General features: G+C 33.8%; 3 protein-coding genes across 3 annotated transcripts; all 3 read right to left on the minus strand.

The window, feature by feature from the left end:
* Positions 1-19,181: 19,181 nt before the first annotated feature.
* LOC142229583 (uncharacterized) lies at positions 19,182-26,288 on the minus strand. Its single transcript, XM_075300149.1, has 3 exons — positions 26,125-26,288; positions 25,885-25,996; positions 19,182-19,892 (listed from the first exon to the last, which is right to left on the minus strand). The coding sequence occupies exons 1-3, from the start codon at positions 26,263-26,265 to the stop codon at positions 19,219-19,221; spliced, it is 927 nt and encodes a 308-aa protein (XP_075156264.1). The 5' UTR covers positions 26,266-26,288; the 3' UTR covers positions 19,182-19,218.
* A 6,342-nt stretch (positions 26,289-32,630) lies between these two features.
* On the minus strand, positions 32,631-47,196 carry LOC142232378 (lectin subunit alpha-like). The gene is made up of 3 exons (XM_075303162.1): positions 47,025-47,196; positions 39,484-39,595; positions 32,631-33,417 (listed from the first exon to the last, which is right to left on the minus strand). The coding sequence occupies exons 1-3, from the start codon at positions 47,154-47,156 to the stop codon at positions 32,732-32,734; spliced, it is 930 nt and encodes a 309-aa protein (XP_075159277.1). The 5' UTR covers positions 47,157-47,196; the 3' UTR covers positions 32,631-32,731.
* Positions 47,197-50,496: 3,300 nt separating this feature from the next.
* Positions 50,497-57,929, minus strand: LOC142232379 (uncharacterized). Its single transcript, XM_075303163.1, has 3 exons — positions 57,752-57,929; positions 52,880-52,991; positions 50,497-51,219 (listed from the first exon to the last, which is right to left on the minus strand). Exons 1-3 carry the CDS (start codon positions 57,881-57,883, stop codon positions 50,546-50,548), a joined length of 918 nt encoding a protein of 305 aa, XP_075159278.1. The 5' UTR covers positions 57,884-57,929; the 3' UTR covers positions 50,497-50,545.
* Between the last annotated feature and the right edge of the window lie 14,160 nt (positions 57,930-72,089).

Here is a 72,089-nt window from a genome sequence, read left to right on the forward strand (position 1 = left end):
TTTTCAGCTTTTTTTTCATATGCTATCAAAGTCCTTTAAAAACAAGTTAACGGCAACTTTATTTTGCAAATTCAGACACGACGAAATTATGCTGTGTTTCAAGTAAAAAAATGCCTTTAAAATAAAGTGTTGAAAAACCTTTCTTATTTTTGAAAGATTTTTTGCTTTGTAGTCAAGATGTAAAAAGACAACAAATTTAAAGACAATTTCATTAATTTTAAAGAATTTTTCTGAATTATTAAGGTCAAGTTGACCTTAGCCCAAAACATGTTTCTTTCATGTTATGATAGGTTAGGTGGCAGCGATGTATCAGGCTCAATTAGACTATTCAGTCCATTGTGATACCACATTGGTGAACTTCTCTCTTATCACTGAGTGCTGCCCGATTCCATGTTAAGCTCAATGACAAGGGACCTCCTTTTTATAGCCGAGTCCGAACGGCGTTCCACATTGCTGTGCAACCAATTAGAGAAGCTTTGAAACCCTCAGAAATGTCACCAGCATTACTGATGTGGGATAATCCACCGCTGAAAAACTTTTTTGGTGTTCGGTCGAAGCAGGAATCGAACCCACGACCTTGTGTATGAAAGGCGTGCATGATAACCATTGCACCACGGTGGCTCCCTTCATGTTATGATACCCATTTTTAAGTCAAATCACTTAATTATAAGGACAACACGACTTTATTGAAAAGTTTATCGACTTTTAGACAAGGAAAGACAAGAAATGCGTCTTCTACGCTAAGCAAAATTTGCATTCGTATTTTTGGCCTCACGACAATATTTTTTTCAGTGTAATGTCTGTGTTTTGTCATAATCGTAGGAAGGCCTCTGGGGAGGGGGCTAGACCCCCCCAGAAAAATTTTAGCCCCCAGAATTTGAAAACCTATTTACGATTTTACATTTTTATAAAAATTAAACAAGTATATACTCGTACAACGCACAACGTTCCACTAAAGACTTTCATGCACAATCGAATTACATGGGTTTAGTTGAATAAAAAATAGTAATTGATATTAAAACTATTCTTTCATAAATTAATATCTTAATAATTCTACAAAAAGCGTCTCCAAAAAAGAAGTGAAAATGTTCTTTTTGGGTCTGGAAGTGGTACAAAATTGGCGGAGAAGCGATGAATGTAATATGAGCTTGCCATAGAACGAATGTCCACCGTTTCAACAAATTCAATGTTTTGAATGTGAATTAAAAATTTTGTGATATTTTCCCAAATAAATAATTTTTTTACTTTTTTATGATTTTTAATGCATTCTAACGGTTGTGAAGACCTTTTTGGAAGTGCTTTTAAAGTTGTGCCTTTAGAACAACTCCCAATTTTTTGCTGGGAAAAGATCAATGGATCAACCACAGAACTGGTAAAGGACTAGTCCCTGGTGTGTATGGACCAGTCCCAGTTCTGATCAAAACGTATGGAAGGGACCGTCCACTTTAACATGGGTTTGTCATTGACGGAGTAAACTTACATTTTAGGACGCGTCTTGGACTCATCCCAAAGGACACGTCCTGGGACAATTTAGCAGGAGCAACCCATAAACAGGTCCTCAGGAACCAGTCTCGGACAAACTCTTAGAAATCTCTTTCAATTTGGGCTCCTAATCGAACACGAAATGAAAAAAACAAAAGCTTATTTAAAATTTATGATAATTTTATTTCACTAAATGTGAAAATTGCAACTAACTGGAACACAGGTACCAGTTCTGTGATAGGTCCGTCAGTGGCAATTTGCACCAATTTCCCGTAGGGTACTTTTAGTTGCTATATTATAAATTGATTGTCGAGTTATTTTGATGTCTATTTCTTTATTCAATTTTATGAAATAAAACATTAGTTGATCCTATAAGTTCAGTCTATAATGTTTTAGCTAGGGGGGCTATAGCCCCCCCTAGGAAAATTGTCTAGCTACGCTAATGTGTTTTGTTGAGAACACGATTTTCTCAACAATATCTCAACTTGAATCCTTTGAAAAAATGTTTGAAAATTTTTAGAAATTTAGCATTTTTCAAACGTTTGTGTTTATTGGGTGTGAACATAGCATTAAGGATAAAACAAGTCAGGGCATGGTTGGTTTCTCCTCCATCGATTGGTATTTAAGCGTTGTATAAGCGATTAGGAACAATTTTATACGAGATCAGCTGTTCCATCAACATGGTAAGTAATACAAGACATTGCGAAACCGGCCCGAAGTATGTTTTACTTGTTGTACATCTCTGCATCTGGCGGATGCACATGCTGCTATTGCTGGCAATCTACACGACTATTTTCACATGTAAATTTCTATCTATCTATACTCCTAGTACTTTTAGTACTATTTAACATTCAAATTGGTAGTATTTACAATTTACTTTATAGTAATCCGACATATGTAATTAAAATTCTAAATCAAATCTTTTCGATAAGAGCCTGATAACCAAAAGGATATGCATGCATACATTCCAATCTAACTCAATGTTTACGGTCATCTAAAGGATGATGATGATGATGACACGACATTCTATGGCATGACGAACTCAAAGGTCTGGTAAAGTAAAAGCTTTGCAAGAAGCATGAAAAGATTCATCTTATATGGGAAATTCAATATTCAATAAAGCATTTGGTCATGAAGGAGTCTGTGTTCGGTTGTTCATAAATAATTTCTGGTTAAATTCAAAGATGCTTATTCAAAAATAGATAAAGAGAATTTCGTATGGAAATCTTTTAGAATATGTAAATTGTTTAATTAAATTTAAAACTTATATATGTTCGAATAGTTTTGGTTATCTTATAAATTTCGTTTGTTTTTTGTTGTTTTTTTTTATGTATAATCCAATTAGAAATTCGATGTATATTTGAAAATGTTCAAGTTAATAGAAAGTCATTTCATATACCGGAGAGCAGCTAACCACAAATTTTATGACTCCTCATCTTTTACTCATATTTTGACCCACCGCATTTGTTGGCTATTTCATATTTTGAGTTTTGTCCAAAATCACGTTGGTCGTTATCTTTATGGTTACTATTAAATTAGCCTTAATGTTTCGTAAATGACCAAATTCCATTTGGCCATAACACATTTTAATAGACATCCACTAATGGTGGAAAGGGCGAAATTAGTTATGAAAAGCTTCCTGGCTGAATACCATGGTGCTTTATTATATGCCCGCTGACTTATGTTCTAGTCTTTATCATTTTTATTCTCATATTTATCATATGGCTCATTATGTCCATTCAGATTATTGTCATTTTCTGTGATTTTTCTTGCCTGAGTTGTTGTGCATCACTACATTTTTATGGTTGGATATCCTTGTGGCCTATTGTTATATGTACAATTTGTAGAGGGACTATATTAAATTTTTGATTAAAATTAAGATAGATTTATGTTGAAGTTTTATAGTAGAATTTTAAAAGATTAAGTCCGAGACAATTTTAGCAGATAATATTTGTGTTTGTCGCTAAAGCTTAGTAATTACACTTAAACAGGAAAAAAAATAAATACGGCCTTATGTTCGGCCGGGTCAAATCTTAAATACCCAACGCCAAGCACTAAAAAACAATTTTTTTTACTCGGTCAAAGATTTTGACCTGCCCTTAAGGATTTTGGTATTGATTCCGAGCCGAAGATGCGGCTTCTTTAAAATAAAGAAATTATGATACAGGTCTCATTTATCGAATTTTCATTCACTTTCGCAGTATAACAGGTTGGCTGATAAGTCCCCGGTCTAACAAAGAAAAACACATTTTTTGTGTCAAAATTCGTTTTTATTATTCAACATAGTTCCCTTCAAGAGCGATACAACGATTGTAACGACCTTCCAATTTTTCCTTCGGTTTTGCCTCAAAATAGGTCTCAGTTTCGGCGACCACCTCTTCATTGCAGCCAAATTTTTTCCCTGCGAGCATCCTTTTGAGGTCTGAGAACCAGAAAAAGTCGCTGGGGGCCAGATCTGGAGAATACGGTGGGTGGGGAAGCAATTCGAAGCCCAATTCATGAATTTTTGCCATCGTTCTCAATGACTTGTGGCACGGTGCGTTGTCTTGGTGGGAAAAACACTTTTTTCTTCTTCATATGGGGCCGTTTTGCCACGATTTCGACCTTCAAACGCTCCAATAGCGCAGTATAATAGTCACTGTTGATGGTTTTTCCCTTCTCAAGATAATCGATAAAAATTATTCCATGCGCATACCAAAAAAACAGAGGCCATTAAAGGGTGATACGGTCAAAATTTGGTCAATATAAACTTGACGTGTTTCTTTCAATTTTGTATTTAAAAAACCTGAACACACCTCATTTTGAAGGTGTGTGTGTGTAGAACGTTGCTCCTATTTTAATTTTGGAATTCACTCTTCAGTTGTCAAAATGCCGTCCAAGCAAAAAGAGCAGCGTATCAAAATTTTGCTCGCGCATCTCGAAAATCCGAGCTACTCGCACGCAAAGCTGGCAAAATCGCTAAAAGTTGCCAAATCAACCGTTACAAATGTAATTAAAGTGTTTGGGGAACGTTTGTCGACAGCCAGGAAGTCTGGATCGGGGGGAAATCGAAAACCGGAAGCCGCTGAGACGACAAAGAGAGTTGCCGGTAGTTTCAAGCGAAACCCTAACCTCTCTCTCCGAGATGCCGCAAATAAGCTGGGTGTATCGTCTACAACCGTGCATCGAGCTAAAAAACGAGCTGGACTATCGACTTACAAGAAGGTAGTGACTCCAAATCGCGATGATAAACAAAATACGACGGCCAAAGCGCGATCCCGGAGGCTGTACACGACGATGCAGACGAAGTTTGACTGCGTGGTAATGGACGACGAAACATACGTCAAAGCCGACTACAAGCAGCTTCCGGGACAGGAGTTTTATACGGCAAAAGGAAGGGGAAAGGTAGCAGATATTTTCAAGCACATAAAACTGTCAAAGTTCGCAAAGAAATATCTGGTTTGGCAAGCCATCTGTACCTGTGGCTTGAAAAGCAGCATTTTCATAGCTTCCGGGATTGTCAACCAAGAAATTTACGTGAAAGAGTGTTTGAATAAACGTGTGCTGCCTTTCCTGAAGAAACACGGTTGTTCCGTACTGTTTTGGCCGAATTTGGCATCTTGCCATTACGGTAAAAAGGCCATGGAGTGGTACGCCGCCAACAACGTGCAGGTGGTTCCCAAGGACAAGAACCCTCCCAACACGCCAGAGCTCCGCCCAATTGAGAAATACTGGGCTATTGTCAAGCGGAACCTAATGAAGACCAAAAAAACTGCTAAGGACGAGCAGCAGTTCAAGGCAAACTGGCTTTCTGCGGCGAAGAAAGTGGACAAGGTGGCTGTACAAAATCTGATGGCAGGTGTCAAGCGTGAGGCCCGGCAATTCGGATTTGGAAAAGCGAAAGCCTAACTGAATATTTTTCTTGAATTTTATACTAATTGAGCGTTGAAAAGAAATTTAATTTGATTTCTTAAATAAACGATTTCACCGATTTACACGCGTTTTCCCTTGACCAAATTTTGACCGTATCACACTTTACTTTGCCAGCGGACTTTTGAGTCTTTCCACGCTTCGGAGACGGTTCACCGGTCGCTGTCCACTTAGGAGTGTAGTGATGGAGCCATGTTTCATCCATTGTCACATATCGACGGAAAAACTCGGGTGTATTACGAGTTAACAGCTGCAAACACCGCTCAGAATTATCAACACGTTGTTGATTTTAGTCAAATGTGAGCTCGCGCGGCACCCATTTTGCACAGAGCTTCCGCATATCCAAATATTGATGAATGATATGATCAACACGTTCCTTTGATACCTTTAAGGCCTCTGCTATCTCGATCAACTTCATTTTACGGTCATTCAAAATCAATTTGTGGATTTTTTTGATGTTTTCGTCGGTAACCACCTCTTCCGGGCGTCCGCTTCGTTCACCGTCCTCCGTGCTCATTTCACCACGCTTGAATTTTGCATACCAATCAATTATTGTTGATTTCCCTGGGGCAGAGTCCGGAAACTCATTATCAAGCCAAGTTTTTGCTTTCACCGTATTTTTTTCCTTCAGAAAACAGTATTTTATCAAAACATGAAATTCCTTTTTTCCATTTTTTCACAATAACAAAAGATGCTTCACAAAAGACGCTCTATCTCACAAACTAATTGACTTACAGACGTCAAATTTTGACACGAATCATTTGAAAGTTGGTACTATATAAAAATAATATGCATTTAATACTAGCGACGCCATCTATGTGTCAGATCGGATACTTGTCAGCCAACCTGTTATTGGCCTCTGTTTTTTTTGGGATGCGCATGGAATAATTTTTATCGATTATCTTGAGAAGAGAAAACCATCAACAATGACTATTATATGGCGTTATTGGAGCGTTTGAAGGTCGCGGCAAAACGGCCCCATATGAAGAAAATAGTGTTGTTCCACCAAAACAACGCACCGTGCCACAAGTCATTGAGAACGATGGCAAAAATTCATGAATTGGGCTTCGAATTGCTTCCCCAACCACCGTATTCTCCAGATCTGGCCCCCAGCGACTTTTTCTTCTTCTCAGACATCAAAAGGATGCTCGCAGGGAAAAAATTTGGCTGCAATGAAGATGTGATCGCCGAAACTGGGGCCTATTTTGAGGCAAAACCGAAGGAGTACTACCAAAATGGTATCAAAAGATTGGAAGGTCGTTATGATCGTTGTATCGCTCTTGAAGGAAACTATGTTGAATAATAAAAACGAATTTTGACAAAAAAATGTGTTTTTCTTTGTTAGACCGGGGATCAGCATACCTGTTATAATCAAATGGTCTTCTCAGAATATACACAATTCATGTCAATTTACGTCGGACATCGCTTCAAGTGGCTTACGGTTGGCAATCGTTGGCCGTTTGTGACGCAATGTGGTATTTGCTTCAAGCACTAGTTGTTAAATGATTGAAGCGAAAGTTTTGTGCACTGAAAAAAAAAGCATGTCCAGTTCCAAAGATTGTGCCTTTACTCTAGGGATTTTGGTATTGATTCAGAGCCAAAGAAGCGGAGAATTCAAGTAAGGACAAATTTAAGACACAATTCGCTTTCAATTTTGAGTTTTGCGTACTTGATTCTAGGAAGCAAATTTTAATTGTTCGTTTTTTCGAGTTTTTTTTTCCTCATACGCTATCAAAGTCCTTTACAAACGTGTTAACGACAACATAAAGTTTGAAATTCAGACTTGAATTCCAGTAGAAATTATGTTATTTTTCAAGTTCAAATAAAGTGTTCAAATAAAACAACATGTCCTATTCTTGAACACTTTTTTTCTTTGTAGTCAAGATGCAAAAAGACAACAAGTTTTAAGACAATTTCATTAATTTTAAGGAATTTTTTTATTGGAATAAAGTCAAGGCGACTTTATTCCAATAAATTTTTCTTTCATGTTATGATACCCATTTTTAATTGCAATCACGTAATTATAAGGAAAAAACGACTTCATTGAAAAATTTATGAACTTTCGGACAAGGCAAAAACTTTATATCTGAGAAATATGTCTTCTTTGCTAAGCAAAATTCGTATTAGTATTTTAAGGAAATGAAATCTTTGGTCTCATTACAATATTTTTTCACTGTGTAGTACTACAAGTGGTGCAGCCGTATAGAAGGACCGATTTAACGCTACTGACGAAAATTCTCTGTTTTAAATCTGTCGAGATATTATTTGCACGCCAAACTGGGTCTCATCAGTTGTCCATGGTTCGTGGGATCTTCTCTGAGCGCCATGGATATCAGCTGCGTTTTGGTGACAGTCAAGATGAATGTCTGGCCAAAGATATCGCCACTTCTTATAAGTGTAGGTGAGTGGAGTGTATTGACCGGACTGATTTTGGCTCTAATTTTATTTGTATTAAATTAATCATTAGATCTTTCTGGAAACACGCTTTAACTAAATTTCCCCAACAGAAAAAAATGTTTATATCAAACATTGTTGTTGGTAATAGAATAGTTCAATTTGTGCTCGATAAATCAAAATTGATAAAGTATCAATGTTTATAACCCTCGAAATATATGTGTTTAGGGCAGAGCTTCCCAACCAAATTTGCTTTGCGGACCCCTACCCTAAACCAAATTTGTTTACCCCAACAAACAGAAAAAATATTAACAAAACCTAAAAATATGATTAACCATGATTAAAAATAATTAAAAATAACAATATTAATGAATATTCATATAAAAGAGTTTATCAATTAGTGAGAAATTTGACAATTGTTCGATTCATTAGCTAGATTTTTATACCCTCCATCTTAGGATGGGGGTATATTAACTTTGTCATTCCGTTTGTAACACATCGAAATATTGCTCTAAGACCCCATAAAGTATATATATTCTGGGTCGTGGTGAAATTCTGAGTCGATCTGAGCATGTCCGTCCGTCCGTCTCTTGAAATCACGCCAACTTCCGAACGAAACAAGCTATCAACTTGAAACTTGGCACAAGTAGTTGTTATCGATGTAGGTCGGATGGTATGGAAAATGGGCCATATCGGTCCACTTTTACGTATAGCCCCCATATAAAGGGACCCTCAGATTTGGCTTGTGGAGCCTCTAACAGAAGCATATTTCATCCGATCCGGCTGAAATTTGGTACATGGTGTTGGTATATGGTCTCTAACAACCATGCAAAAATTGGTCCACATCGGTCCATAATTATATATAGCCCCCATATAAACCGATTCCCAGATTTGGCTTGCGGAGCCTAAAAGAGAAGCAAATTTCATCCGATCCGGCAGAAATTTGGTACATGGTGTTGGTATATGGTCTCTAACAATCATGCAAAAATTGGTCCACATCGGTCCATAATTATATATAGCCCCCATATAAACCGATCCCCAGATTTGGCTTGCGGAGCCTCAAAGAGAAGCAAATTTCATCCGATCCGGCTGAAATTCGGTACATGATGTTGGTATATGTTCTCTAACAACCATGCAAAAATTGGTCCACATCGGTCCATAATTATATATAGACCCCATATAAACCGATCTCCAGATTTGGCTTGCGAAGCCTCAAAGAGAAGCAAATTGCATCCGATCCAGCTGAAATTTGGTACATGGTGTTGGTATATGGTCTCTAACAACCTTGCAAAAATTGGTCCACATCGGTCCATAATTATATATAGCGCCCATATAAACCGATCCCCATATTTGGGTTCCGGAGCCTCAAAGAGAAGCAAATTTCATCCGATCCGCCTGAAATTTGGTACATGATATTGGTATATGGTCTCTAACAACCATGCAAAAATTGGTCCACATCGGTTCATAATTATATATAGCCCCCATATAAACCGATCCTCTAACAACCATGCAAAAATTGGTCCAAATCGGTCCATAATTATATATAGACCCCATATAAACCGATCTCCAGATTTGGCTTGCGAAGCCTCAAAGAGAAGCAAATTGCATCCGATCCAGCTGAAATTTGGTACATGGTGTTGGTATATGGTATCTAACAACCTTGCAAAAATTGGTCCACATTGCATAATTATATATAGCGCCCATATAAACCGATCCCCAGATTTGGTTTCCGGAGCCTCAAAGAGAAGCAAATTTCATCCGATCCGCCTGAAATTTGGTACATGATATTGGTATATGGTCTCTAACAACCATGCAAAAATTGGTCCACATCGGTTCATAATTATATATAGCCCCCATATAAACCGATCCCCAGATTTGGCTTGCAAAGTCTCCAAGAGAAGCAAATTTCATCCAATCCGGTTGTAATTTGGAACATGGTGTTAGTATATAATCTTTAACAACCGTGCCAGAATTGGTCCATATCGGTCCATAATTATATATAGCCCCCATATAAAACGTTCTCTAGATTTGACTTCGGAGCCTCTTGGAGGAGCAAAATTCATCCGATCCGGTTCAAATTAGGAACGTGGTGTTAGTATATGGTCGCTAACAACCATACCAAAATTGGTCCAATCACACAAAAATTGGTCCATATCGGTTCATAATCATGGTTGCCACTAGAGCCAAAAATAGTCTACCAAAATTTTATTTCTATAGAAAATTTTGTCAAAATGTTATTTCTATAGAAAATTTTGTCAAAATTTTATTTCTAGAGAAAATTTTGTTAAAATTTTATTCGGTTCATAATAAAATTTTCATCATTGTCAAAATTTTATTTCTATAGAAAATTTTGTTCAAATTTTATTCGGTTCATAATCATGGTTGCCACTCGAGCCAAAAATAATCTACCAAGATTTTATTTCTATAGAAAATTTTGGCAAAAGTTTATTTCTATAGAAAATTTTGTGAAAATTTTATTTCTATAGAAAATTTTGTTAAAATTTTATTTCTGTAGAAAATTTTGTCAAAATTTTATGTCTACTTTGTCAAACTGAATTATATACGTATTGGATCGATCTTTTTTGATTTTATATATACCACGTATGGACTTACATACACTGAAAAAAATATTGTCGTGAGGTCAAAGATTTCATGTCTTTAAAATACGAATACAAATATTGCTTAGCATAGAAGACGCATTTCTCTAAAATAAAGTTATTTTCCTTGTCCAATAGTCGATAAACTTTTCAATGAAATCGTATTGTCCTTATAATTAAGTGATTTGACTTAAAAATGGGTATCTTAACATGAAAGAAAAAATTTATAGGCTAAGGTCAACTTGACTTTAATAATTCAGAAAAATTCTTTAAATTTAATGAAATTGTCTTTAAATTTGTTGTCTTTATGCATCTTGACTACAAAGCAAAAAATCGTTCAAATATAGGACATGTTTTCCAAAACTTTATTTTAAAGAAGTTTTTTTCTTCAAACATAGCATAATTTCTACTGGAAGTCGAGTCTTAATTTGGAAAATAAAGTTGCCGTTAACTCGTTTTTAAAGGTCTTTGATAGCATATGAAGAAAAAAAGCTGAGAAAGCGAAAAATTAAAATTTGCTTCCTAGAAGCAAGTACAAAAAACCTAAATTTAAAAGAGAATTGTGTCTTAAAAGCATCCTTACTTGTATTCTCCGCTTCTTTGGCTCGGAATCAATACCAAATTTTTTAAAGTAAAGACAAAATCTTTGGAACCGAGTATGCTTTTTTTTCAGTGTACAATTTAGAAGATGGTGTTAGGAGGTTTTAAGATACCTTGCCATCGGCAAGCGTTACCGCAACTTAAGTAATTCGATTGTGGATGGCAGTGTTTAGAAGAAGTTTCTACGCAATCCATGATGGAGGGTACATAAGCTTCGGCCAGGCCGAACTTACGGCCGTATATACTTGTTAATATTTCAGTTTCAACAAGAAGTTGACTTTATGTCTAAAAGTCACGAAAATTGTATCAAACGTTTTAAAATGTGTGAAGACAAAAGTGAATACTGCTTCTGATATTTTAGCAAGAAATTTAGCCGTTGCAAATAAAGTTAGTGAACCACTTATAATGTATAATCTACAACAAATTATAGATTTGCATGTACCTTCTACTCTTTTCTCGCTGTGGTTATAAATTAGCATTTCGAAATGTACGAATGGTTCGCTCTTTTGTAGTATATTATTGATGTTTCGTTGTGTTGTTTTAACAAATTTTTATGATGCCCAACAAGGGGGCCCCCACATTTGGGAAGCGCTGATATAGAGGGAAACCCCAATTACCAAATTTAACCAAAACAAAAATATCACAGAGAATCATAATTCAGATTCTTCTACCCCTACTGTGGGTATATTTAGCAAGCGATGGAAGACCAATGACTCAGAGTGAGCGGAACTACATTTTTTGTGCCCTTCTCCACCGGATATACTCACTCCTGTTTTCAAATGCGCTTAATATCAAAATACGATTTTAATCTGGTTGCAATTAATACATTTACTACACGATAATCAATTGCTCTTCCGGTACTCTTGTTTCATATGGTGAGATTAAGTATGGCTTATCAGACCAATCTGGTAACTCAGCCCCACTGTGCGCAGCGTTGCCAATTTGGCCTTTTTCCCGCTAGATCTAGCTATTTTTTTATACCCACCACCATAAAATGGTGACGGGGGTATAATAAGTTTGTCATTCCGTTTGTAACACATCGAAATATCTTTTTCCGACTATATAAAGTATATATATTCTTGATCAGGGAGAAATTCTAAGACAATATCAGCATGTCCGTCTGTCCGTCTGTCCGTCTGTCTGTCTGTCTGTCTGTCTGTCTGTCTGTCTGTCTGTTGTAATCACGCTACAGCCTTCAATAATGGCGCTATCGTCCCGAAATTTGGCACAGATTAGTTTTTTGTTTGCAGGCAGGTCAAGTTCGAAGATGGGCTATATCGGTCCAAGTTTTGATATAGTCCCCATATAAACCGACCTCCCGATTTGGGGTCTTGGGCCTATAAAAACCGTAGTTTTTATCAGATTTGCCTGAAATTGGAAATCCAGAGGTATTTTGGGACCGTAAAGAGGTGTGTCGAAAATGGTCCGTATCGGTCCATGTTTTGGTATAGCCCCCATATAGACCGATCTCCCGATTTTGCTTCTTAGGCGTCTAGACACAGTATTTTCTATCCGATTTGTCTGAAATTGAAAATCTAGAGGTATTTTAGGACCATAAGGAAGTGTTTCGAAAATGGTCCGTATCGGTCCATGTTTTGGTATAGCCCCCATATAGACCGATCTCCCGATTTTGCTTCTTAGGCGTCTAGAAACAGTATTTTCTATCCGATTTGTCTGAAATTGAAAATCTAGAGGTATTTTAGGACCATAAGGAGGTGTGTGGAAAATGGTCCGAATCGGTCCATGTTTTGGTATAGCCCCATATAGACCGATCTCCCGATTTTGCTTCTTACGCGTCTAGAAACAGTATTTTCTGTCCGATTTGTATGAAATTGCAAATCTAGATGTATTTTGGGACCATAAAGAGGTGTGTCGAAAATGGTATCCATCGGTCCATGTTGTGATATAGCCCCCATATAAACCAACCTCCCGATTTGGAGTCTTGGGCCTATAAAAACCGTAGTTTTTATCCAATTTGCCTGAAATTGGAAATATAGAGGTATTTGAGGACCATAAAAAGGTTTGCCGAAAATGGTGCCCATAGGTCCATGTTTTGGCATAGCCCCCATATAGACCGATATCCCGATTTGGCTTCTAGGGCTTCTAGAAACTATATTTACCATCCGATTTGCTTGAAATTGGAAATCTAGATGTTTTGAGGACCATAAAATGGTGTGCCGAAAATGGTGCTCATCGGTCCATGTTTTGATATAGCCCCCATAGAGACTGATCTCCCGATTTTGCTTCTTGGGCTTCTAGAAACTATATTTTCTATCCGATTTTCCTGAAATTGAAAATCTAGAGTTCTTTTGGGACCATAAAAAGGTGTGCCGAAAATGGTGCTCATTTTTTGGTTAGCCCCCATATAGACTGATCTCTCGATTTTTACTTCTTGGACGTCTAGAGACTATATTTTCTAGCCGATTTGTTTGAAATTGAAAATCTGGAGGTATTTTAAGATCACAAATATGTGAGTAGCAAATGGTGCCTATCGGTCCATGTTTTGGTGTAGCCCCCATATACACCGATCTCCCGGCTTTATTTCTTGGGCTTCTAGAATCCGTAGTTTTTATCCGATTTGCTGGAAATTAGTAATCTATAATGAAATTTTAGACAAACGAAATTTCCTTTTCTTTTAAAGTATTTTCGTTTCTTCAACGATTGTCTCTAAAACTTGGGTCAAAAGAAAACTTTGCTTGTCTAAAATTACGTTTCTCAAAAAAGAAAACACTTCTTTCAGGGTATAGCAGGCGCACTGATCATGAAAATTGCTTCAAACTGAAAGTAAAATATCCAGATTTTACTCATCGTATTTAAATAATGGCGGAAAAAAATCTACATATTTAAGATTTTAAATCAAGGCGTAATTTCATCATATACACGATATGTTTATAATTTCTCTAAAACTCAAACAAAATTGGTTCTCATAAATCCAGAATCTGATCTGGTCTTCATAGGTAGAATCTTTAAAGTTTGTCTTCGGGAACTGACTTGCTTGGGAGAAGATTTGTCATCAAACCCGCTACAATTCTATATATTATCAAGTAACCCACTACGACGAAGAGTTTTCAAAGTAAACTATCATATTTGATTCATGGTGGTGGGTATTTAAAATTCGGCCCGGCCGAATTTACTGCTTTATATACTTGTTTTGACAAATTTTGTGGTTTTTGGTGAAACAATTCTGGTAACGCTGTGTGACAAATTATTTTAGTGACATATTAAATGTTATCTCTTCATATTTTATTGTTTGTCTTTTAAAGTAGAACTGGTTCCAGGCCCATAGTAAATGTGCTCATCATAATTTGAAATAAGCCGTTATCGACAATGTTCATAAAAAAATTTTATGATTGTCTTACTTAGAAAACTACATAGTAATTTATTAAGTTGTTTAGATGTTGATAAAGATCTGGTTGAGAATTACTCAAGTGGTTAGGCATATAATAGAATTCTTCGTAAAGTACAAAGAAAACATACACCCAGAGAAGGAATATGATCACCTCAAACATGTTTCAAGAGCAAAATGTTATTTTTGGATGGTGACTATGTAACTTGTTTGTCGCAATCATGTTATTTTCTCGGAAAGTATGTATACTATGTCGGTAAGCATGTAATGATTGACGAGAAAACAACATTTTTACTACAAACATATTAAATGGTCACCATACAAAAATAACATTTTGCTCTTGAAACATGTTTGAGGTGATCATATTCCTTTTCTGCGTGTACATTGATGCAGCCAAATATACATAAAAAATAATATCCTTGAGTGCCCAAAACTTCAGTTGGCTTAGTTGATGTGTGAGAGTTTGCATTGTTGTGGTGAAGAGTGATCCATCTTCGCCGGTTGACAAACAAATGATTGTGTACCACTCAGAATCAAAGACCATAAATTTAGGAAGATGTGAATTGGGCTTGTTCTTCCTCTTTCTCTCGAGAAACCAGATATTAGTACCATACACGTTCCATTAGAAGTTGCAACTTTTTTCAGTTTCTCTTTTCATATTGCATTCGTAGCAAAACTTAATCCACAAATTTCAATTTTTTTTAACTTTTAAAAGAGTAAAAATACTTTAGACAATATTTTATTAATAATTTAGTGCAATCGACACAGAAATTTGCGTGAAATTTCAAAAAAATAGCAAAATAAAAATTGACGGCATCAAACCAATAAGTTCGGTGGGCTTTACCTATTGTGATCCAGATTTGTGTGGAGTGAATGACACATTGTCATTCCGAAACAAGATGTCGTCTCCTGAATTATACGAGGGCAGTTCGGAAACTTCTTAGCCTAGCACAAAAAGCGCAGTATAAACAGAAAAAAGTTAAGTGTTTTGGAAACTCCCATCTCTGTTATGAACACATGTTAAATTTTGTTTCGATCTGGCAACTCCTCCATATAGAAACAGGTGTTCAAAAAAGACGCATCCGCATTTTTTTTACAGTGGATAAAATAGAAATGCGCGCTGTCATTAAATATTACATAAAAATATACATAAACAAGTAAGGAAAGTCTAAAGTCGGACGGGGCCGACTATATTATACCCTGCACCACTTTGTAGATCTAAATTTTCGATACTATATCACATCCGTCAAATGGGTTGGGGGCTATATATAAAGGTTTGTCCCAAATACATACATTTAAATATCACTCGATTTGGACAGAATTTGATAGACTTCTACAAAATCTATAGACTCAATATTTAAGTCGGCTAATGCACTAGGGTGTAACACAATGCTAGTGAAAAAATATGGGAAACATTTAAATATTAAGCAATTTTAAGGAAACTTCGAAAAAGTTTATTTATGATTTATCGCTCGATATATATGTATTAGAAGTTTAGGAAAATTAGAGTCATTTTTACAACTTTTCGACTAAGCAGTGGCGAAATGTTGTAAGAATGAATATGAAGCAATTTTAAGGAATATGAAGCAATTTTAAGGAAACTTCGCAAAAGTTTATTTATAATTTATCGCTCGATATATATGTATTAGAAGTTTAGGAAAATTAGAGTCATTCGTACAACTTTTCTACTAAGCAGTGGCGATTTAACAAGGAAAATGTTGGTATTTTGACCATTTTTGTCGAAATCAGAAAAACATATATATGGGAGCTATATCTAAATCTTAACCGATGTCAACCAAATTTGGCACGCATAGCTACAATGCTAATTCTACTCCCTATGCAAAATTTCAACTAAATCGGAGCAAAAAATTGGCCTCTGTGGGCAATTGAGTGTAAATCGGGCGAAAGCTATATATGGGAGCTATATCTAAATCTGAACCGATTTGGCTGATATTTTGCAAGTTTTTCGAGACTCATAAACTATTCGGATGTACGGAATTTGAAGAAGATCGGTTGATATACACGCCAATTATGACCAAATCGGTGAAAAATATATATGACAGCTATATCTAAATCTGAACCGATTTTTTCCAAAATCAATAGGGATTGTCTTTGAGCTGAAACAAGACCCTATACCAAATTTTAGGACAATCGGACTAAAACTGCGAGCTGTACTTTGCACACAAAAATACATCAACAGACAGACGGACATCGCTAAATCGACTCAGAATTTAATTCTAAGCCGACCCGTATACTAAAAGGTTGGTCAATGATTACTCCTTCTTGGCGTTACATACAAATGCACAAACTTATTATACCCTGTACCACAGTAGTGGTGAAGGGTATAAATATGGGAAACATTTAAATCTGAAGCAATTTTAAGGAAACTTCGCAAAAGTTTATTTATGATTTATCGCTCGATATATATGTATTAAAAGTTTAGGAAAATTAGAGTCATTTTTACAACTTTTCGACTAAGCAGTGGCGATTTTACAAGGAAAATGTTGGTATTTTGACCATTTTTGACGAAATCCGATATATATGGGAGCTATATCTAAATCTGAACCGATTTCAAGCAAATTGGGCACGCATAGCTACAATGCTAATTCTACTCCCTGTGCAAATTGTCAACTAAATCGGAGTAACAAATTGGCCTTTGTGGTCATATGAGTGTAAATCGGGCGAAAGCTATATATGAGAGCTATATATAAATCTGAACCGATTTCAATCAAATTTGGCACGCATAGCAACAATGCTAAATCTACTCCCTGTGCAAAATTTTAACCAAATTGGGGCAAAACTCTGGCTATTAGAACCATATTAGTCCATATCGGGCGAAAGATATATATGGGAGCTATATCTAAATCTCAACCGATTTCAATTAAATTTTGCACACTTAACTGCACTACTAATTGTACTCCTAGTGCCAAATTTCAAACAAATTGGGCCAAAAATCTGGCTTCTAGGACCATATTATTCCATATCGGGCGAAAGATATATATGGGAGCTATATCTAAATCTGAACCGATTTCAAGCAAATTGGGCACGCATAGCTACAATGCTAATTCTACTCCCTGTGCAAATTTTCAACTAAATCGGAGTAACAAATTGGCCTTTGTGGTCATATGAGTGTAGATCGGGCGAAAGCTATATATGAGAGCTATATATAAATCTGAAACGATTTCAATCAAATTTGGCACGCATAGCAACAATGCCAAATCTACTCCCTGTGCAAAATTTCAACCAAATTGGGCCAATACTCTGGCTTTTAGGACCATATTAGTCCATATCGGCCGAATGATATATATGGGAGCTATATCTAAATCTGAACCGATTTCAATCAAATTTTGCACACTTGACTATACGACTAAGTGTTATGTTTGTACAAAATTTCAAGTAAATCGGGATAAAACTCTGGCTGCTGGGTCCATATTAGTGCATATCGGGCGAAAGATATATATGGGAGCTATATCTAAATCTGAACCGATTTCTTCCAAAATAGGGTTCTATTCTGACCCAAATTAGGAACATGTGCCAAATTTGAAGGCGATTGGACTTAAATTGCGACCTAGACTTTGATCACAAAAATGTGTTCACAGACAGACGGACGGACGGACGGATTGACGGACAGACGGACATGGTTATATCGACTCAGGGAGCCACCCTAAGCATTATTGCCAAAGACACCATGTGTCTATCTCGTCTCCTTCCGGGTGTTACAAACATATGCACTAACTTATAATACCCTGTTCCACAGTGTGGCGCAGGGTATAAAAATTAATTTTCTATAGATATAAAATATTTAAAAATTTGTCAATTGAAATAAAATTTTGACAAAATTGTCTATAGAAACAATTTTTTTTTTTATAGAAATAAAAATTTGCAAAATTTTCTGTGAAATAAAATTTGGTCTAAATTTTCGTTTGCAAGAAAGGGACGTACCAAAGTGGTTTCTTTTCATCGGCATGTGTGGAATTTGGTACGTGATGTTAGTATATGGTATCCACCAACCATGGAGGAATTGGTTCATATCAGTCCATAATTATATATAGCCCCCATATAAACCGATCCCCAGATTTGACCTACGGTGCCTTTTGGAGAAGCAAAATTCGTCCGATCTGGTTGAAACTTGGTACGTGGTGGTAGTATAAGATATTTAACAACCATGCCAAAAGTGGTCCATATCAGTCCATAATCATATATAGCCGCCATATAAACCGATCCCGAGATTTGGTTTTGGAGCCTCTTGGAGGAGCAAATTTCATCCGAGTCAGTTGAAATTTGGTACATTGTGCTAGTATATGGCCGTTAATAACCATGCCTAACTAGGTCCATATCGGTCTATAGTTATATATAGCCCTCAGATAAATCCATCCCCAATCACACAAAAATTGGTCCATATCAAGTTCATAATTCTATATAGCCCCCATATAAGCGACCCCCATATTTCAATTCTGGCTCTCTACGTACCGTGCAAAAGTCCATGTCAATTTTTAATAATTATTTGTAGACTTACCTATATGTAACTTTTTTGTTTAATATATACCACGTATGGACTAATTTAGAAAACGATGTTAAGAAGTTTTAAGATACCACAACCCAAGTAATTCGATTGTGGATGACAGTCTTTCGTAGAAGTTTCTACGCAATCCATGGTGAAGGGTACATAAGATTCGGCCTGGCCGAACTTATGGCCGTATATACTTGTTTTTAATTCGGTTGTATTCATTTACCATAAGAGTTTGATTAATATTAATTTAACGATAAAAATCGATGATACACAATTTTCGATAAAAAATTTCACTGATTAATATGAATTCGAGATTGCGTACAATTTAATAATTCTTTTCACATTATTAATTTAGGAATGAGAATTGAAATATTATTTTATTATTGCTCAAATATTTTATCTACAGTCGTTGTGTGTTCATCTAAATTTTCTTGATATACATCTGTTTTGTCCATAGTGAAGGCTTCGCTGTTTGCATTATTAACATCGATTGATTCGTAGACAACACCTGTATTCTGAGAGATTTCATCGAATGCTTCACGAATGATTTGGTTAATTGGAACACCTACATCATTAACAACAGCTTGCAGATAAGGTTTTCTTGCAATAAGTTCATTTATGGAAGTTCTTGATCTATCTAAAGTTTCCATTGTAGTCTCTTTCCATTCGGACAAAATTTGTCGAATTTCAAGGCGATTATTTAGCAAATTTTCTTTCACTTCCTGACGTAAAATTTTATGATCCTCAGAAATTTGGTTATTTAGATCACGTAGAGATCTTCGAATTTCGTCCAAATCGCAGCGTGCCAATTCGATGGGTCGCCTCTCGCAAACATAGCCATATTTCATCTCACATCGGTAGTCATTCCATTGGAAGTTCGCTTTGGAATATATTTGGACACAATTCTCCTCATAGTTATGATTATTTGGTTCTCCAGGCCACCAATTACTGTAGTTTAATTGAGCTCCGTTTGCTATGGAGAAAAATGGCCGATCTTGTTTGGCCCCCTTATTAAAATTATCATGGTGGCCAATCCACAAATCTGGAGATTTATCTGAAATTTAAAGATTTGAATTGAAATTAAGATTGTGTAACGTATTTGTAATAATATCACAAAGTTAAGGGGGAAATCTACATCTGTCGACGCATAAAGAATCATATTTACGTCTTGGATTCTATGCATTGGTAGATGGATGTGCTACCCATGCATAGAAAAAAAATGCACGAAATTTTTTTCAATTAAAGGCTTAATTGAGTTTTAAAAAATATTCAATTAAAAATTTGATTGATTCAAGAAATTTTTTAATTGAAACAAAAATTAATGGTATAAATTAATTTTTTAATTGATACTATCAATTCCGTGCTTGAAGACATTTCAATTAAAAATTAATTGGATCAATAAATTTCGTGATTGAAGCCAAAAAACATTTTTTTGTTTGTGTGCTCTGTGTTTCGGATCCAGCTATATAACATAGTTGAACAGTGTACGCTAAATGTACCTTCGGAACTGTTTCTGCCACGGACGTTCACACGATTTTTTTCGAAAAATTTCTTGTCCAGAGTCCAGACTAAACTCAAAACATTAATTCAGTACCCACTCCAAGCAGAAGCGGCGGGAATCGCGAACGAACGTAATCGTCTTAGTCGCACTCACCTAGTAGAACCTCGAATAATGCAACTATATTTAGAGATAAAGTCACATTGCTAAAGAGCCTGAGCCAAAGTAGCTTGGTCTTATAACATTTGAATGGTCCACCATTAGAGCCTTGGGATGGCATTCCAACAATCACCATTAAATGGTATTTGACCTGTAGAGTGATAGTACGCATAAAAGAGCAATTCATCGTATTCGTGGTCACTGAGTCAACGACACGATACAATTTATTTCACCCGATATTACCGATGCCATTGACAGCGGTAAGGCTTGCAATCCCGAAAGAAGTGGCTCAACTTTCTGGAGGAGTCCGATTTGAGACCTAATGGCTGTGGTTTACGATTTGGAATCTCTCAAACCCCCAACGGAAAGACAACATCAAAATTTTCTTTAGGGGCAAATTTCACAGGATGATTATTCAAAAGATCCAGACTGCAGTCTATGCAGGCAGGAGGTCTTCCGTGCACGCAGACCAGTCCGACCCTACGAGTGTATTGAAGCACATTGAAGAGAATTATCCCAGGTTTCTAGCGCATAGTTTCAATATATGCATCAATATTTGCATAGTTTCAATATTAATCGGGTTCTGAGACAAGAAAAACAGAGCACACCATTGAGACTCGTGATGGGCGGAATTCCTGAAGCAACTTTTCTAACCTGCTTCACAGAACACCTAATATTGGCAGATATCTGCATGATTTCTATTCGGTCAAGTGTCCGACCACTGCGGTGTGTGAATTGACAGCCAGAATTGCAGAGGGATAGAATATTAAAAGGCCGCATGAACGTTCGATTCTAGTTGCATTGAATTTGTCTAAAGTGTTTGACATGATAAACTATACCAATCTCTTAAAGGATAATATGGAAAACTCTCTCCCTAATAATCTTAAGAGATGGTTTTTAAACCATATGGCTGATTCTCGGTCCTATTTGGAATTTAGAGGAAAAATATCTTCGCCCAGGTGGAACAAACAAAGTGTACCTCAAAGCGGTGAACTGTCCCACTGATATCTGATAATCTACGCGGACGACTCTTCCATAGTAACATTAGGTAGAGACATCAAGCAGGTTGAGATACGGATTAAAGGCTATCTCTTTGTTTTTACGGATTTCTTTGTCAACAGGAAGCTGAAACTGTTTGCTCTGAAATCGACGGCAACCCTATTCACATCGTGTACCAAAGAGGAGAACCAGAGCCTTCATATCCACATACGTGGTCGGAGGATTCCCGTATGCAAGAAATCGTGTTACTTTTGACAGACCATTTCTCTTTAGTAAACATGGGCAAATGTTGCTAAAACGTTTGGAGTAGAAATAAGATCCCGAAGGAAGCGAATGGTAGAACTTGGGGGAAAGATAAGAGTACGATTGTAAAGACCTATGAGCCGAACGGTCCTCATTGACTCTCAGTATATGCGAGACCCCGATGGAGTCTGAGTTGAGGCTTGGGATTTTACTGTAATATACCGGAACGGCATTTGCAGCATGAGTCCAAAATGGATGAAATAAGGATGACCGATTCGGTTTCAGTTCAGCGATTACAGTGATGAGGAAATAAGGGCGGCATTGATGGCCGTACAGGCGTCAGCAGTTCAGAATCTTTCCACCAGTGCAGCGTTGTGTTGGCTGCAGCGTGGACGAGAGACGGCTGCCTAGAGAGACCATATCAGATTTATTTTTGCTACGATCCTGAAATCTGCAAGTACCTACACAGTTACCTCACACTTCCGAAACCAGCTACTTAAGATGAATGTCTGAAGTGCGCCTCACATGACGAGTCATCCCTTTGCGTGACCAGCCATACCAACAGACTGCTCTCACACAGTGTTCTTCGCCTAGGAAAACAACCCCCAATAAATGAAATCAAGAGAAAGTTGCCCAGAGCAATTAGATCCAAGGTATCTCAGATCCGGTCTGGTACATCTAGGTGCCTAAACATCAAACTTTCTCTCCTGCAATCGAGGATGAATGTCGAAAATCTGATCACTCGTCTAAAATCACGAGACATATTTTCGCATGCCAATACTAAAGGTCTGTCACCCGAATTCCTATAACACTAAAGACAACTCGCTTCCTTGAACTGGATGTGGTATCTTTCAGTGCGAATAAAACGTCATAGTAGGTGATTTTATTTTCTATTACTTCACCCGTACGGTCCTACTTCGTTGAGCTGGTTGGAAGACCACTACCTTTCAGAGTGGACGAGAAACGGCTGTCTAGAGAGAACATATCGGAATTATCTCAGCTACTATTCAGGAATCTGCAAGTACCTACACAGTTACCTTTCAGAGTGGACGAGAGACGGCCCTACTTCGTTATGCTGGTTGGAGGATCACCACCCTTCAGAGTGGACGAGAAACGGCTGCCTAAAGAGATTATATCGGAATTATCACAGCTATGATCCAGGAATCTGCAAGTATCTACACAGTTACCTTTCAGTGTGGACGAGAGACGGCTGCCTAGAGAGACCATATCCGAGCTATCTCAGCTACCAGGAATCTCCAAGTAACTACACAGTTACCTCTAACTTCTGAACCATGCCTTTCAAGATGAAGTGTCGACATTCGCCTGACATAACGAAACATCTTTTTTCGTGGCAGCCATACCAACGGACGTGACTGCACTCGCACAGCGTTCTCCGCTTAGGAAAACCACCCCCCAATAAATGAAATTAAGAGAAATCTTTTTGCATGCCAATCCTCAAGGTCTGTCACCCGAATAGCTAAAGCACGAGAGAGAGAGAGAGCTTGAACTTGATGTGGCCTCTCTGACTGCGATTAAAACTTTATAGTAATTCTTTTAAGATGTCCAAGGCAATAGGTCCCACCATATAGTCTTGCTGCAATGTCCAGATGTTTTAGCAGGGGATTAGACTTTTCAATTTTCTTGGAAACTGGTTACTGGTCCACTAATAAAGACTCGTGAAAAGGTCAATAACACATGCATATCTCTCTTCTCTCACGAGTAGCCAAGACATTTTACTCTTAACAAGCACCATGGAGAATTTTTTAGTTTTCAAACGTCAACCCTAAAAACTGCACAGTAAAGCCAGAGCTGTTTAAAGCGTGTGTCCGAACGGTTCTTGTGATCTCAATCTGGGCAAGGCCGTTCATATATAACAGGTTGGCTGATAAGTCCCCGCTCTGACACATAGATGGCGTCGCTAGTATTAAATGCATATTATTTTTATATAGTACCAACCTTCAAATGATTCGTGTCAAAATTTGACGTCTGTAAGTCAATTAGTTTGTGAGATAGAGCGTCTTTTGTGAAGCAACTTTTGTTATTGTGAAAAAAAAATGGAAAAAAAAGAAATTTCTTGTTTGGATAAAATACTGTTTTCTGAAGGGAAAAAATACGGTGGAAGCAAAAACTTGGCTTGATAATGAGTTTCCAGACTCTGCCCCAGGGAAATCAACAATAATTGATTGGTATACAAAATTCAAGCGTGGTGAAATGAGCACCGAGGACGGTGAACGCAGAGGACGCCCGAAAGAGGTGGTTACCGACGAAAACATCAATAAAATCCACAAAATGATTTTGAGTGACCGTAAAATGAAGTTGATCGAGATAGCAGAGGCCTTAAAGATATCAAAGGAACGTGTTAGGTTAGGTTAGGTTATGTGGCAGCCCGATGTATCGGGCTCACTTAGTCTATTCAGTCCATTTTGATACCACAGTGGTGAACTTCTCTCTTATCACTGAGTGCTGCTCGATTCCATGTTAAGCTCAATGACAAGGGACCTCCTTTTTATAGCCGAGGCCGAACGGCGTTCCACATTCCGGTGAAACCACTTAGAGAAGCTTTGAAACCCTCAGAAATATCACCAGCATTACTGAGGTGGGATATGCAAAGCGGGCATGCTAACCTTTGCACCACGGTGGCTCCGTGTTGGTCATATCATTCATCAATATTTGTATATGCGGAAGCTCTGTGCAAAATGGGTGCCGCGCGAGCTCACATTTGACCAAAAACAACAACGTCTTGATGATTCTGAGCGGTGTTTGCAGCTGTTAACTCGTAATACACCCGAGTTTTTCCGTCGATATGTGACAATGGAAGAACCATGGCTCCATCACTACATTCCTGAGTCCAATCGACAGTCGGCTGAGTGGACAGCGACCGGTGAACCGCCTCCGAAGCGTGGAAAGACTCAAAAGTCCGCTGGCAAAGTAATGGCCTCTGTTTTTTGGGATGCGCATGGAATAATTTTTATCGATTATCTTGAGAAGGGAAAAACCATCAACAGTGACTATTATATGGCGTTATTGGAGCGTTTGAAGGTCGAAATCGCGGCAAAACGGCCCCATATGAAGAAGAAAAAAGTGTTATACCACCAAGACAACGCACCGTGCCACAAGTCATTAAGAACGATGTGCAAAAATTCATGAATTGGGCTTCGAAATGCTTCCCCACCCACCGTATTCTCCAGATCTGGCCCAGCGACTTTTTCTGGTTCTCAGACCTCAAAAGTATGCTGGAAGGAAAAAATTTGGCTGCAATGAACAGGTGATCGCCGAAACTGAGGTTTATTTTGAGGCAAAACCGAAGGAGTACTACCAAAATGGTATCAAAAAATTGGAAGGTCATTATAATCGTTGTATCGCTCTTGAAGGGAACTATGTTGAATAATGAAAACGAATTTTGACAAAAAAATGTGTTTTTCTTTGTTAGACCGGGGACTTATCAGCCAACCTGTTAGCCTTGCTGCTAATGTTAAAACATCTGGACTCTCTCAATGTCCAGATGTTTTAGCACCAGATCAGACTTTTAAATTTTCTTGGAAACTGGTTACTGGTCCACTAATAAAGACTAGTGAAAAGGTCAATAACACATGCATATCTCACTTCTCTCACGAGTAGCCAAGACATTTTACTCTTAACGAGCCCCATGGAGAATTTTTTAGTTTTCAAACGTCAACCCTAAAAACTGCACAGTAAAACCAGAGCTGTTTAAAGTGTGTCCCCGAACGGTTCTTGTGGTTCTTAATCTGGGTAAGGCCATTCATACATATATGTCGTGTTTCCGTTCATATATGAACGGAAACACGACAGGTCAAAAATTTAAATCGAAATTTCCCAAAACTACTTAGGTATAGAGGAAGCCTGTTTGTATAAGGCTCACTTAGATTATTCAGTGATATCTCAGTGGTGAACTTCCCAGTGCTGCCCTATTCCAGACACCAGCATTACTGACAGGGGATAGACCACCGCTGAAAATCTTTTTGGTAGTCGGTTAGAACTGGTATTGTACCCATATTCCTTTGTACGCAAGGCGGATATGCTAATTGACAAATTTGAAATTTGTGAAAATTTTCTATTTTGGCTATTATCCCATGACCGATTTCCAAGAATATTTTTTCAACACGAAATAAACTTGATTGTAAATTACCAAATAGTTTCCTCAATAAAGCAACAAAGGCATCGTTTTTGTTAGCATTGTCGATAACAACCAACTGCAAATCTCGACGGGCACATTCGCTGTGGGCCTGCAACCAAGTGTACTGTAAACAAAAAGAGATAAGTGTTTGTTTGATTAGCGATAAAGCCTGATGATATGTACGTAACAAATGTGTTTAGATTTTTCTGTTTTTGTTTTTTTTTTAATATGGGGCTATTAAATGCCACTTACAAGTAATTCACTTTCAATTAAATATTCAACGCCATCACTTGACTTATGCCACTCGGGACTGGCAACTACCACACTCGTATAAATTGCCCCTAATAATGGCAAAATCCAGAAAATTTTTGTTATATTTATTTGGCCTGACATTGGTTAACTGAACCATGATATTGAGTTTCAACTGAACTATATATAAAATTCCAGTGGGCATAAACGCCCTCATCGATTATCAGCGGTTTGTTTGACCACCAGTTATTATTTTATTAATTTGATTATGCTTCTTATCGTAAATCTTTTTACTTTTCAAAATGAGGGGGTAGGGGTTGGTTTTGCCAATATACGTAGATGTGGCAAGTCATATGTGGTTGTTGTTGTTCTATTGGGTCGTACCATAAGTTCAAAGAGTTTTGATTTTGGCAAACAATTTTTGTACAGTAGATGCACCTTTTTTGTACGGCTTCGGATGCATTTTGACCTCGATGAAAAGAAAATGTCGAAAATGCCTAAAATGTCTAAGGTCTATTTATTTTTGTGTTTAAATCATTTGAACAATTAACCGACATCAGTAATTAGAGATTCAGAAATTTGTGTAATTAGACGTGAAAATTATTTAACACTTTGCTAAAGAATAAAATCAATATTTGCAAAATAAATTTAAAAAGAAACATTTTTGTTACCACCCAAGAATATTGCAAAAATGTTTTTGTGTAGACGACAAAAGTAACGTCAGTTATCAGGGGATTTACTTTAGAAATCAATGTCTATTTGAGGTATTACTTAGGTTTGCTATGCAATGCTATTTAAAGCACAGGAATTTGTCACCATTTGTTTTTATTTCTTGTCAAGTATTATCGGAAATGACAATTTACCGTCAATTTAACCATTAGCGTAGCTAGTGTGTTTCAAATGGAATGACAAACTTATTATACCCCAGCAAAAAAGTTCTTCTAAAGGCACAACTTTAAAAGCACTTCCAAAAATGTTCTCTTAACGATGTTCTTTATTTTGACTGTACAGGGAGTTCATTTGAGTCAATTTTTTATAACTCGCTTTTTTCATAATTTTAATGGGAAATTTAATTTTTTTTGTTTCAAATAGTTTAAAAACAGATTAAGAATTACAAAATGATACAAATTATTTAAATTTTGCCGAAAACATTTTAAATCCATTCTAAAAAATTTGATGTCAAACGTTCCAGACAAGAGTAAGAATGCAATAAAAATCGAAAAAAAAATTTTAAATTTAATTTATTTGTCAAAATATCACATATTTTCTTAATTTACATCCAAAACACGGAATTCGCATCACACCTTAAGAAGTGATGCAAATTCAGTGCTACTGAAATGGTGGACATCCGTCCTATGACAAGCCCATGTTAAATTCATCGCTTCTGCGCCAATTTTGCACCACTTCCGGATCCGAAAAGAACATTTTCACTACTTTTTTGGCGACGGTTTGTTTACTGGGATTCCATACACCGTTGCCACTCGAACCAAAAGTTAGAGAAAATTCTACCAAAAAAACTACCAAACAAAAAAATTGTCTATAGTAAAATTTTGCCAAAATTTTGTTTCCATAGAAATTGCCAACATTTAATTTGTATAGAAAATTTTTTCAAATTTTTTTTTCTATACAAAATGTTGGTAAAATTTTATTTCTATAGAAAATTTTGTCAAAAATTTCTATAGAAAATTTTATTTCTACAGAAAATTTTATCAAAATTTTATTTCTACAGAAAATTTTATCAAAATTTTATTTCTATAGAAAATTTTGTCAAGTTCTTTTATAGAAACTTTTGACAAAATTTTATTTCTACACAAAATTTTTTCAAAATTTTATTTCTATGGAAAATCTTGTCAAAATTTTATTTCTGTAGAAAACTTTGACAAAATTTTATATCTATAGAAAATTTTGCCAAAATTTTATTTCTATAGACAATTTTGTAAACATTTTATTTCAATAAAAAACAACAACAATGCTTAAAGAACAAAACCAACAATAACAAAACAAAAAGAATGGAAAAAGAAGAGGAGGCACGCTCAAAATAAACCCAGCCAACTGAATTCAAATCTATGATTTGACAGTGGCATAGGAAAAGAGATATGTTTGTTTTGAATTTATTTCGGCATAAGCCGGCTTTCATACAAAACCTTTTTTCGGAGGGTTCAAGTGGGGTTCATTGTTGGGTTTAATGAACTGCTTGAATTTATTCTGATAATTGGTTGATAGTTTTGCTGCAAGTAGAGGATGCTGATGAGGAATGTGGTAATTCCGAAACGTGCGTCCATCTAACCATCTTGCAGTCTACAGGGCTTTGCCCAAATAAATTTGACAAACATTCTTTTCCTCTGTTGGTTAAGCTACACTTGTAGTTTAGTCAATGTATGGTTTTAAGCTGCAATAAAAAACAAGAACAATGCTTAAAGAACAAAACCAACAATAACCAAACAAAAATAAATTCAGGCAGTTTATTAAACCCAACAAAAACCACACTTGAACCCTCCGAAAAAATGTTTTACATTGATAGCCGGCTTATGCCAAATGAATTCGAAACAAACATATCTCTTTTCCTATGCCACTGTCAAATCATCGATTTGAATTCACATGGCTGGGTTTATTTTGAGCGTGCCTCCTCTTCTTTTTCCATTTGTTTTGTTTTGTTATTGTTGGTTTTGTTCTTTAAGCATTGTTGTCGTTTTTTTTTATTTCAGCTTAAAACCATACATTGACTAAACTACAAGAGTAGCTTAACCAACAGAGGAAAAGAATGTTTGTCAAATTTATTTGGGCAAAGCCCTATAGACTGCAAGATGGTTGGATGGACGCACGTTTCGGAATTACCACATTCCTCATCAGCATCCTCTACTTGCAGCAAAACTATCAACAAATTATCAGAATAAATTCAGGCAGTTTATTAAACCCAACAAAAACCACACTTGAACCCTCCGAAAAAATGTTTTACATTGATAGCCGGCTTATGCCAAATGAATTCGAAACAAACATATCTCTTTTCCTATGCCACTGTCAAATCATCGATTTGAATTCACATGGCTGGGTTTATTTTGAGCGTGCCTCCTCTTCTTTTTCCATTTGTTTTGTTTTGTTATTGTTGGTTTTGTTCTTTAAGCATTGTTGTCGTTTTTTTATTTCAGCTTAAAACCATACATTGACTAAACTACAAGAGTAGCTTAACCAACAGAGGAAAAGAATGTTTGTCAAATTTATTTGGGCAAAGCCATATAGACTGCAAGATGGTTGGATGGACGCACGTTTCGGAATTACCACATTCCTCATCAGCATCCTCTACTTGCAGCAAAACTATCAACAAATTATCAGAATAAATTCAGGCAGTTTATTAAACCCATAACCCATATAAAAAAACGACAACAATGCTTAAAGAACAAAACCAACAATAACAAAACAAAACAAATGGAAAAAGAAGAGGAGGCACGCTCAAAATAAACCCAGCCATGTGAATTCAAATCGATGATTTGACAGTGGCATAGGAAAAGAGATATGTTTGTTTCGAATTCATTTGGCATAAGCCGGCTATCAAGGTAAAACATTTTTTCGGAGGGTTCAAGTGTGGTTTTTGTTGGGTTTAATAAACTGCCTGAATTTATTCTGATAATTTGTTGATAGTTTTGCTGCAAGTAGAGGATGCTGATGAGGAATGTGGTAATTCCGAAACGTGCGTCCATCCAACCATCTTGCAGTCTATAGGGCTTTGCCCAAATAAATTTGACAAACATTCTTTTCCTCTGTTGGTTAAGCTACTCTTGTAGTTTAGTCAATGTATGGTTTTAAGCTGAAATAAAAAAACGACAACAAAATTTTATTTCTATAGAAAATTTTGTCAAAATTTTATTTCCATAGAAAACTTTGTCAAAATGTTATTTCCATAGAAAACTTTGTCAAAATTTTATTTCTATAGAAAATTTTGTCAAAATTTTATTTCTATAACAAATGTTGTCAAAATTTTATTTCTATAGAAAATTTTGTCAACATTTTATTTCTATAGACAATTTTGTCAAATTTTTATTTCTATAGAAAATTTTTTCAATATTTTATTTTTATAGAAAATTTTGTCAAAATTTTATTTCTATAGAAAATTTTGTTAAATTTTATTTCTATAGAAAATGTTGTCAACATTTTTTTCTACAGAAAATTTTGTCAAAATTTTATTTCCAAAGAAAATTTTGTCAATATTTTATTTTTATAGAAAATTTTGTCAAAATTTTATTTTTATAGAAAATTTTGTTAAATTTTATTTCTATAGAAAATGTTGTCAAAATTTTTTTCTATAGCAAATTTTGTCAAAATTATATTTCTATAGAAAACTTTGTCAATATTTTATTTTTATAGAAAACTTTGTCAATATTTTATTTTTATAGAAAATTTTGTCAAAAATTTATTTCTATAGAAAATTTTGTTAAATTTTATTTCTATAGAAAATTTTGTCAAAATTTTATTTCCATAGAAAACTTTGTCAAAATTTTATTTCTATAGAAAATTTTGTCAAAATTTTATTTCTATAACAAATGGTGTCAAAATTTTATTTCTATAGAAAATTTTGTCAAAATTTTATTTCTATAGAAAATTTTGTCAGTATTTTATTTTTATAAAAAATTTTGTCAAAATTTTATTTCTATAGAAAATTTTGTTAAATTAATTAATTAATTAATTAAATTTTATTTGTATAGAAAATGTTGTCAAAATTTTATTTCTATAGAAAATTTTATCAAAATTTCATTTCCATAGAAAACTTTGTCAACATTTTATTTCTATATAAAATTTTGTCAAAATTATATTTGTATAGAAAACTTTGTCAATATTTTATTTTTATAGAAAATTTTGTCAAAAATGTTCTACAGAAATGCATTTTTGGCAAAATTTTGTTAAATTTTATTTCTTTAGAAAATGTTGTCAAAATTTTATATCTATATAAAATTTTGTCAAAATTTTATTTCTATATAAATTTTTTTCCAAATTTTATTTCTATAGAAAATTTTGTGAAAATTTTAGTTTTATAGAAAATTTTGTCAACATTTTATTTCTTTAGAAAATTTCAACAAAATTTTATTGCTATAGAAAATTATGCCAAAGTTTTATAATTGTAGAAAATTTTGTTAAAATTTTATTTCTATAGAAAATTTTATTTCTATTATTTCTAAAGAAAATTTTGTCAAAATTTTATTTCTATAGAAAATTTTGTCAAAATTTTATTTCTATAGAAAATTTTGTAAAAATTTTATTTCTATAGAAAATTTTGTCAAATTTTATTTCTATAGACAATTTTGTTAAATTTTATTTGTATAGAAAATGTTGTCAACATTTTATTTCTATAGAAAATTTTGTCAAAATTTTATTTCCATAGAAAACTTTGTCAAGATTTTATTTCTAAAGAAAATTTTGTCAAATTATATTTCTATAGAAAACTTTGTCAATATTTTATTTTTATAGAAAGTTTTGTCAAAAATTTATTTCCATAGAAAATTTTGTTAAATTTTATTTCTATAGAAAATGTTGTCAAAATTGTATATCTATAGAAAATTTTGTCAAAATTTTATTTCCGTAGAAAACTTTGTCAAAATTTTATTTCTATAGAAAATTTTGTCAAAATTATATTCCTATAGAAAATTTTGTCAACATTTTATTTCATAGAAAATTTTGTCAACATTTTATTTCTATAGAAAATTTTGTTATAATTTTATTTCTATAAAAAGATTTGGCAAAATTGTGTTGCTATGGAAAATTTTTGACAAAATTTTATTTCTATAGAAAATTTTAACTAAAACTTATTTGTGAAAATTCTATGTCTATACAAAATTTTTTCAACATTTATTTCTTTAGAAAATTTTGTCAAATTTGTATTTCTATAGGAAATGTTTAGAGAGGAATATTTTACAAAATCTACCAAAACATCAAGAATTGTAGCAATCTACCAAACAGCAAAAAAATCTACCATTGTTGGTAGAATTCTACCAACAATGGTAGTAACTGTAGTAACCGTGACCCCACCACCTTTATAGGTGGTGGGTATAAGGAGTAAGCCTATATCAAATTTCAGGACGATAGCACCATTATTGATGGAGCCAGCATGATTACAGCAGACAGACGGACATGGTTAGATCGTCATAGAATTTCGACCTGATCAAAGTTATATATACTTAATATGGTCGGAAATCAATATTTCGATATGTTACAAACGGAATGGCAAACTTACTAGACCCCCATCCTATGATGGTGGGTAAAAAAGTGTTCGGGATTTGGGAATAAATTCAAAATGACGAGATTTTTGAACGTCTGACGATTTAATGACGAATTGTTACCAATAGTATCGGGTAACATTTGATATAGATTTCTATTGGTTTTTTCTCCTTTGTGCAGACAACTCATTAAAATCGAAAGTCGACTTTTCAAAGGACCAAATGCAATAAAGCAAATATCGTATAAGTGTCATGTCTATATTCATATTTTATGGAATGTTTGATCGCCTAAAATAAATTTACACATTTTATTATTTTAATAAAATTTATCTTTGAAAATATTTAGTTAACAATTTTATTGGTTTTTTGCTTCTAAAATATGAAAATTTTTTTTCATATCGTGTTTCTTATGGCATTCCCATGACCAGTAACCTATCCACAGCTAAGACATTTTCATCCAATTTCGCTTGGAATGTACTGGATTTTCTACCTACAGTTTCTTCAGTGCTCTTGGCATTATTATTGATAGTCTCATGGGTAATAAAGGAATTGTTTAAAATTTTATCAGAAGCTTCACTAATAATTTTCTTAATTGACATGCCCACATCATTCATAACAGCTTCCAAGTAGGGTTTTTGAGCGATAAGATCATCAACTGCCTGCTTTGCTTCATCCAATGTCTCCTTGGTAGATTGTTGAAATTCTTTCAAATTATTTGCACTCTCCTTACGGTTGTCTTCTAAAATATTCCCAATTTCATAGGCATGTATCTTATGATCCTTCGACAGCTGTTTATTTAAGCTATAAACTGAATTTCGTATCTCTGAGAAATCACAATTGGCCTGGAGATTTCTTTGAGGTTTCTCACAAACATAACCATATTGGCAACTACATTGGCCATCATTCCATTGGAACTTGGATTTCGAATATAGATGTACACAATGTTCTTGGTATTCTTTATTGTCTGGTTCACCACGATACCAATTAGAGAAATTTAGTTGAGTTCCATTTACTATGGAGTAGAAGGAACGATGCCATTTATATTCGGAATTTAGGGCATCATGATGACCCAACCATAGATTTGGTGTTCGATCTGAAATGGAATGAAAGGAGCAAAGAGATTTTCTATAATCAACGGTGAAACGCTTGGAACCCAAGAAAAATTCTTAACTACATATTGTTTTCCAGTTAAAAATTTGATTTGAATTAAAAAATTAATTGATAATATAAATTTTTTTAATTTTTAATTATTTTTTTATTATTTTTTATGTTCTCAATGCAAATATTAATTATCTTAATTATTGTAATATTTTAAAATAATTAAATATTTTATATAAAATAATTAAATATTTCCAAGTAAAAATATAATTGAATATTTTGTTGGGAAATATTTTTTTTTATATACAGGGTGACTGATGTGTAAGACATTTAATTTGTTGTAAATTTTATTGTTCAAAAGCAAAAAAGTCGGAAATCATTATTTAGTAGCTGTTCAGATTTCTTCGAATTGGTGATGCGATGTCTTTATGTGAAAAACACTTTGTTTTTTTTTATAGTTTCAACCTTACTCTCCAAAATGGCCCAGACGCAAAAGTCCAACGAATTGAGATCCGGAGATTTTGATGACTATTATGCGGTAGAAATGAACAAAGAACCTCTTTTCAAGCCATTCTTGTAGGTTATACAAATAACGTGGTTTTCTCAAAAGTCGACTTTTGTTTTTTTCAAAAACTGAAAAGTTTTTCAAAACCGTTTATCCGGTTTTTTAGTTTGGTTAAAACCGGTTAAACGGTTAAATCTCTTATTTTATTATAAAAAAAACTAAAATATTAATAACATTGTTCATTTTAAAAATGGACTAGGGAGTAATTCATGCTATACTTTCAGTGTGACAGCATTTTTCGTGTTCAGTTTCTTTTAAAATAATAGCGTAAAAATTTTGAGATGCTCCCTTTGTAAATGAGAAAATACTCGTTTACTAAAGGTGGGTGTCGGACTAAGCCATCAAATAGGCCTTGTTTTCAGTTTTATAATCATCGTCTAAAGAGTGGTGTTTAAAAAATCCGGGTTCGATTTTTTAACGGGATCCGGTTAATCGATTAACCAGTGTCGGTTTTGGATACCCCACATCCTTTCCCAGCAAAAAAATTTGGAAGTTCTTCTAAAGGCACAACTTTAAAAGCACTTCCAAAAATGTTCTCCCAAAGAAGTTCTTTATTTTAACTGCACAGGAAGTTCATTTGAGTCAATTTTTTTATTACTCGCTTTTTTCATATTTTTAATAGGAAATTTAAAATTGTTGTGTTTCAAATTGGTTAAAAACAGGCCAAGAATTAATAAAATTATACAAATTATTTAAATTTTTCCGAAAAAAAATGCTAAATCCATTCTAGAAAACTTGCGAGCTTTTGAAAATTCTTGATGTCAAATGTTCCAGACAAACGTTAGAATGCATTAAAAATCATTAAAAAAATTAAAATTTATTTATGTGTCAAAATATCGCAAAATTTCTGAATTCACATCCAAAACACTGAATTCGCATAACACATTAAAAAGTGATGCAAATTCAGTGAAACGGCTGTTGAAATGGTGGACACCCGTCCTATGACAAGCCCATGTTAAATGCATCGCTTCTGCGCCAATTTTGCACCACTTCCGGATCCAAAAAGAACACTACTTTTTTGGCGACGCTTTTTTGCTGGGTTGTTGCTGAGTGCAATGAAAGTTCCATGGTATGCGGCCGAAATGTTTGTCTGCTCAGAGATTCAATCCGACTTTAGGACATTTTCCTGATAATATTCGGCTTTTAATTGACCCCACGGTTGATGAATACCAGCGGGGAGCGAATATCTGTCGTTACGGTGACCCAAACCTTTGTATGGTTTGGTGGCTAATTGGAAGGTGGAAATATACAGCTGAACTCTTTGGCAAGTAAACCCGATCATTTTATTTGTTCTCAAACTCTATGTAAAGAAAACCAAATTCGGTAACTGGCCCTTCCATGCAAACGAAGCAGAACCTTAGGTCTATCTAGTCTTTTGTTTTTTTGTGAATCGATGAGCACGTTTGCAATTTCAATGGATTTAGTCCACGCTCATTTTGCAATATTTATTGCATTCGTTCTCGCAATATGTTCAGTTCACTACGAAGTTTTCTACCAGCGCAGCTTCACGCAAAGAAAAAAAAAACGTTTGGAAAACGTGTACCGAAAACGTTTTTCTTTTGTTGTTAAACTTTTATCACCAAAAAAATTCGTTTGTTACAAAATTTTTATTTTTTCAATAAAAAAAGTTATTTTTGAAACAAGAACACAGTCCATTTCGTTTATATCAAACACTGTTCTTTTCTGACTTTAGGTCTTTAATAAGACACATTTTACAGTTCAAAATTTAATATACTACAATGTAATGTTGAACATTTTTTCGGAATCTTCCGAACATATCTGAAATATATGTAAAAAAAAAAACAAAAAAAAAACTTTGGTCGAAGCAGGGATCGAACCCACGACTCTTGGCATGCAAGTCGGACGTAGCAACCACTGCACCACGGTGCCAAAGTAAATGTTTGTTTCTGTTAAATAAACTTTGTTTATTCGGTTCGTGGGCGCCGCAAGCTATGCTACATAAATATAACTTATATGGATATTTATGTATTGATGACCATAACAGGTACATAGCTCAGTGGTTAGTGTGTTGGCTTACAAAGTGCATGGTCCGCGGTTCGATTCTCCGTCCAGGCGAAAGGTAAAAAAATTTTTAAAAATTTATAAAATCGTATAATTTCTTCTACATTGTTGGTATTACAGGAAAAGGTGTTAAGAACTAAAAAACATCGTGGATGTGAGAAAGATGTGAGGGAAAATACAATTAGCAAGAAAACAATGTTTTTTTTTGAGTTTGTCCTTATGAAATTGTTTTTACATCCTGGAAAAGAATAAACGTTTATCACAAAAAGTATATACTTTTCTCCCAAATACACTTCCTTACAGCGAAAAGCAAATGAGAAACGAACTTTGTTTGTCTAAAATTTCGTTTGGGAGGAAAGAATTATTTTTTTGCGTGTTGGTTTACGATCAAATCTGGCCTTCACTGTTTGGATCTTACCGTTCTTATCGTTTTTTCGGAAATTTTTTGCCCAGTATCACGATAACGAGCAAAGAGAAACAAAAGATATATTCACATTTAAGTGCTGGAGGGCTGTAACGATAGTCACATGTGGTTTTTCAGCAAAATGTAATCACACTATCACGCTTGAATTCCATCACTAATAACATTATTTCTGAATGCAATAGATCAAAATGCTTTTGATAGCTTGTAAACAATACATTGAATTGTCACTGGAATAAATCTGTCAGCTGTCAAACGATCGGTTGCATAACAACCTGAAATCAGCCACACTGTACATACTATTCATTGGTTCATTAAATTTTGTCTCAAATACAAAGAAAAATCTAACTACAGTGAAGGTTGTCGTGAGAATGTTTGCTATATCAACACATTAATCTTAAATTCTCATAGATGGACATAATTTAGGCGACCGTGGGTGTGCACATTTGAGAGGTTTCACTGTTTAATTATAATCGGAAAATTCATAAGAAATTATAAGATCTTATAAACTAACTAAACAAATTATATAATCTTGAGGTAAAATAATTAAAAATGAATACATAATAATAAAATTAATAATTGATGACTTCAATTAAAAAATTAATTGAGTTTTGCAATCAAAATCAATTAAATTCTTAGTTGAACCAATAGAAACGTTAAACGAAGAAATCAATTAATTTTTTAATCAAGTAGATTTTCTATTTCTAAGATTGATATTATAATTTTCGTGATTGACGCAATTTCAATAAAAGAATAATTGAATCAATTAATTTGAAAAGTGAATCGGGGTTTAATTTTTGCTGTGTATGAATAATCGAATATTATTGCTTATATTCTAAAAAAATGGAAATGGGCTATAAATTTAAGTAAATTGGTTTTGAATAAATTAAATTAACATCAAATAGAATCGAATAAAATCAAATTATTGAATTAAAATCCTAAACGATAGACTCCTGATTGCAGCTTCATCCGAATTGCTTCGGTTGTGGTATCTTAAAACTTCTTAACATCGTTTTCTAGACAAAAAAATTAGACTAAAAAGTTTTGTATAGGTAAGTCTACAAGTATTTACGAATCAACATGGACTTTTGCACGGAACTTGATATGGACCAATTTTTGTGTGATTGGGGATCGATTTATCTGAGGACTATATATAACTATAGACCAATATGGACTTAGTTAGGCATGGTTGTTAACGGCCATATACTAGCACAACGTACCAAATTTCAACTGACTCGGATGAAATTTGATCCTCCAAGAGGCTCCAAAACCAAATCTCGGGATCGGTTTATATGGGGGCTATATATGATTATGGACTGATATGGACCACTTTTGGCATGGTTGTTAAATATCATATACTACCACCACGTACCAAATTTAACCAGATCGGATGAATTTTGCTTCTCCAAAAAGCACCAGAGGTCAAATCTGGGATCGGTTTATATGGGGGCTATATATAATTATGGACTGATATGAACCAATTCCTCCATGGTTGTTGGATACCATATACTAACATCACGTATCAAATTTCAACCGAATCGGATGAATTTTGCCCTTTCAAGGGGCTCCGGAGGTCAAATCTAGGGATCGGTTTATATGGGGCCTATATATAATTATTGACCGATTTTGACCAATTTTTGCATGGGCGTTTGAGGCCATATATTAACACCACGTATCAAATTTCAACTGAATCAGATGAATTTTGGTCTTCCAAGAGGCTCCGGAGGTCAAATCTGGTGATCGATTTATATGGGGGCTATATATAATTATGGACTGATATGAACCAATTCCTCCATGGTTGTTAGAGACCATATACTAACACCATGTACCAAATTTCAGCCGGATCGGATGAAATTTGCTTCTCTTAGAGGCCTCGCAAGCCAAATCGGGGGATCGGTTTATATGGAGGCTATATATAATTATGGACCGATGTGGACCAATTTTTGCATGGTTGTTAGAGACCATATACTAACACCATGTACCAAATTTCAACCGGATCGGATGAAATTTGCTTTTCTTAGAGGCTTTGCAAGCCAAATCTGGAGATCGGTATATATGGGGGCAATATATAATTATCGACCGATGTGGACCAATTTTTGCATGGTTACACTCAAAAATTTTTTTTTCTGATTCGATCACGAAATTAATTGATCCAATTAATTAAATGATAGTATCAATTAAAAAATTAATTGAAGGTCAATTAAAAAAGTTATTTGACCCAATTAAAAAATTAATTGATACTATTATTTTTGTGATTGATTTTTGTTTCAATTAAAAAAATTGTTGAATGAATTAAATTTTTAACTGAATATTTTTTAAAACTCAATTAAAATTTTAATTGGAAAATTTTTCGTGATATTCTTTTGTGTGTATTAGAGACCATATACTAACACCATGTGCCAAATTTCAGCCGGATCGGATGAAATTTGCTTCTCTTAGAGGCTCCGCAAACCAAATTTGGGGGTCCGTTTATATGGGGGCTATACGTAAAAGTGAACCGATATGGCCCATTTGCAATACCATCCGACCTACATTAATAACAACTACTTGTGCCAAGTTTCAAGTCGATAGCTTGTTTCGTTCGGAAGTTACAGACGGACATGCTCAAATCGACTTAGAATTTCACAACGACCCAGAATATATATACTTTATGGGGTCTTAGAGCAATATTTCGATGTGCTACAAACGGAATGACAAGTTATGGTGGAGGGTATAATAAAAACTAAATTAAGCTAATCAAAAAAGATTTGCAATTATTGATTAAAGTTGTTAAATTAAAATTATTTCTGTTTTCAAAGTGTATATAAAATTTAATTATTATATGTGTGACTCCACAATATATATGTAATTAAATTGATTTTAAATCTGGTTTTTAACTGATTCAAATTAACTTGTTATCGCTATATATATTCCCAACTTTTCCAATTAGGGAACATTTTGCATATATTGTTTAATTGGCCAAGTTCATTTATTAGCCACATATCGCATTGGCACCAATCTTTTTTTTATATTATTCATTGTTCTCAGAATCTTAGCAATATAACCATAATTACCGAATATTGTCCGCAATAAAGTCACAAAGGCATCGTTTTTGTCGGCGCTATCGATAACAGCTAAATGTAAATTTCGTTGGGCACATTCATTGTGAGCTTTGAGCCAATTATACTGTATTAAAGAAAAAGAAGAGGAAAATAGTTTTACACGGGGAGAAAAAAAATGTTTACTTAATATATAACAATATAACTATAGCAAATCATATGCTAGAACAACACTAGAAATGACCGAAAAGTGGAGTAAAGATCTATTAATAAAGCTATCCATGTACAAACAAATGCCAGTTTCAAGTCGAAATTATAACAGACAACAGGTTGGCTGATAAGTCCCCGGTCTGACACATAGATGGCGTCGCTAGTATTAAATGCATATTGTATACCCTTCACCACTACTGTGGTACAGGGTATAATAAGTTTGTGCATTTGTATGTAACGCCAAGAAGGAGTAATCATAGACCAATCTTTTAGTATACGGATCGGCTTAGAATTAAATTCTGAGTCGATTTAGCGATGTCCGTCTGTCTGTCTGTCTGTCCGTCTGTCTGTCCGTCTGTCTGTCTGTCTGTTGATGTATTTTTGTGTGCAAAGTACAGCTCGCAGTTTTAGTCCGATTGTCCTAAAATTTGGTATAGGGTCCTGTTTCGGCTCAAAGACGATACCTATTGATTTTGGAAAAAATCGGTTCAGATTTAGATATAGCTGCCATATATATTTTTCACCGATCTGGTCATAATTGGCGTGTGTATGAACCGATCTTCCTCATATTCCGTACATCCGAATATTTTATGGGTCTCGAAAAACTTGCAAAATATCAGCCAAATCGGTTCAGATTTAGATATAGGTCCCATATATAGCTTTCGCCCGATTTACACTCATTTGCCCACAGAGGCCAATTTTTAACTCCGATTTAGTTGAAATTTTGCACAGGGAGTAGAATTAGCATTGTAACTATGCGTGCCAAATTTGGTTGAAATCGGTCCAGATTTGGATATATCTCCCATATATAGCTTTCGCCCGATTTACACTCATATGACCACAGAGGCCAATTTTTTGCTGCGATTTAGTTGAAATTTTGCACAGAGAGTAGAATTGGCATTGTTGCTATGCGTGCCAAATTTGGTTGAAATCGGTTCAGATTTAGATGTAGCTCCCATATATATGTTTTTCTGATTTCGACAAAAATGGTCAAAATACCAACATTTTCCTTGTAAAATCGCCACTGCTTAGTCGAAAAGTTGTAAAAATGACTCTAATTTTCCTAAACTTCTAATACATATATATCGAGCGATAAATCATAAATAAACTTTTGCGAAGTTTCCTTAAAATTGCTTCAGATTTAAATGTTTCACATATTTTTTTACTAATATTGTGTTCCACCCTAGTGCATTAGCCGAATTAAATTTTGAGTCTATAGATTTGTAGAAGTCTATCAAATTCTGTCCAGATCGAGTGATATTTAAATGTATGTATTTGGGACAAACCTTTATATATAGCCCCCAACACATTTGACGGATGTGATAAGGTATCGAAAATTTAGATCTACAAAGTGGTGCAGGGTATAACTTTCCTTACTTGTTTTTATATAGTAAAGGGTGATACGGTCAAAATTTGGTCAATATAAACTTGACGTATTTCTTTCAATTTTGCATTTAAAAAACCTGAACACCCCTCATTTTGAAGGTGTGTGTGTGTAGAATGTTGCTCCTATTTTGATTTTGGAATTCACTCTTCAGTTGTCAAAATGCCGTCCAAGCAAGAAGAGCAGCGTATCAAAATTTTGCTCGCGTATCGCGAAAATCCGAACTACTCGCACGCAAAGCTGGCAAAATCGCTAAAAGTTGCCAAATCAACCGTTACAAATGTAATTAAAGTGTTTGGGGGACGTTTGTCGACAGCCAGGAAGTCTGGATCGGGGGGAAATCGAAAACCGGAAGCCGCTGAGACGACAAAGAGAGTTGCCGGTAGTTTCAAGCGAAACCCCAACCTCTCTCTCTGAGATGCCGCAAATAAGCTGGGTGTATCGTCTACAACCGTGCATCGAACCAAAAACGAGCCGGACTATCGACTTACAAGAAGGTAGTGACTCCAAATCGCGATGATAAACAAAATACGACGGCCAAAGCGCGATACCGGAGGCTGTACACGACGATGCTGACGAAGTTTGACTGCGTGGTAATGGACGACGAAACCTACGTCAAAGCCGACTACAAACAGCTTCCGGGACAGGAGTTTTATACGGCAAAAGGGAGGGGAAAGAGAGCAGATATTTTCAAGCACATAAAACTGTCAAAGTTCGCAAAGAAATATCTGGTTTGGCAAGCCATCTGTACCTGTGGCTTGAAAAGCAGCATTTTCATAGCTTCTGGGAATGTCAACCAAGAAATTTACGTAAAAGAGTGTTTGAATAAACGTCTGCTGCCTTTCCTGAAGAAACACGGTTGTTCCGTACTGTTTTGGCCGGATTTGGCATATTGCCATTACGGTAAAAAGGCCATGGAGTGGTACGCCGCCAACAACGTGCAGGTGGTTCCCAAGGACAAGAACCCTCCCAACACGCCAGAGCTCCGCCCAATTGAGAAATACTGGGCTATTGTCAAGCGGAACCTAAAGAAGACCAAAAAACTGCTAAGGACGAGCAGCAGTTCAAGGCAAACTGGCTTTCTGCGCCGAAGAAGGTGGACAAGGTGGCTGTACAAAATCTAATGGCAGGTGTCAAGCGTGAGGCCCGGCAATTCGGATTTGGAAAAGCGAAAGCCTAAATGAATATTTTTCCTGAATTTTTTACTAATTGAACTTGAAAAAGAAATTTAACTTGATTTTTTAAATAAACGATTTCACCGATTTACACGCGTTTCCCCTTGACCAAATTTTGACCGTATCACCCTATACCAACCTTCAAATGATTCGTGTTAAAATTTGACGTCTGTAAGTCAATTAGTTTGTGAGATAGAGCGTCTTTTGTGAAGCAACTCTTGTTATTGTAAAAAAAAAATGGAAAAAAAAGGAATTTGGTGTTTTGATAAATTACTGTTTTCTGAAGGGAAAAAATACGGTGGAAGCAAAAACTTGGCTTGATAATGAGTTTCCGGACTCTGCCCCAGGGAAATAAACAATAATTGATTGGTATGCAAAATTCAAGCGTGGTGAAATGAGCACGGAGGACAGTGAACGCAGTGGACGCCCGAAAGAGGTGGTTACCGACGAAAACATAAACAAAATCCACAAAATGATTGTGAATGACCGTAAAATGAAGTTGATCGAGATAGCAGAGGCCTTAAAGATATCAAAGGAACGTGTTGGTCATCATTCATCACTATTTGGATATGCGGAAGCTCTGTGCAAAATGGGTGCCGCGCGAGCTCACGTTTGACCAAAAACAACAACGTGTTGATGATTCTGAGCGGTGTTTGCAGCTGTTAACTCGTAATACACCCGAGCTTTTCCATCGATATGTGACAATGGATGAAACATGGCTCCATCACTACACTCCTGAGTCCAATCGACAGTCGGCTGAGTCCGAAGCGTGAAAAGACTCAAAAGTCCGCTGGCAAAGTAATGGCATCTGTTTGTTGGGATGCGCAAGGAATAATTTTTATCGATTAATTTGAGAAGGGAAAACCCATCAACAGTGACTATTATATGGGGTTATTGGAGCGTTTGAAGGTCGAAATCGCGGCAAAACGGCCCGCGAAAAAAGTGTTGTTTCACCGTGCCACAAGTCATTGAGAACGATGGCAAAAATTCATTAGTTGGGCTTCGAATATGCTTCTCCACCTACCGTATTCTCCAGATCTGGTCCCCAGCGACTTTTTCTTGTTCTCAGACCTCAAAAGGATGCTCGCAGGGAAAAAATTTGGCTGCAATGAAGAGGTGATCGCCGAAACTGAGGCCTATTTTGAGGCAAAACCGAAGGAGTACTACCAAAATGGTATCAAAAAATTGGAAGGTCGTTATAGTCGTTGTATCGCTCTGGAAGGCAACTATGTTGAATAATAAAAACGAATTTTGACACAAAAAATGTGGTTTTCTTTGTTAGACCGGCCAACCTTACATCTTAATTCCAAAAAAAAAAAACAAATCTTTAAACCAAAGATACAAAATCCTCAGCATAAGCCTTAGCCTATATTTGAAGCGTTTTTATCTTAAATCTATAGATTCAATATTTTAGTTAATTTAAGCATAATTTTTTTAAATCAAAAATGCGTTTCTTTACTTTAAGGAAAATTTGCCTTAGTACAGAGACATACGACTTTAACGGAGGGATGCAAATTTCCAAAATTTAATGAAAAAAAAATTTTTGAAGCAAAGTTTATAAATTTTCCTTTAACCCTTATATTATGTTGGGGTCATTTGATGACCCACGTCGCATTTTTCATCCGCGCATTTCTTACTGTTGGAATATAAATAAAAGTTCTTACTACTCAACGCATAATTTGTTGACATGTAGTGAATTCTTGCTGAGTAGTAAGAACTTTTAATTATATTCCAACATTAAGAAATGCGCTGATGAAAAATACCATATCATCATCAGATGACCCCAAACATAATATAAGGGTTAATTAAAAATTATTTATTTTAAAGAAACTTGCCCTTAATACTGTGTAAATTGTGTGTCCTAAAATTTAGGTTGCGTGATTTTTAATATCACGTAAATATTTTTTTCAGTGTAGAATTGAAGCCCTGAATGCTTACGAACCGGACCAAGTACCATTGTACCCGGCACGCATAAATGGCTTAAATGGAGGCTCCTCGCTTCACTAAAAATGAGGTTCCTCAATGACCACCACCACGTTCGGATCATTTCTGGTGCTTTTACAGTTTTTTTGAAAATATTTGGATGCGATGCAACGCTGGAGGGTGCCATCAAAGACATTAAAACTCGTTAAAGCTGATTTCATTACTTTCAATGTCAAAAAAGCCAAGATGACTTTAGTCCAACAAAATTTTGTTTCATGTACACAGAAAAAAATCTCACGGAATGTTTTCCAATTAAAGTCTTAATTGAGTTAAAAACAAGTATATACAGCAGTAAGTTCGGCCGGGCCGAATCTTAAATACCCACCACCATGAACCAAATATTAGGGTTTCCTTTGAAATTTCAGGAGGGCTTGAGGACACTTCCCGAAGATAAATTTAAAGATTTCACCTATGAAGACTATATCAGATTCTGGATTTATAAGAACCATTTTTGTTTGAGTTTTAGAGGAATCATTAACATCTCTTGTAAGTGTGCAAGAAAATTATAAAATAACGTCTTGATTTGAAATCTTAAATCTGTAGAAGTAAAATCTGGAAATTTTACATTGAGTTTCAAGCAATTTTCATGATCAGTGCGCCTTCTACACCCTCAAGAAGTGAAGTCGGTCTATATGGAGGCATTACCAAATGGACCGATAAAAACTTAATCCGATACACGTTTTTGTGAGCCTAAAATACCAGAATATTTATAATTTCAGGCATATCAGATAAAAACTACGGTTTCTAGAAACCCAAGGAGTTAAATCGGGAGATCGTTCTTATGGGGGCTATACACTGGTAGAAAAAGTTTCGTTATATTAACGAAATGTGTCATTAAAATTGAGCCAATGAAACAAATTCGTTAATATAACGCAATTTTTCGTTACCATAATGAATATCCTGTTAGTCAACGAAAATTTTCGTCCTATTAACGAATATTTTCATTGTCTTAATGAAAATGTTTCCTTATATCAATGAAACATTTTCGTTGGCTCAATTTTAATGAAATTTTCTTTGTGTGTACTAAAATATGGACCGATACTCACCATTTTCGGCACACCTCTTTGTGACCTGAAAATACCTCTAGATTTCCAATTTCAGCAAATAGGATAAAAACTTCGGATTCTAGAAGCCCAAGACCCCAAATCGGGAGATCGGTCTATATGGGGGTATACCAAAATATGGACCGATACTCACAATTTTTGGCACACGTATTTGTGGTCCTACAATACCTCTAGATTTCCAATTTCAGATAAATTGAATAAAAACTGCGTTTTCTATAAGCCCAAGAAGTAAAATGTGGAGATCGGTCTATATGGGGGCTATACCAAAATATGGACCGATACTCACAATTTTTGGCACACGTATTTGTGGTCCTACAATACCTCTAGATTTCCAATTTCAGGTAAATTGAATAAAAACTGCGGTTTCTATAAGCCCAAGAAGTAAAATCGGGAGATCGGTCTATATGGGGGCTATACCAAAACGTGGACCGATACTCACCATTTTTGGCACACCTCTTTATGGTCATAAAATACCTCCAGATTTCAAATTTCAGGCAAATTGGATAAAAACTACGATTTCTATAAGCCCAAGACCCCAAATCGGGAGGTCGGTTTATATGGGGACTATATCAAAACCTGGACCGATATAGCCCATCTTCGAACTTGACCTGCCTGCAGACAAAAGACGAGCTTGTGCAAAATTTCAGCACGATTGCTTCATTATTGAAGACTGTAGCGTGATTACAACAGACAGACAGACAGACAGACAGACGGACATCGTTATATCGTCTTAGAATTTCTCCCTGATCAAGAATATATATACTTTATATAGTCGGAAATCGATATTTCGATGTGTTACAAACGGAATGACAAACTTATTATACCCCCGTCACCATTCTATGGTGGTGGGTATAAAAATATGTAATTAAAAATATGCTATTTATTTGGATCAATTAAATTATTAATTGACTTTCAATTAATTTTTTAATTGATCATTTCGGTGATTGAAGACATTTCAATTAAAAATTAATTGGATCAATTAATTTCGTGATTAAAGACAACAATATTTTTGTGTGTGTAAAGATATCCAGTTTGAAGTCCAATCACTTAATTTTAAGCACAAAATGACTTCATTGAGAAGTTTATCGACTTTCGACTGGATAAGGAAAAAAACTTTGTATCTGAGAAATGCGTCTTCAATGCTAAACAACATTTGCATTCGTATTTTAAGGCCATGAAATCTTTGATTTCACGACAATATTTTTTTCTGTGTATAACGAAATTAAAGTATCATGCTTGAATTCCATCATGAATAATATTATTTCTGAATGCAATATATTAAAAAGCTTTTGCCAGTTTTTTTACATGCTTACTGTCACTGGAATAAATCTGCCAGCTGCCAGACGGACGGACAGTTATCGCTATATCGACTCAGAATTTCACCACGATCCTTAGACGTTATGGGGTGTCTCAGACCAATATTATGATCAGTTACAAACGCAATGACAATCTCAGTATACCTCCATCCTAAGGTGGAAGGTATGAAAACAATTCTATAACACCAATCGAAATTTTAGACCAAAAAAATTTTCTTTTGCCGTTAAGATAGATTTTGAAGATCAAATAAATTTTTGTTTCTGACAACGGTTCCTCATTTCTCCAACGAGCTGTATTGGCCTTAAGTAAATCACAATAACTACAAATCTTTTTGTCTCAACTAAACAAATACAGTTTCACAAAATTATAATTTTTGTATTAAGAAAGTTTCATAAAAATTAAAATTCTATGGAAATTACTTACCTTTAATCTCGTTTCGATTAAATATTCTCGACCATCTATAGCTGTATACCATTTTGGATCAGCAAGTACAGGATGCAAAATTGCCAAAGCTATTGGCAATATCCAAACAATATTCCATTGAGAGATATACATTTGGTTGCAAACGTTGATGGACTGACACAGCGATTGGTCGATATTTGCAAATATATTGATTGGAACAAAATTCAAAGTACTTAATTTATCTTATCGGTGATTATATTACAAGTGGATCACTTCTTTAGATTTACAAGAATCTTCAGATAATTGTTTTTTTTTTTTATTAAGTATAGTATAGGGCAAATTAGAGAAATTTATATGATGGGTGGTGCTAACTGGGAAGGGAAGGTATAACATACTGCAAGATTTATTCTTTTTTTCTGTTTTTTTTCTACCCAAAATTGTTTTTTAGTTAGTCTGTATGAAATTGTTTTTACATTCTATAAATGAATTAACGTTAAGCACAAAAATCATATACTTTTCTCCCAAACAAACTTCCTTTCAGCGAAAAGCAAATGAGAAACGATATTTGTTTGTCTAAAATGTCTTTTGGGAGGAAAGAATTATTTTTTGCGTAAATGGGAGAATGCTAAGCCCTTTTCAATTTTAGATCCAGGCTCAAACATGTTTCTCTGCGTGTAGGAGAAAATGTAATAGCCGACAACTTGGGGGTTAAAGAAAAGAAAGCAATTATTGTAGAGTTCATTTCAAATTGAAACAAGTATATATGACCGTCAGTTCGGCCAGGCCGAATCTTATGTATCCTCCACCATGGATTGCGTAGAAACTTATACTAAAGACTGTCATCCACAATCGAATTACTTGCGTTGTGGTAACACTTGCCGATGGCAAGGTATCTTAAAACTTCTTAACACCGTCTTCTAAATTGAAGTTAGTCCATACGGGGTATATATTAAACAAAAATGGCCCATAAAATACGTATATAATTCAGTTTGACAACAATTTCTATAGAAATAAAATTTTGGCAAAATTTTCTATAAATATAAAATTTTGACAAAATTTAGTAATAAAATTTTGAAAAAATGTCTATAGAAATAAAATTTTGGTAGATTATTTTTGGCGATAAGGATCAATTTTTGTGTGATTGGCGGTCGGCTATATATAACTATAGACCGATATGGACCAAGTTTTGCATGGCTGTTAGCGGACATATACTAGAGCAATGTACCAAATTTCAACCGAATGGGATGAATTTTGCTTTTCCAAGAGGTTCCGGAGTTCAAATCTGGGGATCGGTTTATATGGGGTCTATATATAATTACGGACCGATATGGACCAATTTTTGCACGTTTGTTAGAGACCATATACTAACCCCACGTACCAAATTTAAACCGGATCGGATGAGTTTTGCTCCTCCAAGAGGCTCCGGAGATCATATCTGGGGATCGGTTTATATGGGGGCTATATATTATTATGAACCGATAGGGACCAAATTTTGCATGGTTGTTAGATACCATATAATAGCACCACGTACCAAATTTCAACCCGATCGGATGAATTTTGCTCCTCCAAGAGGCTCCCAAGGTCATATCTGGGGCCCGGTTTATATGGGGCTATATATAATTATGAACCGATAGGAACCAAATTTTGCATGGTTGTTAGATACCATATAATAGCACCACGTACCAAATTTCAACCGGATCGGATTAATTTTGCTCCTCCAAGAGGCTCCAGAGGTCATATCTGGGGACCGGTTTATATGGGGGCTATAGATAATTATGAACCGATATGGACCAATTTTGGCATGGTTGTTAGAGACCCAATACTAACACCACATACCAATTTTCAACCGAATCGGATGAATTGTGCTCCTCCAAGATGCTCCGCAAGCCAAATCTGGAGGTCGGTTTATATGGGGGCTATATATATTTATGGACCAATTTTTGCATGGTTGTTAGATACCCTATACCAACACCACGTACCAAATTTCAACCGGATCGGATGAATTTTGCACCTCCAAGAGGTTCCGGAGGTCAATTCTGGGGACTTGTTAATATGGGGGATGAATTTTGCTCTTCCAAGAGGCACCGGAGGTCATATCTGGGGACCGGTTTATATGGGGGCTATAGATAATTATGAACCGATATGGACCAATTTTGGCATGGTTGTTAGATACCACCACGTACCAAAGTTCAACCGGATCGGATGAATTTTGCTTCTCTTCGAGACTCCGCAAGCCAAATCTGGGGATTGGTTTATATGGGGGGTTATATATAATTATGAACCAATTTTTGCATGGTTGTTAGAGACCCTATACTAACACCACGTACCAAATTTCAACCGAATCGGTTGAATTTTGCTCCTCGTAGAGGCTCCGCAAGCGAAATCTGGGGATCGGTTTATATGGGGTCTATATATAATTACGGACCGATATGGACCAATTTTTGCACGTTTGTTAGATACCATATACTAACCCCACGTACCAAATTTAAACCGGATCGGATGAGTTTTGCTCCTCCAAGAAGCTCCGGAGGTCATATCTGGGGATCGGTTTATATGGAGTCTATATATAATTACGAACCGATATGGACCAATTTTTCCATAGTTGTTAGAGACCATATACTAACACCACGTACCAAATTTCGACCGGATCGGATGAATGTTGCTCCTTATAGAGGCTCCGGAGGTCAAATCTGGGGATCGGTTTATATGGGGGCTATATATAATTATGAACCGATATGGACCAAATTTAGCATGGTTGTTAGAGACCATAAACTAACACCATGTACCAAATTTCATCTGGATCGGATGAATTTTGCTCCTCCAGGAGGCTCCGGAGGTCAAATCTGTGGATCGGTTTATATGGGGGCTATATATAATTATTGACCGATATGAACCAATTTTTGCATGGTTGTTAGAGACCCTATACTAACACCACATACAAAATTTCAACCGAATCGGATGAATTGTGCTCCTCCAAGAAGCTCCGCAAGCCAAATCTGGGGGTCGATTTATATGGGGGCTATATATAATTATGGACCAATTTTTGCATGGTTGTTAGAGACCCTATACTAACACCACGTACCAAATTTCAACCGGATCGGATGAATTTTGCACCTCCAAGAGGTTCCGGAGGTCAAATCTGGGGACTTGTTAATATGAATTTTGCTCCTCCAAGAGGCACCGGAGGTCATATCTGGGGATAGGTTTATACGGGGGCTATATATAATTATGGACCGATATGGACCAATTTTTGCATGGTTGTTAGAGACCCTATACTAACATTACCAAATTTCAACCGAATCGGATGAATTTTGCTCCTCCAAGAGGCTCCGCCAGCCAAATCTGGGGGTCGGATTTCGATGTGTTACAAATGGAATGATAAAGTTAATATACCCCCCCATCCTATGGTGGAGGGTATAGCAAGCTCTTAATGTGTAGCTACAACGTTATCTTACCTAATGCCCTCAGTGGTAATGATTTCAACATTTAAAAATTGCGATGCACTCATTTAATTATTTTTCTTTATTGACACCATTTCGATTTTAGCCAAACAAATTATCCACATCAACTGTATTTTGATTCAATCGTACTTCAAATTGATCAACAATTTCAGTGAGTTCACCTACAGCCTTAACATGATTCAATTTCATCGATTCCCAAGCTTCGGTCGAAACAGTTGACATTTCTGTCAATGCATTTCGAAGTATTGCCATATAGGTAGGTCCTACATCAGCTAAGACGGCTTGAAGATAGGGTTTCTTTTCCGCAACTTTATCCAGTGCCTTTTTAGCATCTGCAATTATGACAGTTTTCGATGCTGTTAAGTCTTCAACAATCTGGTTATTTGCCATTTCGGTATTCTCCATTACATGGGTGATTGCGGGGTTTTGACTGGCGTATTCTGCCGCGAGGGCTTCATTCAATTCTTTGACCTCCTTGCGAACGTTGTTTTGATTGGCTTGACATTGAACCTCAGATTGATCTTTTTCACAAATGTAGCCATGTTTACGAGTAGTACACAAACCATTCATCCATTTGTAGTCGACACCACCACATACGTAGGCACAATGTTCCTGCTTCTTGACATTTTTCGGTTCACCTTTAAACCAATTTGAAAAGATGATTGGTTTTCCACTGGCCAAGGAGTAGAATTGGCGAGGTCCCCTCACAGTACTGAATTCATCATGATGTCCCAGCCATAGGGGTAAAAGTTTTACTGAAGAGATATAATAAAAATGTATTTAATATAACTTTCAGAAAACTGGTTTTCTTCTAAATATTGCCAATTTTGGAATGCTAAGAATTCATATACAGCCAAAATGACTGATAAAAGGTATTTTTAGTAATTCCAAATTGTGGAGTCTACAACTTTTAATCGAAAGTACATAGGAACACAATTTCATCTGAGTTTCACAATTTCACAATGAGTAGAATTTTGTAGGGAATGAAGTTCAGAAAAGAAAATGGATACCCACACGGATGAAAAAGACTGTTTTTCATATGTTTGGCTATAAACATTATATGTTTGGAACACAAATTTTTAAACACAATATTTTTGAGTGCAAGCATATAATGTTCATAAACTAGCATAACATGTTTGGGACATATATGTTAATATGTTAGAACATATTATGTTTGGGACATAAAATGTTTGTAAATATAATATGCTTGGATGCAAACATATATTAATTTAGAAATAGCCTATAAACATATATGTGTTTAGTAGCTTGGAGCGCTATTTAACAGGGAGCGATATTGAATTAAGTTGGTGGTTGTTGCTTGTTATTACAAAATTAACATTTTATTTTTCCTTGGGCAATTGATCAGCTACTTCTTTGATCCTTACAAACTGTGTGGTCCGCTGTTCGAATTCCCGTCCGGCAAAAGGTAAAATTAAAATAAAAAAAATCATACAATTGAATAATTTCTTCTACAATGTTTGTATTACAGAAAAAGGTGCTAAGAACTAAAAATCTCGTGGAAGTGAGAAAGATGTGGGGGAATATACAATTGGGCAGAAACAAAATTTTGAGCATTCAGGTCGAAAACCTATGTTGTTAGCACCTATATTACCTGTTTATTTTCATAATTCATTATGATTGTAAATATATAAATAAATAAATAAAATTTTGAGCACAATATTGTTTGGGAGAATTTTTTTAAGCATATAATATTTTTGGGTGCAAAATGCTTCCAAACATATTATATGTTCACATAATAACATATTGTTTTTTGGAAGACAACATTATTGAATTTGGATGCAAAAATACAAAATGTGTGGAACTTAGACTACCCAAACATATATTGTTTAGACCAATATGCTTTCAAACATATTATATATTGGAAGAGATCAAACATATAAATGTTTGGGCAATACCCAAAAATGTATATGCTTGAAGCAAAATATGTTTGGGAGTATATGTTACAGAAGCGATTTTTTGTGAGCGTGCACAAAACGATGAACCATCTAGGTTCAAAATACAGACCCCACTTTGTAGAGTTTTACAAGTTCTATTCAGCAAAGAAAGAATGAAATCGGCTCATAATTGTGGATTAGGCAACTAAAACTAAATTTCATACACCACACCCTGAGAAGAAATTGGATCACCCCAAATATGTTTCAAGAGCAAAAATTTATTTTTGCGCAGTATTCGTAGGTATTTCTATTAGTTTTGCATAATTATTGTAGAAATTTAGTATTAAGTTAAGTTGAAGGAAGATTTTTGTTTTGTTAACTATTGTTATAAATTTTTCAAATTTAAACAAATATATTTCCATTAATTGGCGAGTGAATGTTAATGTTTAGATTTGATTTTCTGCTTTTGTATAAATATTTTGGACGAATAATTTTATTTTTTTTTTAATAATTATCTTACCAAAATTTGTTCGCAACAAAGCGTCGAAAGCGGTATTTTTGTCTTCATTGTCAATAACAACCAAGCTTAAATTTTGACGACGACATTCATCATTGGCTTCCAGCCAATTATACTGAAAATCAGAATAAAACAATACACAGAGTCAATAGCAATAGATTAATAATTAATTTAAAATACGAAATAAGTGAAAAAAATAAATAAATGGCTACATTGAAATAAAGCTTGCTCTGTTCCAAAGATATTGTCTTTCGAATAATGATTTTACTACGGATTCATCTAGGATGCTTTTAAATTTGAGTTTTGGAACTTTGTTTCTGGTAAAATACATCTTTAAAATAAAGTATTGAGGGACATTTCCTATTTTTGAATACGTTTTAGTTTTAGGGTAAAGTTACAAAAAATCATCGAATTTAAGGGCGAGTTCTGTGGACAAAACGCCTTCATTGAAAAGTTTGTCGACTATTGACCAATGAAAGAAAATTTTTTAGAGCCATAAGCCTTTCTCAAAACAAAACTCGCACTTAGTTTCGATATATTTCTTTTTGTTAGTCTAAAGTAGAGACTGTAATCTAAATACGCTATAATTTTTTTCCATATTGGTGGTCACTAAAATGCATTCAAAGATATTGACCGTCGCACAGAAGCGCAAAATGGTAAAAAATGGAGATTAATGGAAAAATGATTTTTTTTTAAATACTTAGTATCCGATTAAAGTATATAAAATTCTACATCACTACTGAAAATTTAAATGTCATATGTTGTTTACTTGTCAGGCTGTATTGTGTTGAAGTTAAGTAATTTTTCAGCTATTCGCGCAAAGTAGTGTTTTTTTGAAATTCGGTATATTTCGGAGCTTAATACTTTTTTCCTACTTTGTAGATTTGAAGGAACAAGCTATTTTTATAACAATTTTAATATCTGCTTCGGGTCCCAAATTTAGTTACATTATGATGCAACAATCCCCCTTTCGTCAACGTTATTATAATAAAAATAAATTGATTACTATGTGAAAATTGTATTAATTTAAAAAAAAAAAAATCCGACTGAGCCAGAACATTTTTTAAAAGGGGACGTGGCTCCACCCTATACCACCTTGGATGTAAGTCATACTGTACGATCAACATATATACCAAATCTCATATTCATACCTCTGATAGTTCATGAGATATATCCGTTCCAAGTTTGAATGGGCGGTGCCACGCCCAATCATAACCAAGTATAGTCAAACACTATTAGCAGGACAACAGTGGTTATGATTGGGAGGTGTCATGCCCAATCATAACCAAGTTTAGCCAAAGACTATTACCAGATTAAAAGTACAACATTCGAAAAGTTTCATGACAATCGATCCATTACTATGGCCGCTAGAGCTATTTGTAATAGTGGGAGTGGCACCGCCCACTTTTCCAAAAGATGTATAGCCTATGTCACTCAGTGATAACGTAGCATTATAATAATGAAAGAATTTTTAAAATCGGATAAGTACTTTAATTAATCTCCATTTTTTGCGATTTTGCCCCACTGTGTGTCGCTCAAAGATTTTGGTATTGATACTGAGCCAAAGTTACGGCTTTTTAAAAATAAAGCAACGTAGCGTTAGGCTCTAAAATAAACTTAGGACATAGATTTTTATCGAATTTTCATTTTCTTTTTGCGATATATTCACGTAAAAATAAATACCAGTTTAAAAATCGATATTACAGCAGGTACTTTAAAGTATAAAGTATTTGTTTAGTTTCAAAAAGAAAACTTTTAAAGAAATATGCAAAATCCTCAAAATAACTCTTAGCCTATATTTGAAACTTATTTATCTTTAACCCATAGTTGTAATAGCTTATTTATATCTTTGGATTAAATTTTAAACATGTGTGTCCTATAATAATAAAATACATTTTTGATGCAAATATTAAAAACTAAAATTTCCTTACATTAAAGAAATTTATCCTTAATATTATATAAATTATTTGTCCTAAAATTTAGATTGCATGACCAATTAATTGACACAATCAATTTTTAATTGAAATGTCTTCAATCACAGAAATGATAGTATCAATCGCCAACGTCAATTACAAAGTTAATTGCTCTAATTAAAAACTTAATTGATGCAATTAATTTTTGTGATTGATGTTTGTTTCAATTAAAAAAATTGTTGAACCAATTAAATTATTAATTGAATATTTTGTATATCCTAAACCACATAGTGCTCAGGGTATAATAACTTTGATCTGCCAAAAAATGTGCCTACCACAATATTCATTTTAGACCCCATAAAATATATACCGATCGACTCAGAATCAACTCAATCGATCTAGACCTTGGTGTCCGTCCGTCTGTCCATGTATTTGTTCGAAATTAGGTATATAGCGTTTCTTTGGCACAAGAAACGCGAAAGAAACGAATCAAATTTTGATACAGCTCCATATATATGTATGCCAGATTTCACAAAATTAATCCAATTTGCCACCCTTTAAGTGTGCAAAATTTCATCGGAATCGGTTCAGATTGACATATAGCTCCCATATATATGTATCGCCCGATTTTCCCAAATTTGGCCATTAGTCCCTTATAACAGGTTGGCTGATAAGTCCCCGGTCTGACACATAGATGGCCTCGCTAGTATTAAATGCATATTATTTTTATATAGTACCAACCTTCAAATGATTCGTGTCAAAATTTGACGTCTGTAAGTCAATTAGTTTGTGAGATAGAGCGTCTTTTGTGAAGCAACTTTTGTTATTGTGAAAAAAATGGAAAAAAGGAATTTCGTGTTTTGATAAAATACTGTTTTCTGAAGGGAAAAAATACTGTGGAAGCAAAAACTTGGCTTGATAATGAGTTTCCGGACTCTGCCCCAGGGAAATCAACAATAATTGATTGGTATGCAAAATTCAAGCGTGATGAAATGAGCACGGAGGACGGTGAACGCAGTGGACGCCCGAAAGAGGTGGTTACCGACGAAAACATCAAAAAAATCCACAAAATGATTTCGAATGACCGTAAAATGAAGTTGATCGAGATAGCAGAGGCCTTAAAGATATCAAAGGAACGTGTTGGTCATATCATTCATCAATATTTGGATATGCGGAAGCTCTGTGCAAAATGGGTGCCGCGCGAGCTCACACTTGACCAAAAACAACAACGTGTTGATGATTCTGAGCGGTGTTTGTAGCTGTTAACTCGTAATACACCCGAGTTTTTACGTCGATATGTGACAATGGATGAAACATGGCTCCATCACTACACTCCTGGGTCCAATCGACAGTCGGCTGAATGGACAGCGACCGGTGAACCGTCTCCGAAGCGTGGAAAGACTCAAAAGTCCGCTGGCAAAGTAATGGCCTCTGTTTTTTGGGATGCGCATGGAATAATTTTTATCGATTATCTTGAGAAGGGAAAAACCATCAACAGTGACTATTATATGGCGTTATTGGACCGTTTGAAGTTCGAAATCGTGGCAAAACGGCCCCATATGAAGAAGAAAAATGTGTTGTTCCACCAAGACAACGCATCGTGCCACAAGTCATTGAGAACGATGGCAAAAATTCATGAATTGGGCTTCGAATTGCTTCCCCACCCACCGTATTCTCCAGATTTGGCCCCCAGCGACTTTTTCTAGTTCTCAGACCTCAAAAGGATGCTCGCAGGGAAAAAATTTGGCTGGAATGGAGAGGTGATCGCCGAAACTGAGGCCTATTGTGAGGCAAAACCGAAGGAGTACTACCAAAATGGTATCAAAAAATTGGTAGGTCGTTGTAATCGTTGTATCGCTCTCGAAGGGAACTATGTTGAATAATAAAAACGAATTTTGACCAAAAAATGTGTTTTTCTTTGTTAGACCGGGGACTTATTAGTCAACCTGTTATATGGAGCAACCGATTTTCAAAAATTTCTCCCTAATAACTTTATTTTTGACCATAGTGGCCTCATTTACTAAAATTTAGTATGAGGTAACTTTCTGTGGTTTCAACCAAACCTGCAAAATACCATCCAAATCAGTTCAGATTTTGATACAGATCCCATATAACATATATAAATCGCCCGATTTTCCCAAATTTGGCCATAATACTCTTATGTATTAACCATTGCTAATCAAGTTTCAAATTCAAATTTCAAATTCTTACAAAATAATACTGCCCGATTTTCACGAATTTGCATTTATTATCCACATTAATTAAGCGATTTCCTCTTTTTTAATAATGGACTCAATATTAGTTCTATACTAACTCTGTAGGTGAAAAATCAACTATAGCCACAAGTATATATAATACAAGACATTTCTGCTCAGATTGTGATACAACTGCCATAAAAATGTACTCTTTAATGTTCTTAAATATAGAAATGCAGTTCATTTCTAAAACCAATACCAATGTTACCCCACAAATGCTTATTCTAATTCAGTAGGGTTGGTTTAGGCTATGATATAGTCGGCCCCGCCCGACTTTCTACTTTATTTACATCTTAAAATTCTATTAAAATTTTGATTGGAACATTTTTGGTCATATTTTTTTCTGTGTAGGTCAAAAAATTTTTAGTGTAGCAAATAGAAATTCATACAAAAGCTATATCTGATATTATTTGAGATTATTTTTTTGTATTATAATTACACTTCGATAAATATTATACGTAAAATAGCGCTTATTTTCGTAAGGCCATATAGTCACAATTCATGAATCTTCCACATCAATATTTCAGTGTGTAATATGCTTTCAAATGAGATGTTATCGCTATTTCACCATCTTGTAATTGAACTTTTGAACTTTTCACAATTGATTTTCTTTTTATGACAAAAAATACAAATATGTCTCTTGCAATGAAATTTCATTCCGTATTCCATTTATTATAATTCATATTTTATTGAAGATGTCCACTCACCTTCTGTTCAGTTTCAATTAAATACTCATTGCCATCACTGGCCGTATACCATTCAGGCACCGCTGCCACGTATTGAAATACTAAAACAGTTAATAGAAAATTGCGCAAAACTTTTGCCGCAGCCGTTTTCATTTCCGTTACCTTGACGATTCTTGAGTGCACTGAAATATTCACTGAAATTAATTTCAATTATATTAACTTAAAGATGTTCGACATGCATTTTCATTCATTATCACATGTTTGCTTGGCCAAATCATTGCTCTCCGTAGGCTGTAAAAACTAAGCAAATTTTTATTATTATTATTTGCACAAGATATTGTAAAAAACGTGTAAAGATTATTCTAAAAAAAAAAAATATAATTTTACGTCGTTTTCTTTGAAATATATGAAGCGTGTGTCGTCTATTTTGATCACAAAATCAACAGAATAAAAATTGCTCGTATGTTAGTAACAAATAACTAAAGTCGGGCGAACCTATATGATACCCAGAGGAAAACTTCATTGAGTGTTTCGATTTTTTTCAAACGCTATAAGCACCATTCTTGGGTCAGTTTTTTGAACCAAATTTTATTGAGATCGATAAAAAATTTCTACCCTCAGTTGTGAACTTCTCACTTATAACTGAGTGCTGCCAAATGCCACTCAGAAATGTCATCAGTATTACTGAGAGAGGATAATGCACTGCTGAAAAAATTGTTGGTGTTCGGTTTTAGCATGGGTTGAACCCAGGGACCTATGTATGCAAGGCGGGCATATTTACCATTGCATAGCGGCGACTCAGGCAGTGAGCCACTTGATGGAGATTAAATTAAAAACTATTTAAAGAGAGCTTGGACTACAGCCTTTGAAGTTTTAAAAAGTTCAAGCTCACCGATGAACAAAAGTTAGAGCCATTGACTTGCTTTACCTGGCGGTTTTTGGGTTTCTCCAATGAGAATCCGATCGAAATTGAGCAGTTTGTGAACAAAAAAATGCTTGCGTTTATTTGCCAAAGAGGTCAGCAGAATATTTATACGTGCGAGAAATCAAGCGCTAGTCCAGAAATCAAGCGCTACAATTCGAACAAAACAAAACGGATTCTAAAGTTTTATGTTATTTCGGACATTTTTTGATTTTCAACAATAAAAAAAAAACAGATTACCAATTTCAAAATTTTGACTAAATTTAACAAAACAAAATTTAAATACACCCTCACAAAAAATCGCTTCTGTAACATATACTCCCAAACATATTTTGCTTCAAGCATATACATTTTTGGGTATTGCCCAAACATTTATATGTTAGATCTCTTCCAATATATAATATGTTTGAAAGCATATTGGTCTAAACAATATATGTTTGGGTAGTCTAAGTTCCAAACATTTTGTATTTTTGCATCCAAATTCAATAATGTTGTCTTTCAAAAAACAATATGTTATTATGTGAACATATAATATGTTTGGAAGCATTTTGCACCCAAAAATATTATATGCTTAAAAAAAATTCTCCCAAACAATATTGTGCTCAAAATTTTATTTATTTATTTATATATTTACAATCATAATGAATTACGAAAATAAACAGGTAATATAGGTGCTAACAACATAGGTTTTCGACCTGAATGCTCAAAATTTTGTTTCTGCCCAATTGTATATTCCCCACATCTTTCTCACTTCCACGAGATTTTTAGTTCTTAGCACCTTTTTCTGTAATACAAACATTGTAGAAGAAATTATTCAATTTTAATTTTACCTTTTGCCGGACGGGGATTCGAACAGCGGACCACACAGTTTGTAAGGATCAAAGAAGTAGCTGATCAATTGCCCAAGGAAAAATAAAATGTTAATTTTGTAATAACAAGCAACAACCACCAACTTAATTCAATATCGCTCCCTGTTAAATAGCGCTCCAAGCTACTAAACACATATATGTTTATAGGCTATTTCTAAATTAATATATGTTTGCATCCAAGCATATTATATTTACAAACATTTTATGTCCCAAACATAATATGTTCTAACATATTAACATATATGTCCCAAACATGTTATGCTAGTTTATGAACATTATATGCTTGCACTCAAAAATATTGTGTTTAAAAATTTGTGTTCCAAAAATATAATGTTTATAGCCAAACATATGAAAAACAGTCTTTTTCATCCGTGTAGAAATACAATTTTGTCAACATTTTCTATAGAAATAGAATTTTGGTAAAATTTTCTATAGAAGTAAAATCTTGTCAAAATTGTCTATAGAAATAAAATTTTGACAAAATTTTCTAAAGAAATAAAATTTTGACGAAATTTTCTATAGAAACAAATTTTGATAAGATTTTCTATAGAAAAAAATGATAAAATTTTCTATAGAAATCAAATTTTGGCAAAATTTTCCATACATATACAATTTTGACAAAATTGTCTATAGAAATAAAATTTTCACAAAATTTTCTATAGAAATAAAATTTTGTAAAAAAATTCTATATATAAGTAAAATGTTGACAAAATTTTCTATAGAAATAAAATTTTGACAAAGTTTTCTAAAGAAATAAAATTTTGACAAAATTTTTCAATGTTTTCTATAGCAATAAATTTTTGATAAAATTTACTATAGAAATAAAATTTTGATAAAATTTTCTATAGAAATAAAATTTTGATAAAATTTTCAATAGAAATAAAATTTTTATAAAATTTTCTATAGGAATAAAATTTTGGCAAAATTTTCAATAGAAATAAAATTTTGGCAAAATTTTCTATAAAAATAAAACTTTCACAAAATTTTCTACAGAAATAAAATTTTGACAAAATTTTCTATAGAAATAAAATTTTGACAACATTTTCCATAGAAATAAATTTTTGATAAAATTTTCTATAGAAATAAAATTTTGACAAAATTGAATTAAATTTCGTCAAAATTTTCTATAGAAACAAGTATATACGGCCGTAAGTTCGGCCAGGCAGAATCTTATTTACCCTCCACCATGGATTACGTAGAAACTTCTACGAAAGACTGTCACAAATTTCGACTAATTCGGATGAAATATGCTCCTCCAAGAGGCTCCAAAACCAAATCTGGGGATCGGTTTATATGGGGGCTATAAATGATTATGGACTGATATGGACCACTTTTGGCATGGTTGTTAAATATCATACACTACCACCACGTACCAAATTTCAACCAGATCGGATGAATTTTGCTTCTCCAAAAGGCACCGGAGGTCAAATCTGGCGATCGGTTTATATGGGAGCTATATATAATTATGGACTGATAAGAACCAACTCCTGCATGGTTGTTGGATACCATATACAAACATCACGTACCAAATTTCAACCGAATGGGAAGAATTTTGCTCTTCCAAGGTGCTCCGGAGGTCAAATCTGGGGATCGGTTTTTATGGGGCCTATATATAACTATGGACCGATATCGACCAATTTTTGCATGGGTGTTTGAGGCCATATATTAACATCACGTACCAAATTTCAACTGAATCAGATGAATTTTGGACTTCCAATTTGCTTCACTTAGAGGCCTCGCAAGCCAAATTTGGGGGTCCGTTTATATGGAGGCTATACGTAAAACTGGACGGATAGGGCCCATTTGCAATGCCATCCGACCTACATTAATAACAACTACTTCTGTCAAGTTTCAAGGCGATAGCTTGTTTCGTTCGGAAGTTAGCGTGATTTCAACAGACGGACGGACGGACACGCTCAGATTGACTCAGAATTTCACCACGACCCAGAATATATATACTTTATGGGGTCTTAGATAAATATTTCGATGTGTTACAAACGGAATGACAAAGTTAATATACCCCCCACCCTATTGTGGAGGGTACACGCAAAGAAAAAAAAAAACGTTTGGAAAGCGTGTACCGAGAACGTTTTTCTTTTGTTAGAGGTTTTTGAATTGCTTCGAAAAGTATACACTTTTATCACCAAAAAAATTCGTTTGTGACAAAATTTTTATTCTTTCAATAAAAAAAGTTATTTCTGAACCAACAACACAGTCCATTTCGTTTATATCAAACACTGTTCTTTTCTAAATTTTGGTCTTTAATAAGACACATTTTACAGTTCATAGTAAAAACTTAATATAGTAGAATGTAATGTTGAACATTTGTGCGGAATCTTCCGACCATATCTGGAATATATGTAAAAAAAAACTTTGGTCGAAGCAGGGATCGAACCCACGACCCTTGGCATGCAAGTCGGACGTAGCAACCACTGCTCCACGGTGCCCAACTAAATGTATTATTCTGTTAAATAAACTTTGTTTAATCGGCTCGTGGGCGCCGCAAGCTATGCTATATAAATATAACTTATATGGGTAATTATCTATTGATGACAATAACGGCTACATGGCTCAGTGGATAGTGTGTTCGCTTACAAATTGCATGGTCCGCGGTTCGATTCTCCGTCCAGGCGAAAGGTAAAAAAAATTTTAAAATTTATAAAAACGTATAATTTTTTCTACATTGTTTGTGTTACAGAAAAAGGTGCTAAGAACTAAAAAACTTAGTGGAAGTGAGAAAGATGTGAGAGAAAATGCAATTAGCCAGAAAAAATTTTTTTTTGAGTTAGTCTTTATGAAATTGTGTTTACATCCTGGAAAAGAATAAACGTTTATAACAAAAGTATATACTTTTCTTCCAAATACACTTCCTTTCAACGAAAAGCAAATGAGAAACGAACTTTGTCTGTCTAAAATTTCGTTTGGGAGGAAAGAATTATTTTTTTGCGTGTATAATAAATTTTTTACAACATTTTGACAAAATTTTCTATAGAAATAAATTTTTGACGAAATTTTCTATAGAAATAAAACTTTGAGACAATTTTCTATAGAAATAAAATTTTGAGAACATTTTCTAGAGAAATAAAATTTCGAGAAAATTTTCTATAGAAATAAAATTTTGACAAAATTTTATATAATATTTCTAATTTTTCTATAAAAATAAAATTTTGACAATTATTATACGATTTGCTTGAAATTTGAAATCCCCTGGGGTATTTTCAATTCGTAAAGAGCTATGCCAAATTTGGTATACATTGTCATGATCATTGTTTGACCAACTGACTTCTTGAGAACACGAAAGCCACAATTTTCATCTGATTTGCTTGAAATTTAAAATCCAGAGGTATTTTAAATTCAAAAGAAGCTATCAAAAATTTAGCCTACATTTTGTCAATAAAGGCTTCAATATGATTATTAACTGACATATATTCACACCACCAAAAAACTGATCAAATGATGTGTTTTTAGATTTCCAAATTTCGTTTGCACATATTTATCCCTTGTCTATCTGGCACTGATGGATCGAGTGATCGTCACTCAAAATTTTCCAATTTTAACATTTCTATGCCTTGTTTACGTGCCACTTTTAACATAAACTACCACTATCTCATCGAAAACGATAGCAGCATCAGTACTTGACACTTTTTTGCTTCCTTGCCAATATGCTTTTGAGTACTGGCACATTTAAGTATCAGTGCGTAAATATGGAAGTGACTGAGTAAAAATACTTCATAAACACTCATATACACATATTCATTCGTATGATGCTGCTATAGAACTGTGACTATGAAATAACTTCACAATGAGCTTAAGAAACTGTATTTACTCTTTCAAGAGAGCGTACCACTCACATATGTACAGGTAAACCAACACAAGCATATATCGCATTTCATACTTTTGCATACTTCAAGATACACATATGAGAAAATTAAGACCATCATAACCACAATACACGCCACGAAAGTGTCATAATATATGGGTGCTCTTAGACACTATTATGAGTATTTCGTTATTTAAAAGGTGGAACTTTGAAACTGGGTAGAAATGTCTTAGAAATGCATTGTAAATGGCTGCAATAACATCTTCCAGAGGGGGGGGGGGGGGTGGGGGGAAGTGAATATAAAATTTTCTTTATTGTTCTCGTTTTATTTGTTACAGTAAAAAATAAGTATAGGTTATGATAGACAATTGTAGTGATACATTTTTTATAACAAGACTCAGCGCCGTTGGGTATGTTACAGACCTAGACAATAGCATACACTGAAAATAATATTGACATTATTTGATAGTTTATGCAAGAAACATTTTGTAACACGTAATTTATACAAAATTTTTATTATTACATTTAGAATACGAATCTTTGAAATTTGCATCCCAGAAATCACTGGGACTCCTTATACGGCCTTATATTTTATAAAACTAAAATCACTGAGCCATTCACACGAACTGGCTATCCTATTCATCGAAAATGGACGTTGGTTTGCGTTAATTACCACTCTTGTCAATGAGGAAAACTTTCGAATAAAAAATGTGCATGCTCGGTTATAAAAGCCAGGTGTTAATATCAAATTAATGTAGACAATTTATTTTATTTTTAGGATATTCATGGGTACTCGGATGAATGAAAACATTGCTAGACCAAGGCCATAGAGAAAGAGGAGTGTTTCAAGTTTAAAGCTGTTAAAAAAGATAAAAACGGAGTTTGGTCGAAAAGAGGCTCATGTATCTTCCACCACCATTGGATAGTGATGGGGGTATAATAATTTTCCGTTTGTACTACATCCAAAGGTCTATGTATATTCTTGATCAGCCTGAAATTCTAAGACGATCTAATTATGTCTGTCTGTTATAATGGCGCTACATGACATGTGGGCCTATTTTGAAACCTAAACCCGTGTAGACCGATCTCTTGATTTTATTTCTTGAGATTGTACATGCCGCAATTTTTATTTGGCTTGCTTAAAATAGACGCAATTTGTATTCGATTTACCTGACATTGAAAATCTGACATTGAAAATCGTATTTAGGTTAGCAAATATGTGTGCCAAATATGATGTTTAACAGTCTCTGATTTGGTGGAGATTGGGAGATCAATCTTGGTCTTCCAAACGGCGGTGTGATGATGGGCCATAGAAAAATGAACCCCAAAACCCAACTGAAACAGGGCCACAGAAGTGGGACGACCCTTCACAATGGATGAATCGAACAAACAAAAAAAAAAAAAAAACCAAATTAGGGTTCATTAAAGGACCATGTGCACATGAATCCTACACACAAAGAAAATTTCATTAAAACTCAGCCAACGAAAAATTTGCATTGATATAACGAAACATGAAAATGAGTTCGAATGTTTTGGGAATCGTTTTATCCCACTTTAGTCTCTGTCTATAGGATAAAGTCTTAAACCCCGACAAAAGGCCGGCCATATAAAAAAATAAGTCTACATATTCAGAACAAATGTGTGTATAGTTGCCAACATTATCAAATCCCACATGAAAACGAAATACAATCATAAAACGGGTGGGGTTTGTTATACCCTGCGCCACACTGTGGAACAGGGTATTATAAGTTAGTGCATATGTTTGCAACACCCAGAAGGAGACGAGATAGACACATGGTGTCTTTGCCAAAAATGTTCAGTGTGGGCTCCTGAGTCGATATAGCCAAGTCCGTCTGTCCGTGAACACATTTTTGTAATCAAAGTCTAGGTCGCAGTTTTAGTCCAATCGACTAAAATTTGGCACAAGTATGTGTTTTGGCTCAGAATAGAACCCTATTGATTTTGGAAGAAATCGGTTCAAATTTAGATATAGCTCCCATATATATATTTCGCCCGATATGGACTTATATGGTCCCAGAAGCCAGAGTTTTACCCCAATTTGGTTGAAATTTTACACTAGGAGTACAATTAGTAGTGTATTCAAGTGTGCCAAATTTTATTGAAATCGGTTCAGATTTAGATATAGCTCCATATATATCGTTCGCCCGATTTACACTCATATGACCACAGTGGCCAATATTTTACTCCGATTTAATTGAAAATTTGCACAGGGAGTAGAATTAGCATTGTAGCTATGCGTGCCAAATTTGGTTGAAATCGGTACAGTTTTAGATATAGCTCCCATATATATATTTCGCCCGATATGGACTAATGCGGTCCCAGAAGCCAGAGTTTTACCCCAAATTTTGCACAGGAAGTAGAATTAGCATTGTAGCTTTAGATATAGCTCCCATATATATCTTTCGGCCGATATGGACTAATACGGTCCCAAAAGCCAGAGTTTTACCCCAATTTGGTTGAAATTTTGAGTACACGCTCACAAAAAATCGCTTCTGTAACATATACTCCCAAACATATTTTGCTTCAAGCATATACATTTTTGGGTATTGCCCAAACATTTATATGTTTGATCTCTACCAATATATAATATGTTTGAAAGCATATTGGTCTAAACAATATATGTTTGGGTAGTCTAAGTTCCAAACATTTTGTATTTTTGCATCCAAATTCAATAATGTTGTCTTCCAAAAAACAATATGTTATTTTGTGAACATATAATATGTTTGGAAGCATTTTGCACCCAAAAATATTATATGCTTAAAAAAATTCTCCCAAACAATATTGTGCTCAAAATTTTATTTATTTATTTATATATTTACAATCATAGTGAATTATGAAAATAAACAGGTAATATAGGTGCTAACAACATAGGTTTTCGACCTGAATGCTCAAAATTTTGTTTCTGCCTAATTGTATATTCCCCCACATCTTTCTCACTTCCAAGACATTTTTTAGTTCTTAGCACCTTTTTCTGTAATACAAACATTGTAGAAGAAATTATTAATTTTTTTTTTATTTTAATTTTACCTTTTTCCGGACGGGGATTCGAACAGCGGACCACACAGTTTGTAAGGATCAAAGAAGAAGCTGATCAATTGCCCAAGGAAAAATAAAATGTAAATTTTGTAATAACAAGCAACAACCACCAACTTAATTCAATATCGCTCCCTGTTAAATAGCGCTCCAAGCTACTAAACACATATATGTTTATAGACTATTTCTAAATTAATATATGTTTGCACCCAAGCATATTATATTTACAAACATTTTATGTCCCAAACATAATATGTTCTAACATATTAACATATATGTCCCAAACATGTTATGCTAGTTTATGAACATTATATGCTTGCACTCAAAAATATTGTGTTTTAAAAAATTTGTGTTCCAAACATATAATGTTTATAGCCAAACATATGAAAAACAGTATTTTTCATCCGTGTAGAATTAGCGTTGTTGCTATGCGTGCCAAATTTGGTTGAAATCGGTTCAGATTTAGATATAGCTCCCATATATAGCTTTCGCCCGATTTACACTCATATGACAACAGAGGCCAATTTTTTGCTCCGATTTAGTTGAAATTTTACACAGGGAGTAGAATTAGCATTGTAGCTATGCGTGATATTTAAATGTATGTATTTGGGACAAACCTTTATATATAGCCCCCCAACACATTTGACAGATGTGATATGGTATCGAAAATTTATATCTACAAAGTGGTGCAGGGTATAATGTAGTCGGACCCGCCCGACTTTAGACTTTCCTTACTTGTTTTTATAATACAAACGGCCCCCAGAAATAAAATGGAAAGAAAAATAAAAATTGGTGTTTTTTGGTGTTTGGTTTTTTCCATATAATTTGTTGGAGTTCTGCTCACGGTTGCCACCATTGGGAGAATTCTACCAAATTTTGTAAATTTTTACTGGTAGAGTGGTAGAATTCTTTATGTTTTGGTAGATTTTGCAAAACATTCCTTTCCAACTAAGAGGTACTTACATTTTCTATATAAATAAAATTTTGAGAAAATTTTTATATAAAATAAAATTTTGAGAAATTTTCCTATATAAATAATATGTTGAGGAATTTTGTATCGAAATAAAATTTTGTTGAAATTTTCTATAGAAATACAATTTTAACAAACTTTTCTATAAAAAAAAAAAATTATTTCGAGAGAAAATTTTGTAAAAATTTTATTTCGAGAGAAAATTTTGTAAAAATTTTATTTCTATAGAAAATTTTGTCATTTTTGTTATTTCTATAGAAAATTTTGTCAAAATTTTATTTCTATAGAAAATTTTATTTCTATAGAAAATGTTGAAATGTTGACAAAATTTTCTATAGAAATGAAATGTTGACAAAATTTTGTGCAAAAATAAAATTTTGACAAATTTTTCTATAGAAATAAAATTTTCTATAGAAATAACAAATATGACAACATTTTCTTTAGAAATAAAATTTTGACAAAATTAGCTATAGAAATAAAATTTTGACAAATTTTTCTAAAGAAATAACATTTTGACAAAATTTTCTAAAGAAATAAAATTTTGACAAAATTTTCTGAAGAAATAAAATTTTGACAAAATTTTCTATAGAAATAAAATTTTGACAAAATATTCTATAGAAGTAAAATTGTAACGAAATTTTTAAAGAAATTTTGACATAATTTTGGCAAAATATTCTATAGAAATAAAATTCCAACGAAATTTTTATAGAACTAAAATTTTGACATAATTTTCTTTAGAAGTGAAATTTTGACAAAATATTCTGCGGAATAAAATTTGGCAAAATTTTCTATAGAAATAAGATTTTGACAAAATATATAGAAATAAAATTCTAACGTCATTTTTATAGAAATAATATTTTGACAAAATTTTCTATAGACATTTTTATGGAAATAAAATTTTGACTAAATTTTCTATAGAAATAAAATTTTTACAAAATTTTCTACAGAATAAAATTTTGACAAAATGTTCTATAGAATAAAATTTTGACAAAATTTTCTATAGAATTAAATTTTGACAAAATTTTCTATAGAATTAAACTTTTGAGAAAACTTTCAAAAAATATTAAAAATATGTAATTTTCGTATTATTTCATACTATCAAAGTTAATTGTAAGAAAGTTTTCCATTTCTTGTAGAAGTAGTAAATTTCCCTTGTTGCTACAAGCTACAATCGTTAAAACATTTATAATTCAACAAATTTACAATTCAAGGGATATTTATAACCATAAAATTTTTGGCTAATAAGTAGGATCATTCATTCATTGGAAGAAAAACCACTTTTTCATACTAATCACAAAAATTTGATCATAAACTGAAATTGGAAGTCAAAATGTATCGTAGGTTCAAAAACAGGTGTGCCGAATGTGATTTATAGCACACAGTTATTGATATTTTCCTCATATACACTTGTCCGAATTAACTTCTTGAGGGCATAGATTAGGTAAAATTAGGTTAGGTATATTGGCAGCCCGTTATTTTCGGGCGAACTTAGCCCATTGTATGCAAGGCGGACATGCTAACCATTGCGTCACATTGGCTTGAGGGGAGAAATGTACACGTATCATTCAAATTATCCGAAAGTAGAAACAAAGATTCCCAATTTATATTGTAGTGCTCATTCGAATAATGGAGGTAAAAATCTAAAGAATTTAAATTTAAAATAATGTGAAAATCGTTATTTTATTGGATTTGTAGGAAGTTTTCAAGGAAACATTTTTTGTGGCGGTGGGCATTTAAGAATCGCCTCGTCCCATATTACAGTCGTATATGTATGCTTGTTTTCTTAGAAAATGCATTTTTAGTGCGTAAATGTTCCCAGCACTTATTCCATAGTTTTATGGTTGCCATCTCCATATCCTGCATATATCTTTAAGGTGTTCTTATATCCAGGAAACCCAAAAAGAAAACTCCTTAGAACAATTGCAGAACCAGCAATGGAAGTAAAAGTGGAGTAAAAATGTGCAACTGAACAACAAGAACTTAATAACAAGCAATGTTCAACTCATGCTGGTAATAATGTTGTCTGTTACAACAATCTTCTCCTTGTGATGCACGGCAACATAGGGTAAAGCAAGTGCGAAAGCATCGGTAAAAGTAAAGTGGTAAGCAGGAACTTTATCTTCCCAGTGGAAAACATAAAACGGGAAGCCATGTAAGCGAAAAAAAATAAAGGAACCATTATGATCTATCTACTGTCTTATACTTCCATTACCAACATTTGTCGTTGCCAATAGGGGAAAGAGACAACTCGAGTTTTTTTGAGCTAAACTGAAAAAAAATTGGAAAAATGAAAAAAAAAAAATCTTGTGCGAAAATTGAACTAAATTGTATTCCAAATTTTGAGATTGATTAAATTAACGAAAAATTTTCGACATTTTTGGATTTTTAATTGCCATTTAGGAAATGCATCTTTCTCGAAAAGAAAAAATCAACTAAAACTAAAGAAAAAATCCTAGGTACCAGATCATTCCCATGTTTACGACGCTGTAGTTCATTCTTACTATTTTTGAGTAGTGTACGAAAAACTTCTTCTGTTTTAGTTAGAATTGTACTTTTTTGTATGTCATTGAAATTTTACTCCAATTTAGTTCATACCAACATTTTATTTCTATAGAAAATTTTGTCACAATTTTATTTATATAAAAAATTTGGGCAAAATTTTATTTCTACAGAATATTTTGTTAAAAATTTATTTCTATAGAAAATTTTGTCAACATTTATTTCTATAGAAAATTTTGTCAAAATTACATTTTTTCAAAATTTTATTTCTATAGAAAATTTTGTCAAAATTTTATTTCTATAAAAAATTTTGTCAAAATTTTATTTCTAAAGAAAATTTTGTCAACATTTTATTTCTAAAGAAAAGTTTGTCAACATTTTATTTCTATAGAAAACATTGGTAAAATTTTATTTTTATAGACAATTTTGTTAAAATTTTATTCTATAGAAAATTTTGTCAAAATTTTATTTCTATAAAAAATTTTGTTAGACTTTTATTTCTATAGAAAATTTTGTCAAAATTTTATTTCTATCGAAAATTTTGTCAAAATTTTATTTCTAAAGAAAATTTTGTCAAAATTTTATTTGTATAAAAAATTTTGTCAAAATTTTATTTCTAAAGAAAATTTTGTCAAAATTTTATTTCTATAGAAAACTGTGTCAACATTTTACTTTTATAGAAAATTTTGTCAAAATTTTATTTCTATCGAAAATTTTGTCAAAATTTTATTTCTAAAGAAAATTTTATCAAAATGTTATTTCTATCGAAAATTTTGTCAACATTTTATTTCTAAAGAAAATTTTGTCAACATTTTATTTCTATAAAAAATTTTGTCAAAATTTTATTTCTAAAGAAAATTTTGTCAACATTTTATTTCTATAGAAAACATTGGTAAAATTTTATTTTTATAGACAATTTTGTTAAAATTTTATTCTATAGAAAATTTTGTCAAAATTTTATTTCTATAAAAAATTTTGTTAGACTTTTATTTCTATAGAAAATTTTGTCAAAATTTTATTTCTATCGAAAATTTTGTCAAAATTTTATTTCTATAGAAAATTTTGTCAACATTTTATTTCTATAGAAAAATTTTGTCAAAATTTTATTTCTATAGAAAATTTTGTCAAAATTTTATTTCTATAGAAAATTTTTTCAACATTTTTTGCTTCTATAGAAAATCTTGTCAACATGTTATTTCTATAGACAATTTTGTGAGCATTTTATTTCTATAGAAAAGTTTGTCAAAGCTTTATTTTTAAAGAAAATTTGGCCATAATTTTATTTCTATAGAAAATTTTGTCGAAATGTTATTTCTATAGAAAAATTTAATTTCTAGAAAATTTGTCACATTTTATTTCTATAGAAAATTTTGTTAGACTTTTATTTCTATAGAAGATTTTGTCAAAATTTTATTTCTATCGAAAATTTTGTCAAAATTTTATTTCTAATGAAAATTTTGTCAAAGTTTTATTTGTATATCGAAAATTTTGTCAAAATTTTATTTCTAAAGAAAATTTTATCAAAATGTTATTTCTATCGAAAATTTTGTCAACATTTTATTTCTAAAGAAAATTTTGTCAAAATTTTATTTCTATAAAAAATTTTGTCAAAATTTTATTTCTAAAGAAAATTTTGTCAACATTTTATTTCTATAGAAAACATTGGTAAAATTTTATTTTTATAGACAATTTTGTTAAAATTTTATTCTATAGAAAATTTTGTCAAAATTCTATTTCTATAAAAAATTTTGTTAGACTTTTATTTCTATAGAAAATTTTGTCAAAATTTTATTTCTATCGAAAATTTTGTCAAAATTTTATTTCTAATGAAAATTTTGTCAAAATTTTATTTGTATAAAAAATTTTGTCAAAATTTTATTTCTAAAGAAAATTTTGTCAAAATTTTATTTCTATAGAAAATTTTGTCAACATTTTATTTCTATAGAAAATTTTGTCAAAATTTTATTTCTATAGAAAATTTTTTCAACATTTTTTGCTTCTATAGAAAATCTTGTCAACATGTTATTTCTATAGACAATTTTGTGAGCATTTTATTTCTATAGAAAAGTTTGTCAAAACTTTATTTTTAAAGAAAATTTGGCCATAATTTTATTTCTATAGAAAATTTTGTCGAAATGTTATTTCTATAGAAAAATTTAATTTCTAGAAAATTTGTCAAATTTTATTTCTATAGAAAATTTTGTTAGACTTTTATTTCTATAGAA

Source organism: Haematobia irritans, chromosome 3 (assembly GCF_050003625.1).
Source record: "Haematobia irritans isolate KBUSLIRL chromosome 3, ASM5000362v1, whole genome shotgun sequence".
Lineage (NCBI taxonomy): Eukaryota > Metazoa > Arthropoda > Insecta > Diptera > Muscidae > Haematobia > Haematobia irritans.

Bases quoted from the DNA above. Each gene is read 5' to 3' on its own strand.
- LOC142229583 (XM_075300149.1), bottom strand. From the start codon at position 26,265: ATGTCAGGCCAAATAAATATAACAAAAATTTTCTGGATTTTGCCATTA. The intron at 25,997-26,124 runs GTAAGTGGCATT...TTTTGTTTACAG, and splicing joins TAATTGAAAGTGAATTACTT to TACACTTGGTTGCAGGCCCA. The intron at 19,893-25,884 runs GTAATTTACAAT...TTTAAATTTCAG, and splicing joins TTTATTGAGGAAACTATTTG to ATAAATCTCCAGATTTGTGG.
- LOC142232378 (XM_075303162.1), bottom strand. From the start codon at position 47,156: ATGTATATCTCTCAATGGAATATTGTTTGGATATTGCCAATAGCTTTG. The intron at 39,596-47,024 runs GTAAGTAATTTC...TCTTTAATACAG, and splicing joins TAATCGAAACGAGATTAAAG to TATAATTGGCTCAAAGCTCA. The intron at 33,418-39,483 runs GTAATTATGGTT...ATTCCATTTCAG, and splicing joins TTTATTGCGGACAATATTCG to ATCGAACACCAAATCTATGG.
- LOC142232379 (XM_075303163.1), bottom strand. From the start codon at position 57,883: ATGAAAACGGCTGCGGCAAAAGTTTTGCGCAATTTTCTATTAACTGTT. The intron at 52,992-57,751 runs GTGAGTGGACAT...TCTGATTTTCAG, and splicing joins TAATTGAAACTGAACAGAAG to TATAATTGGCTGGAAGCCAA. The intron at 51,220-52,879 runs GTAAGATAATTA...ATATCTCTTCAG, and splicing joins TTTGTTGCGAACAAATTTTG to TAAAACTTTTACCCCTATGG.